Here is a 72,089-nt window from a genome sequence, read left to right on the forward strand (position 1 = left end):
GAGTCTCATTGAGAACAGAACACATGCGGTCTGAGCTGCCAGCTATCTGTAAAACTGTAACAGATCAGTGAGAGAAAACAGGGGCTCAACATAAAGGGATGGAAACAATTGCAAATAAGGAGTAGCTACTTATTTACTCATGAAGTTCAAACAACGATGAAACTCGAAGATACGTTTACATTATAGTCACGATTATCTCACACATTTCAAACAGAAAAACAGAAATGATGTCTATGATTTTCTCAGCTGCAGATTCGGAACCATAAACAGACGGCATTTTACTTTTGCAGTTTGTTTGGTAATTCAGAGATGCTAAAAAATGAGGAAAATCCAGGACGGTTAAAATTCAATTGATCACTTGACCTGTAAAAGAGGGATAAGAGAATGAAGCAGAGATTTCGTGGTCTGGGACATTTATCTCAGAGTTTATTTCATCTACGAAACTTTTAGAGATTAGTTCAACAGCTTCAGTCAACTTGAAGTGTGAGTGGATTGAATCTTCTCACCTTCACCAGAGTGACGGCAGCACTGTAGAAAATACTCAGGAAGAACAGGATGATGAATGTGGAAGCGGTTGACCAGATGTTGCCGCTCTCTTCCTCATTGTCTTCAATCCAGATGTGGTCTGATGAATCTACGGAGATGTAGGTGAGGAAATGTATTTATATTGTTTATTTATCCAGGATATAAGATGGTTATTTTGCATTCACAGTTCTCGTCCCTAAGCCATTATTTTATTTTCTAATTTAATTTTCAATGTGTATTTATTGCTAATTTAATCACGTTCAGCAATCTATCTCTGTTACTAACTCCACAGCAGTGCTTCCTTTATGATCCTCGTCCAAACAGGGTTGGAAAATATTCCATTTTCTTTCTTCAGTGTCAGGCACTATTTTATTTTGGATCAATTTCGTTCTATCATTAGGGACTTTATGGTTAGATATCGAGAGAGGTTTATTGATTGATATGAATTATTTCGAAGATGGGTTCAGGTAGTTACATATTTGGAGATTGTTGATGGTGCTGGGTAAGAGATTGGATGTGAGTTCCAATCTTGTTTGTTTACTTCTGCTGAAAGTGGTTGGGAAATCATTAATTTATCTCAGTTTCTAAGTGAGAATATTACTTCATTGTGATTTCAGGTCCAACATGTATGAAGGAAAGTGATGGAGACGGTGTCTGTTCAAATAATCCATTTGAATTCTGCTTTCGTCGAGAGGCTGGCATTTTTGTTTCTGCACTTTAGTGTTTGTGTATATGTGTATGAGTATTTTTTGCGTTGCAATACTCTGTGTTTGTGTCTCCGTGTGCGTGAATGTATATTAAAGTGTGACTTTATTTGTTTGTTTGCGTACCCGAGCATGAGTGTGTTAATGTTCTTGTTTATATGTAGATGGCTCTGTGTATGTGTCCATGTATGTTAATTTGTGTTAATGTACCAATGTGCATTGATGTTTGTATTCAAGTGCCCGCCTGTATGTGCGTGTAGTGTGTGTTGTGTCTATCTGTCCATGTGCCTGTATGAGCGTGTTAATATTTGTTTATATGTGTGTTTGTGTCCCCATCTGTTTGTGAATCTGTGTTTCTGTGTTGATAGATATGTTTATCTTTCCCTGTAAGTCAATGTGTATTCACGTGTCGTTGTTTTTAAGGGTCTGTTAATGTGCTAGTTTATGTCTTCTGGTCCCCCAAATGTGTGATAATGTGTGTTTTTATGTCTTGATGTCTACATTTATGTATTAATGCGTGTATTAATGTGTGATTATGTGTACACGTGTGTTAATGTATGTGTTTATGTACGTGTTTGTATATCCGTGTGTGTGTGTCAGTTTCGTATTGTTGGCGTTCATTTGTGTGAGAGTGAATGTGTTATTGCGTCCATTTATCTATGTGTTTGTGAGTACGGTAGAGTCTGTTTATGTGCGAGTACGTGCATCCATGTGTGCATATCAATGTGTGTCCTAGTGTGTGCTTTTATGGCTATGTATCTCTGTACGTGAGACTGTGCGAAGATAAGTGCTTATGTTTATGTTTGTACGTGTGACTGGAAGCCGTTAAATCAGAATTTGGGTCTGTTCGCGTGTGTAAGTGTATATGTGTGTGTTTGTGTCCGTGTGCCTGTGCTTTTTTGTTAATTTTTCAAAGTTCCACAGTGAACCAATAACCGGGTGTGGCCTTCACGGGTTATATTGCAGAGAATATTCTTCACCGTCTGTGTATAAATGTGTTCTGTGCGAGATGCAATATCACATCAGCTGAATGCATGAAGCAATACAACTGATGGGCCACAGAAACGTCAGAAACACAAGCGTAAAAAAACAGGAGGATTTTATCCCCAGTTAGATTTGGACTATTAACAGGGAAACGTTTAAAGATATTATGTTGCATGCATAGACATTTTGCAATATTATCCCCATGTGGAAAGCTTAAAATCTTCGCAGAGTGAGCTAGAAGCCGATTTTGAACTGATGGCAACTGAGTCCATCCAATAGAGAGCACTTGCCTTCCCATCTCTCTGCAGGGGGAGTGGGATTATAGTGGGTTAACAAGTGCCCTTCCTCCTTTCTCTGTTGTAGAAATTGGGGAGAGGGGCTACTGTCAGTCCATAATTGCCGTTGCCCTCTTTCTATTGAACACGTGGAGTTACAGTGGATTAACAGCTGCCCTTTTCCTGTTTCTGTTTATGAAGTGGAGGTACGGTGGGTTAATAAATTATCATTTGCCCTCGTTCTAATGGAGGACATGTGGTACACTTCGTATTTTTGTGTGGCCCTCACTTCAGTTCCCATGTGTGTAATGCTGCAACTTAAAACTGGCCCAATTCTGAAGGGATGGACAACACGAGAAGCAGGCACAGTGAGATCTAAATATGCTGAGCCTGTTTGCTAGAAAAGGCAAAGATAATATTTTCCCCCAACGGGAGAAAGGTTGCTGAAGTTACTCTATGGAATCCGATAATAAATCAGCTTTCCTCTGTCTCTAACCTCTAGTGTTTCTGAGCTGGAAGCACTGGTTCTTCAAGACTTGAAAATATCCTGCTTTAGATGAATAGATCTACGCTTAGAAAATCTGGGAAGCAAAATTAATTGAGCGGTTGTGTATTTAAATCGTGATTGGAGGAAACGGTCTTTATTTTTTTATTTAAGAATTGAAATGCAATCGAGAGATTCTCATTGACATGAATTGACAGTGTCCAACAGAGCAAGGGAAATGTTCATAAAACTCGGTTTACCACTGGATTTATTAACTGTTCTGTTGATGATCTTCAAGGGGATCGCTTCATGTCCCACCACACAGGAGTAAGAAGCGCCGCTGGCCCACTCCTCCGCTGCAATGGATAACAGGCTGTAGATGAAGTAGGAGCTATTGTCGTTCTCCGCCATCACCTCGGTGTTCTTGTAGTTTCCGGGATTCACCGACTTGTCATTGACGGTCCACTTGATGAAGATCTCCCGGGGGGAGAAACCTCTCACTAAGCAGGTGAGGGAGAGGAACTTCTGAACGGAGACGTCTTCTGCCGGGGACAGAAGGACAGACACGGATGGTTCCCGCAGATTTTTAACTGCAGAAAAATTATAATAAATGTCAATAAACTGGAGAATTCCAGAACCAATGAAACCGATGGTTAGATATGAGAGTAGTGGGCTTTGCGCTGAATTTTAATGGTTTTCCTTTTCCCCTCTGGGTTCAGCCCTGTTTTCCAGCCTGGAGCAGAGGCGGATGCAATCCTCCTCGCTGAGAACTTAAAGGATTAGACGGCAAAATTACATCGAATTTACAGCACAGAAACAGGCCATTCCCCCCAACTAGCCTGTGCTGGTGTTTATGCTGCCGCCGAACCTCTTCCCACCTTATTTCATCTCTTTCGATTACTTTCTCCATCATCTACTTATTGGGCTTCCACTTAAAAGCATCATCTATGATTTCAGAGAGTTTTGTTAATGAATTACAAGTAAATTCTCAGAATAATCCGTCAGACCACTTGATAGGAAGATTTGTCCCTTTCACAAACACCGGAAGTAGCACAACCTCTCACTTGTAGCTTCAATCTCACCGCTCACCTTCTTCCTTGTGGATGGAATCTCTGAGAGGAGTCGGCAGATCCTGATGGCTCACCACACTGTAGAACTCAACCCCACTCAGCCAGGATTGTGTCGAGATGTTTACAGTGCTGATCACACTGTCGGGATCCTCTCCGGGTTGGATGGCAACTTCTGATTTCAAAGGCTTCTTTTCTTGTGTCCAGGCCACGTTGACTCCATAAGGAGCATTAGACACGACGCAGGTTAAGGTCACCGTCGTCTCCAGTAAGACCTGTTCTATTGATGGTGGCAGTAGTTTAATTACTGGGTCACTGCAAGGGGAACGATCTGTGAAACAGAAATTAAAGTCAACCAAAGCTTCATCTTCAGAATTAGGACAGCAGTATTCACCCTTCCCTTTCTTCAGGAAAGTTTTAAAAAAATTTGTTTCAACAACAACGTTCATTGGAAGGGCAACGATTTGTAAAAGCTTCTGGGAGATCTAGGTTCATTCCCGCCGGATCGAATCTCCGCTGAATATAATGGCTCTGTCACCCAAGGGCATAAGCTAGACATGTAATATATTCAGGCTGAAAACGAGTGTGAAATAAATTCCCGAATTTTAGGCCCAACAGGAAACAAAGTTAATTTCTGGTGTCTTGTCACGATATTTGGGGAGTTGAAAATGTACCGGAACCAGTCAGAGGAGGGGTGAAGTGTCGGGGAAAATGCAGTTGCAAGGGGCCTTTTCTGGTGGAGAATAATTTGCAATAATGGTATAAGCTGGTTTGCTAATATCTGTCATGAGTGAGAACTCCTCGGATGTCAGTCTGGAGTCAGAAGGCGATCTGACCAGAGGGAAGTAATAGAAACATAGGAAAAAGAGTAGGTCATTCAGCCCCTCGAGCCTGTTCCGCTATTCAACCAGACGATAGCTGAACTGTACCTTAATGCCGTCTACCCATATGTAACCCTTAATACCCTTGCCTAACTTAAATCTATCAATCGCAACATTGAAAGTTTCAATTGATGCCAAGCCTCAACAGCGAGTTGGGGGAGAGAATTCCAGATGTTTACTACCCACTGTGTGAAGAGCTCCTTCCTGATATCATCCCTAAATGAACCTGATCCAATATGAAGGCTGTGCCCCTTGTTCTGGAGCCCACGCTAGAGGAAATATTTAGTTCCATCGACTCCATCAATTCCAGTAAATATCTTAAACAGCTCAACTAGATTCCCCTGTAATTTGCTGTACTCAAAGGGATGCTAGTTTGGTCTGTAAAACCTGTCCTCTTCATTTAACCCGTTCAGCCCCCGATCATTCAAATGAATTTGTTGTTGCGCCAGTTCCAGAACCAATATATTCTTCCTGAGCTCCGAAATCCAGACGTGAACACAGTTTTCTAAGTAGGGTAGATGCTGTTTCCACTTGATCCAGAGGCTGTGACGAGGAAATGCTTCCAGACACCTATTTCCGCTCCGAATATGATCAGCCAACTCAGGATAAACCTGATATCAAGGCCACCTCACTCACTATGTGACATCAAAGCTAAGGGAAATCTTCTTTGGTGACGTGATGACATGTTGAACAGTGAGCAATCCTAATTCGAAACTCACAATGGAATGAAGCAAAAAACCAACATGATGTTAAATTAGAAATTATTCTGTGCTTTATGCAAGTTCCAGTAAATTCCTGTCTTTGATTAACATCGGAGCGCAGACTGATCTGCAGCTTCCTCAGTTTGCGTTTCTTACCCTGAGATCCGGTGATGTTTCGGCTTTGGGTGACCCCTTGATGGGAGACCTGGCAGTTATAGACTGTGTTGGTGAACCATTCCTCAGTGGGGACTGTCAGCCGGCTGGTCGCTGAGTAGGTACCGTTCACTTCACAGGCGGGAGAGGTGACGAAGCCCGAATCCATGGGTTGTCCATCCTTCAACCAACTCACGGTTATTGACTCTGGATGGAAATCGATGATTGAACACACGACAGTTGCAAATCTGCTGCTTGTGATTTCTTCACTGGAACTCTGGGTGAGGATAACAGTTGGATGGACGATGTCACTTCTACCATCTTGAAGAAACACATGTTAGACATTTATTGCAGAAGAAATTAATAAGAAATGCAAACTGTTCTAATATCTTTATGGGTTCTTTGCTGTCAAGCTGACACTAACTGGAGTTTCCAAGGATCAAAACTTTGCACAGTGCTCGAAATCTGGTATAGCCAAGGCTCTACAGAAGATAATTATCTCTTCTGTTTTTCACAGTTTCCAAAACACTAACCTGGAATTTCTTTGATCCAGAGCGACTCTCCGCGTCGAACCTCGCAGTAGATTTTGCTGCTTCCCACCTCTGACTCGGTGATGGTTAACAGGCTGCTCAGGGTGTAGGTTCCCTTCTTGTTCAGCACTGACGGGTAAGTCTTCACTCCAGTGGTGATCGGCTCTTTATCTTTCTTCCAGGAAACGCTGGTGATTTCGGGGATGTAGTCCATCGCCAAACAGCCATAGGTCACGGAGCCACCGGTGTTGGGTTGTTCACAGGAGGAGATCAGGGCATAGAGGGTGGGGGGAGACGGTGTCTCTGGAAAAGAGCAGCAGATTGAGCAAGTTAGACTCTGTGATTCGTGCTTATTAAGTAATCAAACAAGGCGAAATTTGACTCCAGCTGGAAACTGATTCCAAATTTTCTCCGATTGAAACCTTCATCCGCATCTGAGCTTCAGTTCCATCATGTGGTGATCATCAGCTGTCGGTCACCTGGTCAGGAACACATCTCTCTTTATCTCTATCACATGACAAAAATAAGAACCTGTTGAAGTCATCTCAATAAATTACCTTTCACTGGATTGAAACAGAAGAGCAGAGAAGTTTCCCCGCTATTTCGACCAACATTTATTTCTTAACCAACAGCACTTTGGAAAAAAGTTATCTTGCCATTTAACTCAATGCCGTTTTTGGAAATTTGTTTTGTTCAAATTGTCTGCTGGGTTGCCCACAGCCGCCTGCAACAAAATAGGAACTACTCTTCAAAAGTGCCATCGTAATATGTGCTTATAAAATTCGTGAAAAACTCGAAACTTGACTACCAGGCAAAGTAATTCCATTATTTTCCCATCAAAATCTATAGTGGCGTTTGAGCTTCTTTGGGCTGTGAGACCGGATGTAAATGCTTTCGTGTAACTCCAGTATTGTACAACAGAAATGTTCGCAGTCTGAAAGGGACATTCTGTCCATCAGGCTGCTTTATCCCGAACAAATGCTAGAATATTATACCGTGGACATCCTTTAGCTCTTGAGCCACTGTTAAGGAACACTTTCCTCATTCCAACTATGTTCACATTAGATTCTTCCACATTATATCCACTGAGCACCTCTCTGTATCCTCCTTCTATCAGCTCTTAACATCTGCACGAAATCAGGCCATTCCATGATAGTAACATTCATCCATCTTTCGCTTTTAAGACGCTGCCCTAAAAGCTCTCTCGTTGACCAAGCTTTTGCTGAACAGAACTAGTATCGCCTTATATGACTCGTTGTCAGATTTTCGTTTTATTACGCACCTGTGAATCGTCTTGGGGCGTATTACTACGCTGAAATGCATACCGTTGTTGTGTTCCTGGGATACACCTGTTTAAATTCCAATCGGCTTAGTTTTCCTCACGCTACAACTCCGACTGCTAGATCTGGTAGTTACAATACATATAAACCAAGTCCTAACGTGTTCATAAAGGATGACCCAGAATTATAAAATACTACAAAATAATAGCAGAGAAGGATTCCTCCCCACTGTGGTTGACAGGGCCCTCGACCGTGTCTGATCTATTTCTCGCACTTCGGCTCTCATCCCCTTCCCCTCCTTCCTACAACTGTGACAGGGTTCCCCTTGTCCTCATTTTCCACCGTACCGGTCTCCATATGCAAAGGATCATCCTCTGCCATTTCTGCCACACTCTAGCGTGATGCCACCACAAAACACATCTTCCCTTCCCCTCCACTGTCAGCATTCCAAAGGTATTGTTCCCCCGCGACACCCTGGTCCACTCCTCCATCAGTCCCTTTCCCATGGTACCTTCTCATGAAATCGCAGGAGTTGTAATACCTGCCATTTTACCTCCTCCCTCCTCTCCATCCAAGGCCCAAAGAGTCCTTCCAGGTAAAGCAGCGATTTACTTGTACTTCTTTCAATTTACTATGCAGTACTCGCTGCTCACAAGGCGATCTCCTCTACATTGGGGAAACCAAACGCAGGTTGGGTGACCACTTTTCAGAACATTTCCATTCAGTCCTCAAGCATTATCCTGAGCTTCCGGTTGCTTGTCATTTTAATTCTCTACCTTGTTCCCATGCCCATAGTTCCGTCGTCTGCCTGTTGCAGTTAACATCAGTGCAAGCTCGAGCAACAGCACCTCATCTTTCGATTAGGCATTCTACGTCCTTCTGGACTCAATATTGAGTTCAATAATTTCAGGCCATAAGCCCCATTATTTTTGATTATTTGTTATTTTTTATGTTATTTATTTCGTTTTAATTTTATTTTGTATACAAATATATTCTTTTTAAAATATTTATTTATTTGTAATCATGTGCTAGTCTCTAACTTATTTTTCATGTTTTTGCCTTTGTATAGATCTGTTCATTAATCTGACATTAGCACCCTTTCTGAACTCATGCTTTACTTTCCGCTACAACTATTTAGCACTCCATTTGCATTCCGGTTCCTTGACACCTGCCATTTAATCCCTCCCCCCTCCATCCTGTCACAGTCCTTCCTTCTCGTCCCTCACCACCGCCTACCCCTTTCGCTTGCTCAAAAACTGTTACATTTCTATTTTTTCCAGTTCTGTTGAAAGGTCGCAGACCTGAAACGTTAACTCTGTTTCTCTCTGCGCAGATGTTGCCAGACCTACTGTGTATTTCCGGCACTTCCGGTTCTCATTTCAGAGTTCCAGCATCCGCAGTATTTTGCTCTTATTCAGGAGGACATAGACAGACAGGTGAATTGTATGTAACAGATATAATTTAATGCGGATACATGTGAAATGATGCACGTTTGGAGGAATAACATGAAACGTGAATGTACACTAAATGGGAGACTGTGGAAAAGCGGCAATGCCAATGAATTAGCAATCCAGAGGCCCATGCTAATGCCCTTGAGACATGGGTTCAAATCCCACCAAAGCAGCTTGTGGAATTTAAATTCCACTAACTGGTGCAGATCTGGATTTGAAAACTGGTCTCAGTAATGCTGTCATGAAACTTTCATCGATTGTCGGAAAAGCCCAGCTGGTTCACTAATGTCCTTTAGAGAAGGAAATCTGCTGTTCTGACTAGGTCTGGCCTACATTGACTCCAGCTCCACAGTGAAGCCCACATCCCATGAAAGAATAAAACAATACTATTTTGAAGGCTAGTAAGAGAACTCGGGTGCATATTCACATTTTTTGAAGACGGTCTTGTAAACAGGATTGAATACAGAAACAAGGAATTCATGGTAAAGCTTTGTGAATCACTAATTAGGCTGGAACATTTTTGCACAATTCTGGCCACCACACTTTAGGAATGATTGCAAGCTCTTGGGGAGAGTACAGAAGAGGTTTGCCAGGATAAGGTCAAGACTGAGGGAGTTCAGTTATGTGGAGAGATCATACAAGCCGAATTGTTCTCCTTAGTGCAGTGAAAGTTAAGCGGTTACTGAAGAGTTATATTCAAAGTGATGGGAGGTTTTGATAAGGAGAATCTTTTTCCTCTGGCAAGTGGGACGTTAACAAGAGGTTGCAGATTTGAAATAATTGGCAAAATAATTTGGACGATCCAGTGTGGTGCTGAAATAGGTCTCTTTTCAAACAGAGGGTGTTTATCATAGAACCATTGAGTTGGTTACAGCACAAAAAGGAGACCATTCAACCCGTCATGTCCATGCTGGCTCTCTAAAAGAGCGTCTGGAATGCCCAAGGCAACTGGAGATGTCCTGGAAGGCGACTAATCAACATGATTATAAGAAAATGCTGGCTTGTGGAATTATTTTGGAGAGAACTTTCAGAGCCGACACAGGCATAAAGGGCCGAATCACCACATTCTGTGCTATACAATTCTATGATTTACACTATTCAGTAAAATCAGATCTTCCCAATTTAATGGAATGAAAGCCTTAATAATTTTGAACATGTCTTTCAGTTCTATTGTTATTGCTTGTTATAATGAACAAGGAGTTTTAAACAAAAGGATCTGATGAATTTGGCACATATTAGTCAAGAGGATACTGCGACAGACCTGAACCTTATTGTAAATGACACTGCTTGCAGGCTGACGCTATCACTTTAAATAGTCCACAGAAATGTAGTTTAGCGACTTTGTGCTTTTTGTTGTGACCCAGTTTAATAACTGCATCTCACCCGAGTTTATCACTGCCTCTTACCATTTACAAATAATTAAATGACATGATGGTTTTAAGCATCAGGTGATCATGATGGTTATTTGGAGCGGGAGTCTCGACTCTTTTCCATTTAAGTCGTCAAAATAACTTCCAGTCTCCCATAAAATCAGAGCAGACGCTGCTTTCCGGAGCGTTACAGTCACTTCATGAAACTGTTTGTACTGAAAGTGCGTTCAAGATCAGGCCAGTCTCATTCATTGATTATCTGAGACTTAAATGTTTAAAGATACTTAATTCATGAAAAATTGGGCATGAAAGAATGTTGACAGCAATTAATGCACGGCGCTTCTTCTGGATAATGGAAGAATTTAGTATTAAATTCTGGCTCGAGAACTCACAATTTATTAGTTAGATTCAGATGAAAGTTCCTTGAACATTGCGGGGTAAACACTCGCTGGTCAGCTGCCGGACAGTTGAGATATAGAGTAAAGATCACTTTGTACGGCCCTGTCATGCGTTGTAAGGTCTAACATAGCAAGGGTTGGATTCCGAGGAAAGTCACGTCTACAGGGAACTGCCGAACGTTTCAAGTCAGGTGCAGCACTGGTTTGATATAAAAAAAAGCTCCCTCAAGACTGTCCCATTAAATATGTCCAGGGCAGGTTCAACTAAGTTTAATTTCTCCCTCTACACTGTCCCATCGAATAATCATAGAACAGTCGTAGGACAGTTACAGCACGGATGAAAAATAGACTAAAGCTCTCTCTACATTGTCGAATCAAACTCTCCCACGGTAGACACAGTACTGGTTGCAAACTAACCAAAGCTCCCCCTAAGGTCTGTCTGTCATGTTTCGGAACTTTTATTTCTAATTGTCACAAAATGGCTTACGGGTCTCATTTCTCAAGCACCTCGTCAAACGTAAAGCCAAACGTTCACATGTGTCACAGATACAAACGGCTTAAATAGATGTGTCAAATTGCACTCCCTGAAATACAGAAGAATGAACCAGAATATTTACAATCAGTCGGGGGAGGAATCCTGATCCCGACACAGTCAGCAGGTGCACAAAAACACAACAGACCTAAATGGGGGAACAATCGGGCTCTCAGCAGATAGATCTGTTCAATCTGTCAATTTCAATGAAGCTGGTTCATTCTAATTTATCAATTGTCAAATTGCGTCAATTCCATGTCTGTCACTTCTTTGAAATTAAACTGATATTCATTTCAAAAATTCCTTCGACTTCCAACTATTTCTCCCTGTTTGTCTGTATTCTTGAAATCTATAATAATAATAAAATCTGTGTAATATTTAGTTCCCCAGAAAATTAGGACATCAAATATAACAATTCAGGGTAATTTGATGTCGGTAACAGGGACTCAGTGTTACGATGACACGTGATATTTAAAGAATCCGAAGGCAATTACATTAAAAACCGATTACCCACTGGTTTGGTATAATTTCATAGTTAAACATAACGAGTAAAATCATTGAGAAGCTAATTCATTGAAATCTGTGTCGGCACCTTATCGAGCTGAGCACAGCCGAGTAAGAAATGTATTGTTTTCGAAACTCATTCTGTCCAACCTTTGAGATATCGCACGAACTGTAATTTTTGTCAGCACACTACTCAATTTTGGGAGGTCACATGTTTAATGAATTAGCACTGTTATTATATGTTAAGATTCGTGTTAGCTGATTTAACTGTAATATCATAATATGAGTAAATATTTATTCTAGACCTGTTTCTGACCAGCACTTTGTGAAATAATAAATGATTAATATGACATTTAATAATATTAAATAAGACATATGATTGGATGAAAACATTCATAAATCTATATTTTACTTAAATCTAATCATATTTCATTAACTTAAAGTGAAGAACACCTTCTACTGCCCTGCTTTTTATCTACACAATTGTAAAATATGCATGTTTCTGAACACATTGATATATCATAAACTCAGTCTATTCTCAGCGATTATTTCACACGATGGATTTAACAACGGAATATTTTAAATAGTTCCAAATCTGGCCGGGATCACAGCGCGCTAACTGCTGATGGGCTGTAAGTTCGTCTATTTGCCTGCAGAACTCTCGAGTTTATATATTGTCCAAATAGTAATTATATAAAAATATTTAAAAACAAACACCCGGGCAGTTTGCGATCAGTAACAGTGCTGCCGCTATTGAATAACAGAGACACTTTTTATATATTTTACCCCGTCATTCACACAAGCCTTGTAAATTAATTATGAATTATATTATGTTATTTATTGAAGAAGTTCCAAAATAATCATTAAAACTGGACGAGAACATTTCATTCAGATTATCTACCACACTGAAATTTAAAGAGCAAATTAAGTCGGGACTGTGCTGTTAAATTTAATATTTAATAAGAATTAAGCATAACTCTCAGATATAATCTGTCCTTTGTATTAAATCTAACCTGTGCGCAGCACAGCTACGGGAGACAGGATGTTGTCATTGAATTCAAAGCTAACATGAATCTTTTGTAATTAAATGTATCTGCTTGAATTTCAAGGTGTTATTGTCCGTCGCCAGCCTTATGCAGTCTGCAACTTTCTTCAATTCAAATATAAACATGTGAACAATCATTTGACTGCCAGCGACTTCTACCTCTCAGAAAAAACGTTCAAGATTATATGAGTGATAATTATCTCGCTATCCAACAACTATCCAAAGACATTGAATGAAGAACGTGGTTTCGGCTGCACACAAAGAATGTAATAACCAGACATTGACAAACTGCAATTGACAACTCCTATGTAAGATATACGTAAATTCAAACTGTCCTTCTTCTGTTTTAATCAGGGATACAACAATTCATTCAAAACCGATCATCAAATCGAACACAGCGGTAGAATCGATATGTTCTTACTGAAATCATTTCAGGCATAATTAAAAATTGCCTCCAGCCTATAAAAATTCCCGGTCCCATTAATTTTGCGCAGGGCAGAGCAGAATTGTGAAAGGCGATTAATGAATAATGAATTGATATGAATATTAAGGCATATTTTGGTGAATAGCGTGAGATATTGCCGCAATATAATTGCTTGAATTACATTAGCTTTAATCTCTAATCTACAAAATTGGCACTGATGTAGTTTGCAATTGCAGCAACATTTCACGTACTGAATGAGCGTGGTTAACCATGGCTTCATAGTTTAATCTGCAATTATCGCTTAAATAAATAAAACATTATAATCTCTTTTAACTTTTGTTTTACTTTCTGAAACCTGTCAATGTTCTACTGTCTTTCAAATGGTTTTAAACATGATCAGAAACCGGCAGACGCCGCTGTCACCGAGGTTAGACAATGCAGAAACGCCAAATAGTTTCACACATTGCACTTCTTCAAAGTAATCCAGACACACACTCTCCTCAGCAGGTAAACAAGCAATCACATCACTGGGGGGCTGAATCCCGCCTCAGTACGCTTCACAGAGAAGCAGCTCAATTCTACAAACCCTTTCAGCAGAATCAAATGTAAGATTGCAAAAAAAAATCTCAACACAGGATCCACAGAACCCACCTGTTTCTGAAGGAATTAATTGCTATATTTGCCAGATATATAAAATAATGGCAACAGAATTGTTCGTAGAAGAAACATGTTTAATAAATTGATATTGCATATTTTAGTAATACTGGCTGATATTACGAAATTATAATGTGAATTTATATTAAATTAAATCTGAGCGAACCTGTAAATTTGTTATTTTAGTGGTTCTTAATTACATCAAAATCGTGTTATATATGAGCGCATGCGCGCATTAAATTAATATATTACAATTTAATTATCACAAATAAAAATAGATCAAAATACCGTGAGGTTATCTTTGATCGCTGAGGCTTTCTGCCTATAATCTTACTTCAAACATATTTAAACGCTTATTGTTTGTGTTTGATCAGAAAACCTTGAGCAACTAGATGTCACCAAGATTAAAAATTGCAGAAATTTCAAACAGCTTAAAGTACGTTAGGTATTTAAAGTAGCCCAGACACACAGTCCCATCAGCAAATAAACACCACATCAAATCAATCAGGCGCTGAATCCCTCAAATTAAATTCTCTAATCCCGTTGCAGCAAATGAAATGAAACCATTGCAACAAATCTCAATGGGGAATCCAGTGAAACCACATTTCAGTGAAGGAATGTATCATTAACATAAGCAGAAATATAAAATAAAAACACAAATAAACCAGTTGCTGAATGAGTTTATGTTTTTTTACCTGCAGTCACCGTCACCATGGTCCCTTGTCCCCAGAACTCATGATAGTACGAACTATCCATACCCACGAGAATACCACAGTGACACGAACCCGTACAAATACTGCACTCAGTCTCTGTCCAGTACTGTCTCTCAACATTCACTTCAAATAGAAATTCCCTTCTGATCCAGCACAGAATATATCCAAAAGTTTACACCATTCAGTAGGAAGCGAACACAGATCCAAGTAACTCCCTACAAGTAACAGTCACATTGAAACCAACATTTGTTGCAGCGCGGAAGAAGGCCATTCGGCCCATCGTGTCGGCACTGGCTCTCTGAAAGAGCAATTCCCTCAGTCCCAGTCCCTGCCTTAGCCCCATATCCTTGCACATTCTTCCTTTCCATAGAACTATGAATGCTTCAATTGAACCTGCCTCCACTACTTTCTCAGGCAGCGCATTCCAGATCTTAACCACTCGCTGCAATTACTGACACTGTTAACATAAATATCAGCACGGCCAAAATTACTCATCAATACTTCGGTCAGTGTCTTAGATTTGCACCATTGAATTTTCACTGTGTTAGTTTAGTACCAGACGGGAGAAGGTCTGGTTCTGAACACTACTGTTAATATGGTATTTAGCAAGTACTGACCGTCAGGTTATAATAGAATATCTCGAATTCCCCCATGATCTGTTCTTGTGCGGGTCCAGCCCTGGTTTCTCTCGCTGTGGGACTCCAAAACAGTAATAGATGGCGGTGTCTTCTGTCTTCAGGTTCTTCATGTCCAAAGCGAAGGTGTTGTTTGAAGTGTCTTTGGATGCGGTAAATCGATTTTGAATCCCTGGTGCGTAAGCATCTCTGGATGAACTATAGTAATAAACTAACCACTCCAGCCCCTGCCCGGGAACCTGTCGGACCCAATACATATTGAAGCTGCCTAGACTGAACCCGCTGGTTTTACAGGTCAGTTTCAGGGCGCCTCCGGGTCTCCCGGTCTCTGCCTCTGGCTGAGTCAACACGGCATCCGAATGGACACCTGTCAAAAATATCAAAAAACCCGAGGATTAATCCTGGTGAAATGATTCCTGACTCTGTAACATTCCAGAGAGAGAGTCTAACACTGAGACAGTAACAGTGAGAGAATCAGGCAATAAAAACTACTCACGGGATAAGAAAACCAGCAACAGACTGAGAGAAATCGCCGACCTCATCTTTCTGGCAATTCGGGGAAAATGGTTCTGGTAAGAACTCACTGAGCAAACCCACTCCCGGACTATTGTATTGCGGTTCCAGTGACCGGCATTTAAATACCCGGCAGAAGGGGGCGAGGTTACAGGCGCCGCCTATTGATCCCTGATACCGGCGGTTATCGGATCCACGTCCCACCTCCACATCACTAACAGAATGGACTCATCTATTTACACTGGGATATTATTAAATGTGAACTTTTTATCTGTATCCAGGGATAGTTATTTGACAGAATGGTTTCAATGCAATGTGTTACAGAGTACTAAATGGAGATATTGAAATTGAGAATGTGTTCAGCAATAAATAATTACATTGTGGACTGTGAATTAAATCCCTTTATTTCCTCAACTCTTCTCGGAGGATGTGAATATCTAAGATTAAATTATGGTATCAGGGTCTAAAGCGACTGCTAGTATGTGCTCTGTTTCTCTCGCTATCAATACCTTCAATCTGTACCAATAAATTATCCCGGAAAATAAGAATTATCAATTTATGTGACTAAATGCGGGATATTAGGAAAGTGATTGCATTCGCATTGTGAATGGCTGCAATTACACGATTTAGGACCAGAACTGAATATAAGTTCCTCACTAATTACAATTGTGTGTCTGTGTGTGTGTGTGTGTGTCTGTCTGTCTGTCTGTGTGTGTCCATGTCTCGAATTGCTCCTGTCTATGTGACCCGAAGCTACTCCTTTGAAAATTAGCTGTGAAAGTTGTCCGTTTGCCTGATAATTAAGGAGTGAGTTGACGGAGACACATCAAATTCAGATCAGTTTTTGAAAAAGAGAAGCCAGTGAATCAGAACCGACACGGTGATCAACAAACTATCCACTTGCACCCAAATCATTGCAGCTAACTTTAATAGGGACAGACTGTTTAACATACACCAGCAGCAGAAACTCTACTCTTAGCGACAGAGTATGACAAGAATAAACCTTTTATCTGCTGTGGAAACGGATTGCAAACTGATCATTTCTGTACCCATTGGTATCCTGTCGATGAGAGGGCTGGATATGCAATCCAAATAATCATAAATATTTGCACTGTACACAGCTGTTATCAGTAATAAAGGAGTCTTTAGTTTGAATGTGATACACAGCTCTGTGAGAAAATTCAAGGAAATGCAGCGGATTCAAGGCAATTCCACCTATTTATTTATTTACTTTGAAATTCTCAGTATCACAATACGGTGTGCCTGGGGTCATTAAACTCTCTCTCTCTAGAACTTTATGCACTACAAAATAAATTGTCTTAGTTATCTAGAATTACATTTAATTGTCATGTGGGTCAATTTATTATTTTGCGGTCCCATTTTATCATATTATGAGCACTGAATTTACCAAAAATCATTGTCTAGATGTGTTACCTCGTAAAATGCGTCCTTTCTTGTAAGAGCGCTGCTAAATAGGTTAATGTACAAATAGTTAAGTCCCATCTTTGTCCATTCATATTCACGCTAATCTGCCCCCACACATTATTTGGCAGCAACCCAGCCGATTGCCGTTCGGGAGGCTCGAACGCCCAGTGTCATTTACAGGAAGCATGTGGGGGTTCTGTGCAGTAAATCAAAGATCTGTTTCCTCACTACTTACCGCTTGGCTGAAAGCCAACTTCAAACCCTTAACATTGTCAAAGAGGCCTATTCATAAACATATCTACCCAGCAACAATACTGGAGTCAATTTTATTTTTCCGTCTCTCAGGAAATGAAATATATCCAGCGTCCCTGTTAGCGGCAACAGTCCACTCGAGGATCTGACCAGCAAGTCATAATATTGTAATAGATAGATAGACAGATAGATAGATAGATAGATAGATAGATAGATAGATAGATAGATAGATAGATAGATAGATAGATAGATAGATAGATAGATAGATAGATAGATAATCAGACAGAGAGGGCCTCAGAGAGAGTATACATTCTGAAATACATACATCTGCTTCTTTGTGTGGATGGAGGAATGGCTGCAGAGTTGCCAGAATTAATGGATAGTTGGATGTCTGAATGTTTTGTTTAAAGAACCGCAGAATGGATTGATGGATGAATTGATGGACATGGATCGATGGGCCTGAAAGATGCTGTTCTACATTCTCATCACTGTGATTGACTATTCCTAACACGAAGCCGCCCCTTTATTCCATTTGTATCAGCCTGACGCCTTCAGTCCTTCCTGATTTTCCAGTTCATTTAATTCTCGAGGATATCCAGAACAATTTAGCTCCATTCACCAAGAGAAGCCCAGAAATATCCCTGCAGTATTGATGATCCTTTTCTGTTGCTGTTAAATTGTCGTCTCAAAGATATAAAGGGAGAATATGACAGGGTTGAGGAGGGACGATTGTAATATTTCTGAACACGCATTCCTTTCCTGTACATCAAAGCACTCAACATATGCTCACTTAAATTACTTCAGTCACAGTAGAACAGGTTTGTGGGTCCTTAGGTGACTGAATATCCAATTCTGGATCTGCCACAGGTGGGGCAGGTGGTGTTTGGTGAAGCGAGTGAAAGGGATGCTCGAAATTCCTTCCGCTGTTTGCACTTGGGCACTGCCTGGGCATGTCGACGTTGTTAAAATTGTCTGGCAGCTTTGCGGATGCTTCTTCTCTATTTTGGATGGTCTCGGGCAAGAGATTCCCATGCATCAGTGGAGATTTCACCTTTTTTTAGGAGGGTTTAAGAATATCCTTGTAGTGTTTCCTCTGCCCTCCTGGTAGCCTCTTGCCTTAACGGAACTCGGGGTAGAAGGTTTGTTTTGGGAGTCTTGCGTTGGGCATGCTGAGCATGTGGCCCGCCCAACGTAACTGATGTTAGTCTGAGAGAGGACACTGATGTTGAACTGCCTGTCCTGCCACTGAATTTGCAAGATCTTGCTGAGACTCCATTGGTGATATCTCTCCAGGGCTTTGAGATGTCTGCTGTGCAGTGTCCATGTTTCCAATGCATACAGGGGAGCAAGTAAAACGGCGGCTCTGTAGATCATGAGCTTGATGCCACATTTGAGGCCTTTGTCATCAAACACTCTTTTCCACAGATGACCGAAGGCTGCGCGGGCACACTAGAGATGATGCTGAGTTTCATTGTCGATGTCTGCCCTTCCTCACAGGAGGTTCCCAAGGTATAAGAAGTGATCCACATTGTCCAGTGGTTTCCCATGGATCGTGATAGTCAGTGGGCCCTGTTGCACTGTGGGAGCACGTTGGTAGAGGACCTTTGTCTTCCGAATGTTTAGCTTAAAGCCCATTCTTTCATAAGCCCTCGTGAATGCATCAACGAGGGTTTGAAGCTCGGCCTCTGAGTGTGCACATACGTAAGCATCGTCATCTTCCTGAAATTCGATGACAGAGATTAGAATGGCCTTGGTTCTGAACTGGAGGCTACGTAGGTTTGATAGTTTCCCTCTCGTCCTGTAGAGCAGATGTACTCCAGCAAGGAGTTTCAAAGAGATGAAGTGGTGTTTGTCGTCGAGTCATAGAGATACACAGCCCAGAATCAGGCCCTTCGGCCCTTCGTGCCCGTGCTGGCCATCAAGCTTTCTAATCCCATTTTCCAGCACTTGGCCCGTAGCCTTGTATGCTATGACGTTTCAAGTGCTCATCTAAATACTTTTGAAATGTTGTGAGGGTTCCTACCTCTACCACCCCTTCAGGCAATGTGTTCCAGATTCCAGCCACCCTCTGGGTGAAAAAAGTTTTCCTCAAATCTCCTCTAAACCTCCTGCCCCTTATCTTAAATCTATGCCAGCTGGTTATTGACCCCTCCGCTAAGAGGAAAGGTTTCTTCCAATATACCCTATCTGTGCCCCTCATAATTTTGTATGCCTCAGTCAGATCCCCCCTCAGCCTTGTCTGCGCTAAGGAAAACAATCCTAGCCTGTCCAGTCTCTCTTCATAGCTGAAATGCTCCAGCCCAGGCAACATCCTGGTGTATCACCACTGTATCCTCTCCATTGCAATCACATCCTTCCTATAGTATGGCGACCAGAACTGTCCACTGTGGCCTAACTAGCATTTTATACAGCTCCATCATAACCTCCCTACTCTTATATTCTATCTCTCGGTTAATAAAGGCAGGTATCCCATATGCCTTCCGAACCACCTTATCCAGCTGTGCTGCTGCCTTCAGTGATCTATGGGCAAGTACACCAAGGTCCCTCTGACCCTCTGTACTTCCTAGGGTCTCACCACCCATTGTATATTCCCTTGACTTGTTAGTCCTCCCGAAATGCATCACCTCACACTTCTCAGGATTAATTTCCATTTGCCACTGCTCTGCCCATCTTACCAGCCCATCTATATAATCCTGTAATCTAAGGCTTTCCTCCTCACTATTTACGACACCACCAATATTCGTGTCATCTGCGAAACACCTCCTAAATTCACGTCTAAATCATGAATATACACTACAACAGCAAGGGTCCCAGCACAGATCCCTGCCGTACATCACTGGTCACAGGCTTCCAATCGCAAAAACAACCATCGACCATTACCCTCTGCCTCCTGACACTAAGCCAATTTTGGATCCAATTTGCCAAATTGCCCTGGATCCCATGGGCTCTTACCTTCTTAACCAATCTCCCATGTGGGACCGTATCAAAAGCCTTACTGAAGTCCATGTAGATTACATCAACTGCTTTACCGTCATCTACACACCTAGTCACCTCCTCGAAAAATTCAATCGGTTTGTTAGACATGATCTCCGTCTGACAAAGCCATGCTGACTATCCTTGATTAATCCCTGCCTCTCCAAGTGGAGATTATTCCTGTCCCTCAAATTTTTTCCAATAGTTTCCCTACCACTGATGTTAGACTCACTGGCCTGTAATTTCCTGATTTATCCCTGCTACCCTTCTTGAATAATGCTACCACATTCGCTGTCCTCCAGTCCCTTGCCACTTCTCCTGTGGCCAGAGAGGATTTGAAAATTCGTGTCAGAGCCCCTGCTATCTCCTCCCCTGCCTCAGATAACAGCCTGGGATACATCTCAGCTGGGCCTGCGGATGTATCCACTTTTAAGCCCGCTAAAACCGCTAATACTTCCTCCCTTTCAATGCTAATTTGTTCAAGTATATCACAATCCCCCTCTCTGATCTCTACACCTACATCATCCTTCTCCATAGTGCTCACAGATGTAAAGTAATCACTTAAAACCTCACCTACGCCATCCGGCTCCACACCCAGATTATCACTTTGGTCTCTAATGGGCTCTACTCTTTCCCTGGTTATCCTTTTGCCCTTAATATACTTATAAAAACGCCTTGGGATTTTCCTTTATATTGCCCGCCAGTGTTTTTTCATGCCCCCTGTTGGCTCTCCTAATTACTTTTTTTGTACCCCCCCCCCCACCCCCCGCCCCACCCACACACACACAGACACACACACACTTTCTATACTCCTCTGAGACCTCCGCTGTTTTCAGCACATATCTTTGTCTAACATTATTTCTCATTCTGATCCTATTTGATGTTTGCCTTCATCTCATCTGCCTTCCAATTTCGCTTACTACTTTTCTACTTCCTGTTATCAGCTTTGCTTCCCTCCAATTTGAGCCCCCTCTTAGGTTTCCAACCCCTGATAATGTAGTTTAAACCCTCAGAAACAACACTAGCAGATTTCCCTGAGGATATTAGTTCCAGTCCAGCTAAGGTGCAACCTGCCCACCTTGTACAGGTCTCACTGCCTCCAACAGATCCCAATGCTTCAGAAATCTGATGCCCTCTCTCCGACACCAATTCTCCAGCCATGTGTTCAATCGCTTAATCTTCCTATTCCTATGATCACTAGCACGAGGCACTGGAAGTAATCCTGAGATTACTGCTTTTGAGGTCCTGCTTTTTAATTTCTTTCTTAACTCTTTAAACTCTATTTTCAGGACCTCATCCCCTTCTTACCTATGTCGTTGGTACCAACGTGGGCCACGGCCTCTGGCGTTTTACCCTCCGCCAGAAGAATGTCCTGCGGCAGGTCTGTGACATCCTTGACCCTGGCACTAGCGAGGCAACATATCATCCTGGTGTCACGTCTGCGGCCGCAGAAACGCCTGTCTGTTCTTCTAACTAACGAATCGCCTATCACTATTGCCCTTCAGCCTTCCTACCTCACCTTCTGTTGCAGCTGAGCCACCCGTGGTGCCACGGACTTGGTTCTTGCTGCACTCCTCTGAGCAACCATCATGTTCACCCATATACAAAATGGAAAACCGGTTGGCAAGCGAGATTAATTCAGGTGACTCCTGCACTAGCGGCCTGTTTTCGTAGACTATTTGGCGGTCATCCATTCCCTCACTGCCTGCACATTCTTAACGTGCGGTGCGACCACCTCCCTAAATATGCTATCCACGGAGTTTTCCACCTTGCAGATGCACCATAGTAACTCCAGCCGCCGCTCGTGTTCTGAAACACAGAGTTAAGCTACTGCAGTTGATGACTCTTCCTGCAGATGTGTTTGTCATTAATTCCCATTGGATAGCGGGTTTGATCAGAGATACTGACGATCACAACATAAAGTACCGGACTGAGGAGCCAGTCACACAGTGAGTGCAGTCCATGGTGTGAGGAAATTACAGGTTCCGAATAGTTCACTTCACTGAGTGTTTATTTATTTTATGCTGCTGTGTGTCGAATCACCAAGAGCATTAACACCTGGCAAGCGTTTACATTGACGTTTGCATACTGTGCGGTAATAATGCACACATTCTAAAAGAATGAGTTTGCAATTACTCTAAAATAACTTTCAGTGGCGATTTCCACACATGAACCAAATGAAATCTTCACCTTGTGTTCATCAAACCGGAACCACCGTCAACCACCTCAGTCTGATTGGTGACAATGAGTGAAATAAACAGAACATCTTCATATACACACCAACCAATGTTTTGTCACTTTGAAATAATATCTTACCGCCCTCACCCGACTGTGTTGGCAATTTCTCGGAGGGGAATATGAGGCCCCTTCCACAAATATCTGCTGAAACCGTTAGAATCGTGTCTGCCTGAACTTTTCTAAGAGATGATGTTGGAACCAGTCAGGAACAGGTCAATCTGTCGATTAAAGGGATAATTTCATTTAAAATTGGTTCTGGCAAAATAAAGCTGTACTTTTATCGTGATCCTGTGGAAGTTTAGTTTCATTCAGTGAGTGATACACACTTCTGGCATATATACTTTCCACATTAGCAAATATTTATTTTTGTGTGAGTTAGGTGGCTCCATTAAAATATTAACTACGACACCAGCACTTGATGGGTTAAAGATGGGCAGAATTTGAGCGGTAGTACTAAATAGTTGGGAACACATTGGTCACCCTGCTTGAATTACATGGAATTTAATACCCGGTGGGGTGTATAACAGGCAACTCATTCGCTATCACTGTGCGCCCATCCCCACTCCACACCCCCAACCCCCAACCCCACCCACGCATTCTGTGCGACCGCTTGTTAGGAATGATCAGTAATGTTGAATTGTAGCATGCAACTGTGATTAATGGGTGAACAAGGTCAAATCCAGAAGCAGATAGAAGAGATAAAGGTCTCAGAGGACTTGCAGGTGGTGGTGTTCCCATGCACCTGCTACCTTTCTCCTTCTCGGTGGTAGATTTTGCGAATTTTGAGGTGCTGTCAAAGATCACTTGTCGATTTTCTGCAGTGCATCTTGGAGAAAGTACACACGGCTGCCACTGTGCGCTGATGGTGGAAAGAGTGAATGTTTAAAGTGGTGCATGGGGTGCCAATCAAGCGGGCTCTTTGTCCTGAATGGTGTCGAGCTTCCTGAGTGTTGTTGGAGCTGCACCCATCCAGGCAAGTGGAGAGTATTCCATCACACTCCTGACTTGTGCCGTATTGGTGATGGATATGCTTTGCAGTACGAGGAAGTCATCACAGAATATCCCAAATACCCAGGCTCTGACCTGCTCTTGGAGCCACAGTATTTTTTTTTATTCTTTCATGGGATGCGGACATCACTGGAAAGGCCGTCATTTGTTGCCCATCCCTAATTGCTCTTAACAACTGAGTGGCTTGCTAGGCCATTTCAGAAGGCAGTTAAGAGTCAACCACATTGCTGTGAGTCTGGAATCACATGTAGGCCAGACCAGGTAAGGACGGCAGATTTCCTTCCCTGAAGGACATTCGTGAACCAGGACGGTTTTTACGATAATCGATGATAATTTTCAGGCACCATTACTGAGGCTAGCTTTCAATTCCAGGTTTTTATAAATTAAATCATTTTATTAATTAATTAAATTTGAATTCCACGGGCTGCAGTGTCGGTTTTGAACCCGTATCCTCAGAGCCTGGACCTCGAGATTATTAATTCAGCAATATGGTCAATGGTCAACGGTGAGCCCCAGGATACTGATGGTGAGTGATATGTCGACAATAATGCTTTGAATGTCAGAGGGAAATAGTGGAATTTTTATCTTGGAATTGGTCATTGCCTGGCACTTCTGTGAAGTGAATGTCACTTGCCACTTGTCAGTCCAAGCTTGAATGTTGTTCAGGTCTTGCTGCATGCGGGCCCGGAATTCTTTATTATCTGAGGCAAAATACTATGGATGCTGGAAATGTGGAAATCGTTAACATGAGTTCCTAAATGTTTCTCTCTCCATAGATGCTGCCTGACCTGGCCAGCATTTTAATATTCTGTTTTTATGTTATTTTCTGAGGAGTTGGAAATGGAACAGAACGCTAAGCGACATGCCCACTTCTGACCTTATGGAGCAGTGATGAAGCAGTTGAATGGTCATTAATGAAGCAGTTGAAGATTGTTGGGACACTAGGACACTATCCTGAGGAACTCCTGCCGCAATGTCCTGCAGCTGAGATGATTGGTCTCCAACAACCAAAACCATCAGCCTTTGTGCGAGGTGTGACTCCAACCAGTAGAGAGTTTTTCCCCTGATTCCCAATGGCTCCAGTTTTGCGAGGGCTCCTTCATGCCATACTCATTCAAATGCCGCCTTGGTTATAACGTCAGTCACTCTCACCTCACCGTCTCCACACCACTATCGCTCCACCATGGAATCATTCCGGATTATAACTGAATCGGCTTTGATGGAAATGTTTTTCTTTTAATGATAAAATGCACTCTCTCCACGATATTAAATATATGTGGTTTAAAAATACATCTAGAATATGAAGAAATAAAAGTCGCAGGTAGAATATGGCAACTGGATCCTGTTCTGTTATTAAAGCAAGAAATTCCTGGCGGTGTCAGCAAACGCTTGCACAGAGCAGAACGAAATATCGATTCACAACTTTAAGGGGAAAGCAGCTGATTGAGAAGCGGAAAGGACAGTTTAACCGGTAGATTGATTCTGTGATGGATCTGTCTGTCCGATTGGATTCTGCAGTTTGTTTTCTCGGCCGCTCCTGGAAACAGTTGGGTGACAGTTTGATCCAAGGTTAATTTGGTTTCCTCCAGGTGTGTATTTGAGCGCCTGACAGCGCGCTGCACATTGTGGCTGCATCTGCCCGCGATTCTACACAAACACAACAGACAGGAGCTCCCACCCACAGTCCAAAAGCAGTTTTTGTACAGGGGTGAGACTGCTTTCCATCACTGTGAGGCTGAGAGAGCGCAGTAATACACGGCAGCGTCAGTCAGCTGCAGACCCGAGATGGTTAAACTGGTGAATTTTATCGAGGTCTGGAGCTTTACAGAGAAACGGGTTTTGGCAAAATCTGCTTTATATTCATAATCATCATAATCCTTCCTAAGTATAAACTCGGGCTGTGTATCTGGGTGTTGCCGGTACCAGTATAAATAATAGCTGCTCCTTGTAGTATCATAGGTACAGCTTAAAGTCACCGCTTCTCCTTCTGTCTTAACATCTGAGGGCAGGAGCTGAGTGACAGAATCTCCATGACTCCGATCTGAAAAACATGTTTAAACAGGAAAAGAACAGACTGACGACTGTTTAAAATTCAGATTTAAAACATGTTTATGAAATGTGAGAAAAGATGAAATATGTTTCGTCCACAATTACCTGTCAGAAATGCTCCCCACACAACCCAGATGCTGAGTAGCCGCATTGTCGCTGTCGCTCTGTAAAAGGGGGGTTGGATATTTGAAGACTCCCGTTCTAATCCCCACCCTCAATAATCTGCTGTCCTGCTCAGGATTCTCTCATCTCACTTCCTTGTGTCCCCAGTGGTGCTGTGAGAGCGGTAGGTGGTGAGCTGGCTGTCAGTGAATGGAAACACCCCGAGCTGGGCTACAGTCACTGTGCTTATATGGGGAATGGTTCCGCTGTTAGAGACGTGGGGCGGGGACTGAAACCATTGTCTGGTTATTGTAACCGGAAACATGGGATTGTTAATGGATTTGGTTCATTCTGCCGTCAACTCTTCCTCTCAAATTCCAGTAACTTCACCATCAGCACACTGGTAACCGTGACTCCAGTGAGATTTCCTTCACCGATCAGTTAACTAGTGAACGAACAATGATTCTGTACTTTGCCGGAGTGATTTATAGATCATTCCTTTTCGAACCTTTGTTACTGAACAAACAACCGAACAAAATAAACCTTTAACATCGATCCCCACTAACGGAACAGCGAGTGGCTTCAGAAATGAAATCTCAGAGTGTGTTTGTCATTCACATTTTAATATTCTATCACCATCTTCCACAACTAAGTGTGAAAATAGATAAGTCCCCTGGGCCAGATGGGATTTATCCTAGGATTCTCTGGGAAGCTAGGGAGGAGATTGCAGAGCCTTTGTCCTTGATCTTTATGTCGTCATTGTCGACAGGTATAGTGCCGGAAGACTGGAGGATAGCAAATGTTGTCCCCTTGTTCAAGAAGGGGAGTAGAGACAGCCCTGGTAATTATAGACCTGTGAGCCTTACTTCGGTTGTGGGTAAAATGTTGGAAAAGGTTATAAGAGACAGGATTTATAATCATCTTGAAAAGAATAAGTTCATTAGAGATAGTCAGCACGGTTTTGTGACGGGTAGGTCGTGCCTCACAAACCTGATTGAGTTTTTCGAGAAGGTGACCAAACAGGTGGATGAGGGTAAAGCAGTGGATGTGGTGTATATGGATTTCAGTAAGGCGTTTGATAAGGTTCCCCACGGTAGGCTATTGCAGAAAATACGGAAGTATGGGGTTGAAGGTGATTTAGAGCTTTGGATCAGAAATTGGCTAGCTGAAAGAAGCCAGAGGGTGGTGGTTGATGGCAAATGTTCATCCTGGAGTTTAGTTACTAGTGGTGTACCGCAAGGATCTGTTTTGGGGCCACTGCTGTTTGTCTTTTTTATAAATGACCTGGAAGAGGGTGTAGGAGGGTGGGTTAGTAAATTTGCAGATGACACTAAGGTCGGTGGAGTTGTGGATAGTGCCGAAGGATGTTGTAGGGTACAGAGGGACATAGATAGGCTGCAGAGCTGGGTTGAGAGATGGCAAATGGAGTTTAATGCGGAAAAGTGTGAGGTGATTCACTTTGGAAGGAGTAACAGGAATGCAGAGTACTGGGCTAATGGGAAGATTCTTGGTAGTGTAGATGAACAGAGAGATCTTGGTGTCCAGGTGCATAAATCCCTGAAGGTTGCTAACCAGGTTAATAGGGCTGTTAAGAAGGCATATGGTGTGTTAGCTTTTATTAGTAGGGGGATCGAGTTTCGGAGCCACGAGGTCATGCTGCAGCTATACAAAACTCTGGTGAGACCGCACCTGGAGTATTGCGTGCAGTTCTGGTCACCGCATTATAGGAAGGATGTGGAAGCTATGGAAAGGGTGCAGAGGAGATTTACTAGGATGTTGCCTGGTATGGAGGGAAGGTCTTACGAGGAAAGGCTGAGGGACTTGAGGTTGTTTTCGTTGGAGAGAAGGAGGAGGAGAGGTGACTTAATAGAGACATATAAGATAATCAGAGGGTTAGATAGGGTGGATAGTGAGACTCTTTTTCCTCGGATGGTGATGGCAAACATGAGGGGACATAGCTTCAAGTTGAGGGGTGATAGATATAGGACAGATGTGAGAGGTAGTTTCTTTACTCAGAGAGTAGTAAGGGCGTGGAACGCCCTGCCTGCAGCAGTAGTAGATTCGCCAACTTTAAGGGCATTTAAGTGGTCATTGGATAGATATATGGATGAAAATGGAATAGTGTAGGTCAGATGGTTTCACAGGTCGGCGCAACATCGAGGGCCGAAGGGCCTGTACTGCGCTGTAATGTTCCAATTCTAATTCTAATCCTGAAAAAACTTCCACTCACTTGTCCTGCTCACTGGTTAGTATCAGAAGCCAATCGTTCGATATGTAGATGCTTCGTTGTGAGGATTATTGTTCAATGTACCTTCCCAATCCATTGAAGTAAATTGATTTCAACTATTAAACTTCTTTCTATTCCATGTTTTACTCAGCTTTTGGTGAAACAGAAATCACCTCACTGTCCGGCGTTTGATCCATGAAAGGAAAAGTGCTGTCTGACGCCCTCTGGTGGCTATGCTGAGAAGTGGGCAGACGGCAATGAACAGGGTGTGAGAAATTCTGTGTTGAGACAGTGGCCAGATATGACAGCTCCTGTTTATAGAAACTCGATCGGAACGGTTATGAATTTATATGCCGAGCAGAAAGAAAGGTTTTAAACGTTTAAACGAAAGACTGGAAAAAGGAAATGTATTCAATTATAGCTAAACAGTGGAGACACACGATAACGAGGAACAAGTGGGCAGGGGGAGGGCACAGAGAAACAAAAAGGGAGTCAAGGCATCATAGATTGAATATAAGATGCATTTTTCTTATAAATACGCGTTGTAATCACAATCTAATATAACTGCACAAGTGGACATCAGCTGTTGCTATTGATTGCTGTGCTTCATTGCAATTTTGAGAAGGTTCCTGCGAATCTCAGAGTGGAGGCTGAATGAAAGCTTCTGCTTATCGATGTGAGGGCGCCCTCTGGTGAGCTCTAACTGCAACTCTCAGTGAGTCCGGTATCAGCTATCTCTCTGCAGCAGGGCGGGGCTCATGGCACAGAAATACGCGGCGCTGCCGGAGATCTGGGTGTTGTGGATCGTTAGCTGGGTAATCGTGGCAGTTTTGCTAAACATAGAAGAGAATCTGTCAGCGAATTCAGGCTTCCGGATGAAACACGTACTGAAGAGGCTGCCCGGGGTGCTAACTACGCCAGAATATAGAAGGGTTAGTTAGAAGTGCTTGTTTGCAAGGTACAGGTTAATGTGATATTACTTACCTCTTCAACCATCATTTCAGGAACCGGCTGTTACATTATGTCTCGGTGACTCCATTCTAAAATACTAAAAATAGTAACAGTCACAATGAGCATCGACATCGTATGGATCAATATAACCGTCAATACCACCATCACGATCATTTCACATTGTCCGCTACAGCGGACAGGGTGTAGAATGGATTTTTACTGGGAAGGAAATTCTTACTGAGAAGCGGTGAGAGACTGTTCCCCATGATACTTCCTGAATCTGCAACTCTGCAGTGCAGGAAATTCTCTGTCGGAGCAGGAAGACAGATCCTCGCCACCCTGCACTGCCGATCTAATACCAAACAAGGAACAGCGGCAGCAATCTCCAAAACGGGGCAGGCAAGGCAGGTCAGAGAGAAAGAGAGAGAGAGAGCGAGCAGCAAACTAAAGCTGTGGGCGGAGCTGCCGCCAACTCCAGTTTGAGTTAACTCAAGATTCTGTGTAACCGCAGAGATTGCGCAGTGAGGGTGTTGATGGAGTGGAAAGGGAGATAGTTGGATGGCAGAATTCTGTTGGCAGGCTGCTCCTGATCACTGTTTACGTGACTGGGAACAAATAACTTGCGAAAGAAATTAAGGAACTAGAAACATCGGATCATAAAGCACCGAATGATACCATTTGGCCCATCATACCTGCGCCGGCTCTTTGAAAGAACTATCACCTTAGTCTCCACTCCACGCTCTTTCCACACAGTCCTGCATTTTTCCCGTTCAAATACACATACTGTTCTCCTTTCAAAATTACAATTGAATTTGCTTCCTCCGCCCTTTCAGGCTGTGCATTCCAAATCATGAAAATCGCACTTTAAAAATAAATCTCCTCTCCCATGTCTTTTTTGTCAATTCCATGAAATCCGGGTTCTTGGGATATTAAATTTCCTGCCATTGGAAATATTATATTATAGCGATCTATTATAGCAAAACCCAATATAATTCTAACTTCACAATGAAATCTCCCTTAATCTTCGATATAAAGAGAATAACTGCAGCTTCTCTAGCCTCTCCACAAGTCCCTTATCCCTGATCAAAACCGATTAGATCGCCTCTGCACCCTCTCCAAGGCCATGAAAACATTCATGAAGTGGGGATTGAAATAATTTCATTCATTCATTAATTCCTCTTCAGATTATTTCCAAGGATTTATGAACTCTTTCAATTAGACTGTGCAGTAATGTGAGTATTATGAATATTCATAAAAATAACAGTCCTTGCTCTAATCGTGCAGGCGGTGCCTGATGAGCTCAGAAACATTGGCCTCTGCAGGAATCATATTTCAATAGCATCTCTGTCCCTCCCTGCAGATAGGATGCTTCGTTACGTTAAAGCCGCTCTATAAATACAATTTTTTGTTCATGTAGATATAAGGAAAAACAATGTTATGCAAAGAGTTGTTCTGCTTGACCGAGAAGTGAAAGCAGTAGCATTCAAAAGTAAAAGACAAATGGAAAAATACTTGATGCGCAAACATTATGTGTCAAGCAGACTGTTTGTGTTCCCATCAAGCAGATGGGAGTTTAGTGCCTGGGTGGACTTTAGGTCTCTGCGACAGCTCATTCGGCGGTGTTGTGAGATCCATTAAACCATTGGCCATGTTTCTTTGCCGGGTTGTGCTCCTGAAGTTCCCTTTTTCCCCTGAGCAGCCCTTTCACTGTCTCCCTGTCAGTTTCCCGGAGCCTTTCACCGCGGCCTGTTCACCGGGTTTATTTGATCAGAGTGTGTTGTCGGGTCAAATACAGCTTATACAAAATGAACAGATTTCACAAAGTAGTGACTGCGATCTTTAAAATAAATCCCAAGCACAGAGTTCCCCCAATGTCCATTGTCCTTCTGAGTGTCTCCTCATTCTCTATCACTGCAACTGGAAACTCTGAATATTACAGGCTGGAAACCAATGATGACTGAATTGAAACATTTTGAACACAAACCACAGAAGGGGCGGGTGCAGAATGCATATGTTAAAATGATAGGGGGAGTTTACCCTTGTGTATATCTGCCTGGATATTGACAATGTCACTGGACTGTCTCATATTGTAACCTGACCCTCAGTTGCTGGACTGAGGGAAGCTGCCGGGTCTGAGGCTCCGTCCTTCAGATCAGGTGTTTAACCGAGGCCCCAACAGCCCGTTCAGGGAGATGTTAAAGAATCCCCGGCACTATTGGAATAAGAGAGGGGAGGGGGGATTCTCCCGGTGTCCTGGGCCCACATTCCACCCACTGCAAACACCACCCAATAAAAACACATGGAGCGACCTCCCAGCTCATTACTGTGGGGGAAAGGAGGGCGGCAGCTTCTACTGACAGAACAACTCCCCCAGCCCCACCCCCTGTACATCAGATTAATGTGGGAGGGGATTTCACATCGGGCTCACAGACCCAATGAAGCGACAGGAAACTGCAGGTTCCCTCTTTAAACCTGCCGCTTATTCACACAACACACAGCCAGAGACCCGGGAACCGTGCAGCCCTTCAATCATCTCCGGGACACTGCCCTCTGCAACTCGATCCCGCTGAAATACTTCAGTCCAGCTCTGAGGTCCAGTCTCCCAGAGCAGTCCAGGGCTGCAGTCTCCAGCTCCCCGTCATATAAACCATCAGCTCCAGGCAGCAGAACGATGGGAATCCTCCTTGTTTTCACCCTGTGTGTCTGTTTACCCCGTGAGTACCGATCAAACAAACCGATATTGTGTGGATTTAATATAAAACTGCCCGAGTCCATCCGAATTATAGACACTGTCTCGGGTTTTCGCTCGTTGTGTGGTTCAGCTCTGATGGCTCATTAAACTCTTTCTGTTTAATTTCCAGGCTCTTTCAGTCAGTCAGTGACACAGACCCCGGCAACGGTGAGCAAGAAGGAATGTCAGTCTCTCACCATCACCTGTGTTTACAATGGTGGTTTTTGGGCTCGTCCTTTAAACAGGGGAGATTTTTTCAGACAAACTCAGCCAGGGACAAAGCGGGAGCGGATCTCCAGCGGAGGCCGATTTGTTGTATCGATGAATAAGGCAGAAAAGACATTTTCTCTGGAAATTGAGGATGTGAGAGTTAAAGACACCGCCACCTATTACTGTAAAGCTGAGTACAGGTACAAGAACACACAGTGATAGGCCTCGGCTTCCCGCGTTACAAAAACTCACTGCAGATTATCACAGAAACAAATGAAAAAACGGAGTTCATCTGCCCTTCAACCCTGCAGTTCCGCCTCGCACCATCTCCCCCCACAGTCTAGTTTATAATGAGATTGGATTATTTCCGTTAACATCGTGAGTTTTATAAATGCCGGGTGTGTGCGGATGGTGATGTGATTCCCGGGATTGGTGCCAGTGAATGGCGATTGGAAATGACTGACACGAGTTCCAAATTCTTAACACCAGAAGGGATCCTGATCCAACAGCGAGAACCAGGAACCACAGTCCCTGCCGTTTAACTAATATCCCCACATGTCACCAAGTACCGAAGGTATTGACGCCGACTTGAAGCACAGTGTTGACAGGGCTGGCCACGATGGCAGAGACTTGACCAAATATCTCTGTACAATTAAAATCGAAACTCCTCGGGACAGGATCCTGAATTGTAGATTTGATATTATTATCGCTGTAATCTCGTTTAATGTCATTGTAATTTCCACCTTTCTGTTATTTTTCTTTGACATTTTTTCCGTTTATATGAAGATATCATCTCCGGCCCGTGTTCCTGGGCGATTTTACTAAGAGCTCGGAGTCTCACCAAGAACAGTTTGAATCGACGGAGAATGTAAAACATGGAATATCATTTATTGAAATAAAACTCCTGGAATAATTGGACAGCGTCGACTGTCTGTTGAAGTGTGGCCGGCAGATTGAGGTGTCGGTCGTTCTTGCACTGAGCTGACTGAGAGCGGTGTCACTGTGGTGTATTATGATTCTGTGGATGGATCCGGGACGGTGGTGACTGTGACAGCCGGTAAGTGACTCCAATCCCATTCAGGCAGTCCCTGTCAATGCTTACCGTCACTTTATTATTGTGATCAGTACTGCTTCAATCCCCTTCGAACTAAAACAGAACGGTTTCCGATGAAACCTATCCATTGCAGTTTTCGATTGGGGAACAGAATATGAACAGGGAGTCGGTTCCAGTACTGAGTCCGGGGTGAGTAGATGTGAAACCCCCACAGAGCAGACAGTCTGGCCCGAGTAGGTGTGACCCCATCTGGATCAGCATTGGTTTCAGGGGCATGTCGGGGCATTCCACCATCATTCCGGACTCTCTCCCGCACTGCTAATTGGTTTAAATGAACTCAGATTGTCCACACTGCGACCCCGCTCTCGCGGTTACAGGCGACTGTCTCTGCAACACAGGAGCGGGGTCACAGAGCTCTCTCCTGGGCAGACGATTGCAGTCGCAGCCAGGCAATGCCAACACTACACTACAGAGGCCGGTCTGATAGCTGCAGCAGCAGGAAAACGGCAGCATGACAAAGCAGGTTTCAAGTACAAGAGAATAAAAGCAAAATGCTGTAGATGCTGAAAATCTGAAATAAATCAAGAAATGCTGGAAATACTCAGCAGGCCTGGCAGCATATGTGGAGAGAGAAGCAGAGTTAACGTTTCAGGTCAGTGACTCTTCATCAGAACTGGCAAATGTTAGAAATTTTATAGGTTTTAAGCAAATAAAGTGCGGTGGGGGTGCAAGAGGTAACAAAGGCAAGGTGCTGAAAGACAAAGCGTTGGTGCAGAGAGGGTGTTAATTGACAGAAAAATGAACACCTGTGACCCAAAGTACAAACATAAAAAAGTGGCTAGGTACATAGTAAAAAAAAAGAATGATGAAACAAACTAAAATAAAGTAAACAAATAAAAAAAATTTAAAAACTAAAAATAAAGGGGGGGCCGTCATGCTCTGAAATTATTGAACTCAATGTTCAGTCCGGCAGGCTGTAGTGTGCCTAATCAGTAAATGGGATGCTGTTCCTCGAGCTTGCATTGATGTTCCCTGGAACACTGCAGCAATCCCAGGACAGAGATGTGAGCATGAGAGTAGGGAGGTGTGTTGAAATGGCAAGCAACCAGAAGCTCGGACTGATGCTTGCGGACTGAGTGGAGGTGTTCCACAAAGTGGTCACCCAATCTGCGTTTGGTCTCCCCAATGCAAAGGAGGCAATATTGTGAGCAGCGAATACAGTATACTACATTGTAAGAAGTATAAGTAAATCGCTGCTTCACCTGAAATGAGTGTTTGGGGCCTTGAATAGTGAGGCGTGAGAAGGTAAAAGGGCAGGTGTTTTATCTCCTGCGATTGCCTGGGAAGGCGCCATGAGAAGGGGGTGAGATATTGAAGGTAAAGGAGGAGTGGACTAGAGTGTCGCGGAGGGAACGTTCCCTTCCAAATGCTGACAGGGGAGGGGAAGCTGTGTCTGGTAGTGGCATAACGATGGACGTGGCAAAAATGGCGGAGAATGATCTTTTGGTTGTGGAGACTGTTGGGGTGGAAAGTGAGGACAAGGGAAACCCTGTCGTGGTTCTGGGATGGAGGGGAAGGGTGAGAGTAGAGGTGCGGGAAACGGGCCAGACACGGTCGAGGGCCCTGTCAGCCACCATGGGAAGGGGGGCGGTGGAATCTTCGGTTAAGGAAAATGGAAGACATATCAGAAACACTGCCATGGAAGGTTGCATCATTAGAGCAGATGTGCCGGAGACAGAGAAACTGGGAGGATGGAATGGAGCCCTTACAGGAGGCAGAGTGTGAAGAAGTGCAGTCGAGGTAGCTGTGGGAGTCAGTGGGCTTATAATGAATATTAGTGGACAGCCTATCCCCAGAGATGGAGACAGAGAAGTCGAGGAAGGGAAGGGAAGTGTCAGAGATGGACCATGTAAAGGTGAGAGAAGGGTGGAAATTGGAAGCAAAGTTTATGAAGTTTTCCAGTTCAGGGCGGGAGCAGGAAACGGCACCGATACAGTCATCAATGTACCGGAAAAAGAGTTGAGGGAGGGGGCCTGAGTAGGACTGGAACAAGGAATGTTCGACATATCCCACAAAAAGACAGGCAAGACTCGGACCCATGTGGATACCCATAGCAACACCTTTTACCTGAAGGAAGTGAGTGGGGTTGAAGGAGAAGTTGTTCAATGTGAGAACAAGTTCAGTTAGGCGGAGGAGGGTGGTGGTGAATGGGGATTGGTTGGGCCTCTGTTCAAGGAAGAAGCAGAGAATCCTCAAGCCATCTTGGTGGGGGATGGAGGTGCTGAGAGATGGACGTCCATAGTGAAGAGGAGGCGGTTAGGTCCAGGAAACTGGGAATTGTCGAAATGACATACAAGAGATCCTGTTGTAGGTACTGTTGATATTTTTATTGTCATTCAGCGACTGAAATTAGTTATATTGTAGATGAACTTTATTTCAATTGCCTTCATCCAATCCTTTCCTTCCTTTTCCATCCTCAGAAGGAAATGCGAATGTTTGCAGTTGCAGATACTTCTATATATTCAATACTAATGTTTGAGAGATTGGATTGGAGTAATTTATCAGTATCCTTGCTAACTGTTAATTGAAACAATACTGGACACCGATGGAGTGAGGATGAGCTGCTAATGTTCTTATAAAGGAGAACAGGAACATTCGAAGGAAAAAATACAGGCTGGGGGGAAATCCATTTAGAACCAGCAAAAAATAATTCACCATAATGGATAGAAATATTTAACGAACTCTGGGCCGTTCCAAGTACAATCTGACACCAAGGTGATGGGTGAGGTTTATCGGGGGGAGGGCAATGATGAACTCTGGTGTTCTCCAGGGCTGCAGTGTACAGTTTTGATCACCTTACTTAAGGAATGATCTATTTGCTTTGGAGGGAGTGAAACAATGGTTCACTAGACTGATGCCTGAGATAAAGCGATAGTCCATGAGGAAAGTTTGATGAGACTATACATATATCCCAAAGAGTTTAGAAGAATAAGAGGTAACCTCATTAAAACATGCAATTTTCCTAAGGGCCTTGGCAGGGTAGATGCTGGGGCGGTGATTCCACAGGCTGGGAAGTCCACAGTTTGAGGTTGCAGTCTCAGAAAATGGGGTCGTCCATTTAGAACTGAGATGAGGAGAGCTTTCTTCAGTCAAACCGTTGTTGTGAATCTGTGGAATTCTATACTTTGGAGAACTGCGGATGCTCAGTGGTCGAGTTATATTCCAGGCAGTGTTCGATAGATTTGTGGATACTAATGGAATCCAAGACGAATGGGATAATGCGGGAAGCTGGATTAGACTATCAGTCTTGATCTTACTGAATGGCGGAGCAGAATTAAAAGGTGGAATGATCTGCTCCTGCTCCTATTACCGATGTTTTTTTTATCAGCTTTGATATCTTACGCTCATAGGAAATAGGAACATAGGAATATCGGAATGTAGGAACAGGAGTAGGCTAATCTGCTGATCATCTACCTCGACACAATTTTCCCCGCATGATCCCTGTATCCCTTGATGTCATTTTTATCCAGATATCTATCGATTTCTATCTTGAACATGCTCAATGATTGAGCTTCCACAGCCCTCTGAGGTAGAGAATTCCGAAGGTTCACCACCCTCAGAGTGAAGAAATTCCTCCTCATCTCAGTCTTAAATTACCTACCTCTTATTCGGAGACTATGTCCCCTGGTTCTAGACTCACCAGCCAGGGGAAACATCCCATATACATCCACCCTCTCACACCCAGTAAGAATTTTATAAGTTTCAGTGAGAGCACCTCTCATTCTTCGAAACTTGAGAGAAAATAGGCCCCGTTTGCTCAATCTCTCCTCATAAGACAATCCCACCATCCCAGGAATTAGTCTGGTGAACCTCCGTTGCACTCCCTCTACGGCATGTATATCCTTCCTTAGATGAGGAGACCAAACTGTACAGAATACCCCATGTGTGGTCTCACAAAGGTTCCATATAATTGCAGCGAGACATCTTTATTCCTGTACTCACAACCCATTTCCATCAAGTTCAACATACGATTTGCCTTCATGATTGCCTGCTGCACCTGCATGTTAGCTTTTAGTGACTCATGAACCAGGACACCCAGGTCCCTTTGGACAACAAACTTCCCAACCTGTCTTTCTGTTTTTTCTACCAAAGTGGATCACGTCACACTTACTCGCATTATATTCCGTCTGCCATGTTCTTGCCCATTCACGTAGCCTAACTTCCCTTGAAGCCTTCTTGCATCTTCCTCACAACTTACATTCCCACCTAGTTTTGTGTCATCAGCAAATGTGGAAATATTATATTTGGTCTCCACATCCAGATAATGTATATAAGATTGTAAACAGCTGTGGCTCCAGCACTGATTCTTGTGGTACCCCACTAGGAACAGCCTGCAATCCTGAGAATGAGCCGTTTATTCCTACATTCTGTTTTCTGTCTGTTAACCAATGTCCAACCCATACCAGTATATGACCCCCAAACCCGTGTGCTGTAATTTTTCTTCCTAATCTCCTCTGTGGGACCTTATCAAAAGCCTTCTAAAACTTCTAATACACCACATCCACTGGGTCTCTATCTATGCTCAAGTAACATTCTCCAAAAAAAAACTCCAACAGGTTTGTCAAGCATGATTTCCCTTTTTTGAATCCATGTTGACTCTGCCAAATAATATCATTATTTTCTAAATGTCAAGTTATCACATCCTTTTGTCATGGTCCTGTAGTATTTTTTTGGAATGTGCAGTTTGCCTTTAAGGCTTGCAATAGATCAGTATTGCTTTAAGAGCCGACAAGCCTTAGGAGTTTTAGAAATGTGCATTTTCGGTTGCCGTTAGAAACAGCCATTTGGAGACTGAGATTCAAAGGGTGCATTTTCGTTACCATAGATATAGCCACTGGGAGTGAGTCGGATGGAATACATTTGTCACAATTGAGTTTTGAACACACGGCCAGAAGGATCAGACAGCTGTGATCTTCAGACACCTGAAAAAGAGCTCTCTACCATTTAAACTGAAGGAATAGGATTTTAGTGTGTTTATTATTATCTCAAAATTCTAAGAAAAATTCTAGCCAAAACAGATATCTCTGGTAATTTAAATTGAAGAAAGGGAAGTTAGACTGTGACAGACATAGACAGTCTTAGACTGTCATATCCCTCAAAATCTCTGAAGTCAGATTGATTCTGTTGTAAGTGTTTGCAAGTCCTTAATTGTTGAAATTCGCTGGAGAAGGAAAGCAACCTCCTGTGAGGATTTCGAGCAACATTGGCCTGTAAATTTGCAAGGACTCTAATTTTTAAATTTTAATTGTTGTTTATATCTTCGTAGTGTTTAAGAATTTAGTTCTTCTAATTAAAGGGCTAATTTATGAAGTAATTTGTGAAGTAAAAACATCGGTATCGACCAGTTATCCGAATGGCCTATTCCTGTTCTGTAAATTCTCGATAATATAAAACTCAGAGAAAACTCCTCCCGGAGAACACGGGAGTGAATTACCCAATGAGCTGAAGGAATTGAAATTGTCAGTGAGCCGGAAGAGCCGGTTCCTCGTGAGTAACAGTTAAACCACTGCGGAAACTGCACAGACTGAACCCAACTGACAACTGAGAGACTTCGGGACAAGGTCCCATGATGGCAAAAACCGCAAACAGCACAAAGTAAATGTAGAAATAAAATTAAACTTTTTTTTTCAAATTAAAGAGCAAGAGAGAAAAATGGGCCCTATTGATGGAAGAAAGTAGACAAATAGAGTGAAAGGCAAACAGGAGCTCTCGTGAAGTGTTGAACTGTTGTAAATGACTAATCTTTGACGACCTGTCACTGTCAGTTTCTGTTGGATCTTGCTGTGCGTAGTGATAGCGGCATAGTGGTTAGCACCGCAGCCTCACAGCTCCAGGGGCCCGGGTTCGATTCCGGGTACTGCCTGTGTGGAGTTTGCAAGTTCTCCCTGTGTCTGCGTGGGTTTTCTCCGGGTGCTCCGGTTTCCTCCCACAAGCCAAAAGACTTGCAGGTTGATAGGTAAATTGGCCATTATAAATTGTCACTCGTGTAGGTAGGTGGTAGGGAAATATTGGGGCAGGTGGGGATGTTTGGTAGGAGTATGGGATTAGTGTAGGATTGGTATAGATGGGTGGTTGATGTTCGGCACAGACTCGGTGGGCCGAAGGGCCTGTTTCAGTGCTGTATCTCTAATCAAAACACAACTGGGGTGCTTTCGGGGAATATGTTTTTGGAAGGGGATGCTCTCGCTGATATTAAAACGTTTCCAGTTTGTCTTCCCACTCCCCCTTGCTTTTCCTGCATGACCCGTGCATTTTTTTTCCTGGTCCAACATTTATCCAATTCCTGTTTGAAAGTTAATATCAATCTGTTCCGACCCCCCATTCTGACAGTGCATTCCAGATCATAACAACTCGCTGTGTAAAATAAAATACACATCATCTCTGCACTGGTTCATATCTCAGTAACAGTCAATAAATTTTGAACAGGCTTCAAATGAAGCAAATTACCGCGAAAACAATAACTACTCCTGCGATTGACAAGTTTCTCCGCGGAAACACCGGCTAAACAATTAATAATATTCATTTTCATACTGCAGATTCCACTTCTCTGGTGTCCCAGAGTCCGCCTCTACAAACCTCTGCTGCTGGTGACACCGTTACTTTAAGGTACGAATATTCAGGGTTCTGTCAGTACACAGTACTCTGGTACCGTCAGTCCCCAGGGCAGGCTCCGAAATACCTGCTTCAGATACACACTTCAGGAGAGGAAAATAAAGAAAACGCAGCCGAGGGACGAATTTCTGCATCAATCGATCCTACCAAGAAAATCAGCCGATTAAAAATCTCCAAACTGCAACTGAGTGATTCTGCTGTGTATTACTGTGAGCTGAGTCGGCGCACAGCACAGTGATACAGAGCACGGAGAGAGCTGTACAAAAACCTGAACATGGTGGGGATTACAGACACACAGTGATACAGAGCACAGAGCCAAATGACTTGTGACAATGAGGAACTTAAAAAAATTAGTATGAATAAGGAGGTAGTACCCAAAAATATTAACTGGATTGAAGGTTGATAAATCCCCTGGACCAGATGAGCTACATCCCAGAGTGTTGAAGGAGGTGGATGTGGAGATAGTGGATGCATTGGTGATTATCTTTCAAAATTCTATAGATTCTGCAAAGGTTCCCGCAGACTGGAATGTTGCAAATGTAACCCCAGTATTTACGAAAGGAAGGATCGAGAAAACTGGGAACTACAGACCTGTTAGTTTGATGTCAGTAGTAGGGAAAATGCTACAATCTATTATAAAGGATATGATAACTAGACACTTAGAAAATAATGATATAATTGGGCAGAATCAACATGGATTTATGAAATGGAAATCATATTTGACAAACCTGTTGGAGTTTTTTGAGGATGTTAGTTGTGTAGCATAGCTAAAGGATACTCAGTGGATGTGGTGTATTTCGATTTTCAGAAGGCTTATGAGAAGGTCCCACACTGGAGGTTTGTAAGCAAAATTAGAGCGCATGGGGTTGGGATAATAGGTCGGTATTGATTGAAAATTGGTTAACAGACAGAAAACAGAGAGTAGGAATAAACGGGTCATTCTCAGAATGGCAGACTGTTACTAGTGTGGTACTGTGAGGATCAATGCTGGGGTCAGAGTTGTTCACAGTCTAGATAAATGATTTGGACATGGAGATCAAATATCATATTTCCAAATTTCCCACAATGACACAAAACTAGGTGGGGATGTAAATTCTGAGGAAGATGCAAAGAGGCTTCAAGGGGACTTAGACAGGCTACGTGAATGAGCAAGAACATGTCAGATGGAATAGAATGTGAATAAGTGTGAAGTTATCCATTTTGGTAGAAAAAACCGAAATGAAGAGTATTTCTTAAATGGTGCTAAATTGGGAAGTGTTGCTGTCCGGAAGGACCTGGGTGCTTTGGTTCATGAGTCACCAAAAGCTAGCATACAGGTACAGCAAGCAATTAAAAAGGCAATTGGCATGTTGACCTTCATCGCAAGGGGTTTTGAATACAGGAGTAAAGACGATTTGCTGCAATTGCACAGAGCCTTGGTGAGACCACAACTGGAGTACTGTGTACAGTTTTGATCTCTTTATCTAAAGAAGGATATACTTGCCATAGAGGGAGTGCAACGGAGGTTTATCAGACGGATGGCGTAATTGTCCTATGAGGAGAGACTGAGGAATCGGTGCCTGTTTTCTCTAGAGTTTCGAAGAATGGCAGTTGTTCTCATTGAAACTTACAAAATTCTTACAGGCCCTGACAGGGTGGATGGAGATAGGATGTTTCCCCTTGATGGTGAGTCTAGAACCAGGGCTCAGAATAAGGGGAATGCCATTTAAGTCTGAGATGAGGAGAACAGTCTTCACTCAGAGGGTGGTGAATCTTTGGAATTCTCTTCCCAGACGGCTGTGGAAGCTCAATCATTGAGCATGTTCAAGATAGAAATCGATAGATATTTGGATACTAATGTCATCAAGGGACATAGGGATGGTGCTGGAAAGTGGCGTTGAGGTCGATGATCAGTCATGACCTAGTTGAATGGCTCATCAGAAGAAGTTCTGATGAAAGGTCACTGACCTGAAACGTTAACTCGGTTTCTGTCTCCACAGATGCTGCCTGGCCTGCTGAGTATTTCCAGCATTTCTTGTTTTTATTTCAGATTTCCAGCATCTGCAGTATTTTGATTTTATTTTAGTGTTTAATTCACTGCCACTTCTCTTCCAGGAATGCCTACCTTGAAGAAGTTCCGCTCTTCTCTCCGGCCTCTGTACTGTAGTGTTCACTCTCACACTATTCACATTGCCCGGCACAGACTGCAATCTTCTGCCCAGGAGAGAGCTCTGTGATGCTGCTCATGTGCTCACAAGGACAGTCACATGTAACAGCGGGAGCGGGAGCGGGGTCGGGGTGTCGACAAACTGAGCTCATTTCAACCAATTAGGAGTGAGGGAGAGAAAGTCCGGGATGTTAATAGGATGCACGACATGCCCGTTAAAGCAATGTTGATCCAGATGGGGTCAAACCTACCCTGGCCAGACTGCCTTCTTTGTGGATGTCTCACGTCTTCTCACTCCGGACTCACTCCCTGACCCGACTCCCGGTTCATATTCTGCTCCCCAATCTAAAACTGCAATAGAAATGCTCCAATGGAAACCGCTGTGTTTCAGTTTGAAGGGGATTGAAGTGATATTGATCACAATGATAAAGTGACGATAGATATTATCCGGGTCTGTCTGCAACACGTCGGGGTTTGGAGTCACTTAGCGGATGAGACAATCACCACTGTATCGGATCCATCCACAGCACCAGATCGACGCACAGTGTCACCGCTCCCAGTCAGGCCGGTACAAGAACTACCGACACCTCAATCTGCCGGCCACACATCACCAGACGCTGCCCAGTTCTTCCAGGGGGTTTCCATCAATAAACAATATTTCATATTTCACAGTACCTGTCGGTTCAAACTGTTCTTTATAAGACTCTGAGTTTCTTAGTGAAATGGCCCAGGACCACAGGCCGGAGATGGGTGCCTCATATAAACAGGGAAACATGTCAGAAGAAGGAGATTACAATTAAATTAAACCAAGTACAGAGATAATAACATCAACCCTGCAATTCAGCACCGAGACCGGGAACTTATATTTAACTTGTACAGTGGTATTTGTTCAGGTCTCTTCCACTGTGACCTCCCCAAAAACACAGTATTTCAAATCAACAGAAAATCCACCGGTACTTGGTGAGATGTGGGGTTATCAGTCAAACTGCGGGTCTGTGGTTCCCGATTCCTACTGATAGATCAGGATCCTGTCCGGTGTTAGGGATTTGTAACTGGGATCAGTCATTCCCAATCGCCATTCACTGACACCAATCCCGGGAAAGACATCACCATCTGCACACACTCGGCATTTATAAAACTCAAGATCTGAAGGGCAATAATCCAATCTCATTATAAACTATGATGCTACCTTCCACGACAGAGCTTCTGATATGTCTTCCTTTCTCCTCAACTGAGAATTCACCACACTGTGGTTGACAGGGTCCTCAACCGTGTCCGGCCTATTTCCCGCACCTCTACCCTCACCCCCTTCCCCTCCCTCCCAGAACAGGGTTCCCCTTATCCTCACCTTCCACCCCACCAGCCTCCACAGCCAAAGGATCATCCTCCACCACTTCCGCCACCTCTAGCGTGATGCCACTACAAAACGCATCTTCCGCTCCCTTCCCCTGTCAGCATTACGTAGGAATCGTTCCCTCCGTGACAACCTCGTCCACTCCTCCATTACGCCCACCACCTCGTCCCCTTCTCATGGCACATTGCCCTGCAATCGCAGGAGGTATAACACCTGCCCATTTACCTCCTCTCTCCTCACTATCCAAGGCCTCAAACACTCCTTTCAGGTGAAGCAGCGATTTACTTGTACTTTCAATTTAGTGTACTGTATTCACTGCTCACAATGTAGTCTCTACATTTGGGAGAGCAAACGCAGACTGGGTGACCATTTTGCGGAACACCTCCGCTCAGTCCGTAAGCATGACCCCGAGCTTCCGGTTGCTTGGCATTTCAACACCCCCCGCTTTTTAATTTTTGTCTGTGATGATCTGCAGAGAGTTTATGTACCACGGGAGGCCGAGACCCATCACTGTGTGTTTCTGTAGTACTCAGCTTTACAGTCATAGGTGGCGGTGTCTTCAACTCTCACATCCCGAATTTCCAGCGAAAATGTCTTTTTTGCCTGATTCGTCCTCATAATAAATCGTCCTCCGCTGGAGATCTGCTCCCGCTCTCTCCCGATCTGGGTTTGTCTGAAGAAATGGCCACTCTTTAAATAATAAGCATAACCATATAAAACACAGGTGATGGTGAGAGACTGACACTCCTTCCTGGTCACCGCTGCCGGGGTCTGTGTCACTGACTGAAAGAGACTGGACATTAAACAGAGAGAGTTTAATGGGCCATCAGAGCCGAACCATACAACGAGGTTAAAACCCGAGACAGTGACTGTAATTCGGATGGACTCGGGCAGCTTTATATTAAATCCACACAATGTCGGTTTGTTTGATCGGTACTCACGGGGTAAATAGACACACAGGGTGAAAACAAGGAGGATTCCCATTGTTCTGCTGCCTGGAGCTGATGGTTTATATGACGGGGAGCTGCAGCCCTGGACTGCTCTGGGAGACTGGACCTCAGAGCTGGACTGAAATACTTCAGGGGGTCGAGTTGATTTGCAAAGGGCAGTGTCCCGGAGATGATTGATGGGCCGCACGGTTCCCGGGTCTCTGACTGTGTTGTTTGAATAAGCGACAGGTTTAAAGAGGGAACCTGCAGTTTCCTGTCGCTTCATTGGGTCTGTGAGCCCGATGTGAAATCCCCTCCCACATTAGTCTGATGTACAGGGGGTGGGGGTGGGGTAGTTGTTCTGTCAGTAGAGGTTGCCGCCCTCCTTTCCCCCACAGTAATGAGCTGGGAGGTCTCTCCATGTGTTTTTATTGGGTGGTGTTTGTTGAGGGTGGAATGTGGGCCCAGCACACCGGGAGAATCCCCCCTCCCCGCTCTTATTCCAATAGTGCTGGGGATTCTCCAGTAAAGTGACTGTGAAAATCCCAATACACTTTTCGAGCTTCCAGTCTTGCTTCTGAACGGGCTGGCGGGGCCTCGGTTAAACGTCTGATATGAAGGACGGCACCTCCGACCCGGCAGCTTCCCTCAGTCCGGCAACTGAGTGTCAGGTTACAATATGAGACAGTCCGGTGATATTGTCAACATCTAGGCAGATATACACAATATACACAATATATATCTCACTTTCCGCATCTCTCTTTTTAACTCTGCCTCACCCTGTCTGTTTAATTCGCTGCCTTCCTCAATCCCTCCCTCTCTCATTCACTCTTTATATCCCCTCTCCTCTCCCTCAGTAACATGCAAAGCGTAAAATAATAGAAATCAGTCTCAATCCTTTAACATTACTGCCAAAACCATTACTAGTCACAGTTTAAAGACCATGAGGGACATTATTTAGTGGACATCACTCTGTCCTGAGATTTTTTTTTAATGTGACCTGACCGATCTACACCATAACCAGGACATGTACCTGTAGAAATTGATTATTTTAATCGTTCCAAAAATGTGAAGGTCTGTGCTAACACTCGGGGTAAAAATGTCTGAATTTGATCCTAACTTAAAATGATTGAGGAATTTCACTGATCCCTGTACCGACAGCACTGACTGTAGAAACCCGATTGGTCAGGTTGTAATTTCTCTTTCATTTTCTGTACAATCTCTGTGGAACCAAAGCCTGGTATTTTCCTGAGGTGCAACAAACCCGCCACCCACACAGATACCGAGACTTGACCTGTTTTTGTATTCGGCCCGAGGGACCCTCATTCACTTTGGATCTCAAAACACAGTAATACAGGGCGCTGTCTGTGATCTTCTAGTTTTTCATGGACGAATGAAAAGTGCCTTGTGTTCGACTGATTTTCCCGCTGAATTGCTCAAAGCCGGAATCCGTATCGTTTTACCAATAAATATCGGCTCTGAGCGCATAGCGAGGGGCTTGCTGTCGATAGCAGAACAAGTAATAGCTTGTAGCTGAATCTGATACAGAGTAACTGCAAGTTATTGCTAAATATGCACTCCTTTCTGAACCGGCTCTTTGTTCTGACTGACCTACTCATCTCTGGAAATAAACAGCGGACACACAGCGGGTTGGACGGTGTAACAGAAAGAGAAAGTGATGGAGATGGGAAATTATATAAAAATCACGAAATATTGTAGGAAGGCCCCAATATCACTGACTTGTGATCAGGACAGTAACCAGAACCAACCTCCATGGTTCCAGTCTGAACTCCTGAAACAGACTGTGATCATTATCTTTATGGAACCTGGAGTGGGGCAATGCCAAACAGCGCCAGATCTCATCTGCTCGGCAGGGATTTCTTCTCCCCGCCCATTGTATCTCTCTGTGCAGCCACTTCCTGCAGCAGGGGACCATGATCGTTATCAAGTGATCAGAGAGCACCCTGCCGTGGAGAGTACAAGGCTCACACCGAGCATTGGAAATCCGCACGGACAGGCACTGATAAACACGCAGGCACATACACAGATATACAGAGAGATAAACACAGTCGATAAACACACAAGATGCTGTTGAATTCTTTTAGCTAAACTGCAGAAACTCTGAGAACGCAATTTACCTCACATTGCCACTAGAGGGAGCGCACTCATTGTGTTTGTGTTTTCACTTCAGTAGATCAATCTCAAGGTCACAAGGTACTGGCAGATGAGGAAGGCCGTTCGTCCCATCTTATTTGGTCCTTCCAGCAAACCACACGCCCCTACAATTTCCGTTAGTTACAAAGGTAATTTCATGGTTTTGGACTCTGTCTCTTCGCGTGGAGGCCATTCCCATCTGTCCATCACTCTCTGACCAACAATCAGTTGATATCAATCCTAAAAGACTGTTTTAGTTTTTTCCTATCAACTCAGACCATTCAAGCTGAAGAGTCAGCCTCCTGGATTAGCTGTGCAGTGCCCCCATGCTTGAATGTCTCCATTGTTCCTTTGCGGCCAGAACTAAATACAGCGCCCATGGTTCGGACAGGACTCCCTTTCACTTGTGTCTTTGTTGGTTCGATGTTAAGCATCTGATTGGTGTTGTCGATTTCTCTCCTGAAATCCCTGCCCGTGTGGAATGTGATTTCAATGTCTTTATCGTAACTCTCTCTGTCTCGAAGATCTCTCTCTCTCTCTCGCTCTCGCTTTCTCTGTTTCTGTCTATCTCTGCCGTGTTCCACGAATGTGCAGAGTGTAGAAAATTCAATTTCTCCCAGACTCTCGGTTCAATGAGTTTTTCGCATGAAGTACTCCATAAATAGTATCAGTTATAATGGATAAAAGATAATAACCACAGCTCAGAGGCTAGTTTAATGTAGCAGCATTGCTACTAAAGTCCCACAGTATATCGAATAGGCATAAATCATGAGACATGTTTACATCCATTTTATATGATCCGGTGATTAATGTTGTCTGTGATTTCATCTTTAAAACGACCAATATTACACCGTTATGGCATTTTAATAAGAATAACATGGATAACGTGACATAATCATGCAACAACATCCTTCAGTGGTTTGAGAATTCGTCCATTTCCCAGGCAGAGGGTCATTTACCTCACATCGCCACCAGAGGAAGCTCCCTCATCGTGTTTGCAGGTTCACTGCGACAGATCAATTACTAGAATCATAGAAGGTTTAAGGCACAGAAAGAGACCACTTGGCCCATCCTGTCTGTGCCGGCTGAAAAACAATCCGCCTATTCTAATCGCACTTTCCAGCATTTGGTCCGTAGCCCTGCAGATTACGGCACTTGAGGTACCTATCCAGACTCATACCAGATCACAAGGCACTGGGCAGGCCGTTCTTCCCGGCTGTTCTTTCCATCTTTTAGTGTCGTTGGTAATACCAGCATTTATTACCCATCCATTTTGCCCTTGAGCAGTTGGTGGTGAACCGCCTTCTTGAACCGCTGCAGTCCATGTTGTGTACGTACACCCACCGTGCTGTTAGGGAGGGAGTTTCTACATCAGTTCTCAGACAGTTGTACTGTTTCGATTCAAAAAATGAGAAGTAGGGCCACCAGAGGGCGCAGAACTAAGACAAACACGTCAGCATCGGATTGTTCCCTAACCCTGAGTGAAAATATGAGGTAGTTACGTTCATACCTAGCAGAAAATAATACCATCAATTGCACATCGGAATCATCCCAAATTAAATCGATTTTCCAGTAATATTGCTGATCGGCCGAGCACAGAAACCAGGAAAACGCAATGAATGAAATAGCAATTGTCACTTTTTTGATTTTATCTGAGTGTTTTGTGCAGAAAAGAGTTCGCCGTTAGAGCATGTTTGCCCGTTTCTCACTATATGTCTGTTATGTATCGACAGTTATCGGCGGAGAAGCTGAGATCCAGCAACCACAGCAGATGTTTGCACAAGAGACAATCGATTGAAATCCAGCGGCACGGACAGTATCCACTGGTACAGAGAACCGTGGCCCCAAATTCATTCTGTCCACCATCAGTGGCAACACCATTGACTGGTGGTTCAGATTCTTTACCGGTCCAAAAAGAAGTTACAACATTCTCGGTATTGGCAGCACCGCGGTATCAGACGTTGGAGTGTATTACTGGGCAGTGAGGCACTGTGAGACAAAGACTGAGCGCTCCAATACAATATCGACTGCAGGTTCCTATCAGACAATCTCTACACATCTATTTTTCTCTCCTGAATGTGTTGACTCCTATATTGGGTAGAGTTCCACGGGCTCCATTCATCCTATAAGCAAAGTCCTCCTTACATACATCTGGGGGCTTGTGCCAATATTGCGAGAGATGTCCCACAGACCACTCAAGCAACAGCCTGGCGTAGTCATACTCACGGAATCATACCTTACAGACAATGCCCCAGACACTGCCATCACCATCCCTGGGTATGTCCTGTCCCACCGGCAGGACAGACCCAGCAGAGCTGGCAGCACAGTGGTATACAGGAGGGAGGGAGTTGCCCTGGGAGTCCTCAACATCGACTCTGGACACATGAAGTCTCACAGCATCAGGTCAAACATGGGCAAGGAAACCTCCTGCTGATTACCACCTACCGCCCTCTCTCAGCTGATGAGTCAGTACTCCTCCATGTTGAACACCACTTGGAGGAAACACTGAGGGTGGCAAGGGCACAGAATGTACTCTGGGTGGGGGACTTCAATGTCCATCACCAAGAGTGGCTCGGTAGCACCACTACTGACAGAGCTGGCCGAGTCCTAAAGGACATAGTTGCTAGACGGGGTATGCAGCAAGTGGTGAGGGAACCAACAAGAGGGAAAAACATACTTGACCTCGTCCTCACCAATCTGCCTGCTGCAGAAGCATCTCTCCATGATACTATCGGTAGGAGTGACCACCGCACAGTCCTTGTGGAGACGAAATCCCGCCTTCACATTGAGGCTACCCTCCATCGTGTTGTTTGGTACTACCACCATGCTAAATGGAATAGATTTCGAACAGATCTGGCAATGCAAAACCGGGCATCCATGAGGCGCTGTGGGTCATCAGCAGCAAAATTATACCCATCCACAATCTGTAACCTCATGGCCCGGCATATCCCCCACTCTACCATTACCATCAAGCCAGGAGACCAACCCTGGTTCAATGAAGAGTGCAGGAGGGCATACCAGGAGCAGCACCAGGCATACCTCAAAATGAGGTGTCAACCTGGTGAAGTTACAACACAGGACTATCTGCGTGCCAAACTGCATAAGCAGCATGTGATAGACAGAACTAAGCGATCCCATAACCAACGGATCAGATCTAAGCTCTGCAATCCTGCCACATCCAGCCGGGAATGGTGGTGGACAATTAAACAACTAACTGGAGGAGGTGGCTCCATAAATATCTCCATCCTCAATGATGGGGGAGCCCAGCACATCAGTGCAAAAGATAAGGCTGAAGCATTTGCAACAATCTTCAGCCAGAAGTGCCGAGTTGATGATCCACCTCGGCCTCCTCCTGAAACCCCTAGCATCACAGATGCCAGACTTCAGCCAATCCGATTCACTCCGCGTGATATCAAGAAACGACTGAAAGCAGTGGACACTGCAAAACCTATGGGCCCTGACAATATTCCGGCCAAAGCACTGAAGACCTTTGCTCCAGAACTTGCCGTGCCCCTAGCCAAGCTGTTCCAGTACAGCTACAACATTGGCATCTACCCGGCAATGTGGAAAATTGCCCAGGGATGTCCTGTACACAAAAAGCAGGACAAATCCAACCCGGCCAACTACCGCCCCATTAGTCTACTCTCAATCATCAGTAAAGTGATGGAAGGTGTTATCAACAGTGCCATCAAGCGGCACTTGCTTAGCAATAACCTGTTCAGTGACGCTCAGTTTGGGTTCCGCCAGGGCCACTCAGCTCCTGACCTCATTACAGCCTTGGTTCAAATATGGACAAAAGGGCTGAACTCAAGAGGTGAGGTGAGAGTGACTGCCCTTGACATCAAGGCAGCATTTGACCGAGTATGGCATCAAGGAGCCCGAGCAAAACTGAGGTCAATGGGATTCAGGGGGAAAACCCTCCGCTGGCTGGAGTCATACCTCGTGCAAATGAAGATGGTTGTGGTTGTTGGAGGTCAACCATCAGAGCTCCAGGACATCACTGCAGGAGTTCCTCAGAGTAATATCCTAGGCCCAACCATCTTCAGCTGCTTCATCAATGGCCTTCCTTCAATCATAAGGTCAGAAGTGGGGATGTTGTGATTGCACAATGCTCACCATTCACAACTCCTCAGATACTGAAGCAGTCCGTATAGAAATGCAGCAAGACCTGGACAACATCCAGGCTTGGGATGATAAGTGGCAAGTAACATTCGTACCACACAAGTGCCAGGCAATGACCATCTCCAAGAAGAAAGAATCGAACCATCTCCCTTTGGTGTTCGCTGAATCCTATATCGCCTATCAACATCCCAGGGGTTACCATTGACTAGAAACTGAACTGGAGTAGTCATGTAAATACCGTGGCTGCAAGAACAGGTCAGAGGCTAGTAATCCTGCAGCGTGTAACTCACCTCCTGATTCTACAAATCCTGTCTACCATCTACAAGGTACAAGTCAGGAGTGTGATGGAATACTCTACACTTGTCTGGATGGGTGCAGCTCCAACAACACTCAAGAAGCTCGATACCATCCAGGACAAAGCAGCCCGCTTGATTGGCACCCCATCTACAAACATTCAGTCCCTCCACCACCGATGCACAGAGTGATGTAACGATGGGGAACTGCATGATACGGTTCCGCATGATGTTCCCAGGATCTGTTACTCTGCAGTCGAGGAAAACGCCTATCGGAGCAGAAATACAGATGTCCGTCCCAGTGCACTGCTGGTCCAACCAATGGCCAAACAAGGAACAAAGCACAGGGGTAGAAATCTCTTCAATACCACGGCGGAAGCAAAGCGGGTCAGAGCGAGAGCAGTAAATGATAACTGTGGGCGGGGTTGCTGGAAATGCCAAATTGAGGGAATTCAGGACTTGGTTAAATCGCAGAAGGTGCATGGTCTCGCTCGGCTGGACTCGGAGTTGATGGAGTGCCATGGAGATGGTGGGCCTTCGAGAATTCTGTGGCCAGAATGTTTCTTCTCACTGTTCAATTGACTGGGAACAATTAGTGTGGGAGGGTGAAATAAAAACAAGAAATGCTGAAAACGCTCAGCAGGTCTGGCAGTATCTGTGGAGAGAGAAGCAGAGTTAACGTTTCAGTTCTATGACCTTTCATCAGTTCTGATGAAACAGCCCGAAACCCCCTCGACGTCGTCACTCTAAATCGGATCAAATAGACTCCACCGGAAGAGGGCGCCAAGTTCGACAATGGTAATTAGGAGATCACGGGATGCCAAAGCCACAGCCAATACCGATCATAGCCGGAGTGAGGTCACAATGGGACCGCCTCCTACTGTGATCATTTCCACAAGCACTTCACAACATAACTGAGCCGGAAATGTTGGCTCGACATTAAACAGCCCGCTTGAGATGAGGTTACCCGGACTACCTTCAACCGGTCACTGTTTGCAACTATTTTCCAATATCATAAGCTTACCACTTTACAGCCTCCATCTATCTGTCAATTATTCATTTTAACATAACTATATCTCGTATAAATGCATAAATATCCACCGCAAAGAGGGGCGCACACACATTCAGAACACCGAGCAATTCCAGAGGACTAAACTGCTGCATTAACTCTCTCTATTATCACAATTCCTGCCTAAATAGGCATTTATAGAAGGGAATAAGATATATATCTGAAAGAGACAAATTTACAGGTCTATGGGGGATGAGCAGTGCAGTGACACTAGTCAAATGCCTTCACAGACACGATGGACCGAATGGCCTCATCCATTGCAGTAGGATTCTATGAAATGAGCTCAGAAGGAAATTAAAGTGCGACTGGGGCGAGGGGGGGCGGGGAGGCGGTGGGGGTGACATTGACACAGGAAAACTGGCATCATTCAGTCTCTGGCCAACTGTGGCTCTGGGGCGATTTGTCATAGACTTTCAGTCGTTATTTGTGATTAAAAATCATTTACTGTCCCCGGGTAACGCCAAGGGTAGCTCAGTACTGTCTCTGTAAAATACCATTCCTACATGCAATGAACTGAATAACTGAGTGAGAGGGATTCTTTCCCTTTTCACTGAATACAATGAATCGCAAATCTTTCCACGATGGTTTCCGCTGACCCCTCTCTAAACTAACCTTAAATAAGTTCTTTGCGATTAAATTGTTGGAAAAAGAAATAGAGTTTACAAATTGGCTCGAAATACTGTCCAGTGGATTCTTCACTGAAACATTTCTCATGTTGCCTCACACACAGCGACCACATCAATTCTTCCTGTTCCCTGATGATGTAACATTGTCAATAACGGATATGACATGGCGGCAGAGTCAGTTCCCTTTCTATCACGGTCACAGGGTTAAATAGTTCAGCCTACTGCGGTGCTGGTGGCTGTTTTTGCCACTGTAGAGAAAGTGTCGATGCTCACATTGTGACTCGTGGACAGTGATGTGTTTCTCTATTTATTTCAGTGTGGTTTTAGCCCTCTCTGTGTTGTGTAAGTACATGTGGAATCTGTGTACAAATAAACACTAACAGGTCTGGCTATTGAGGCGGCTATTTATAAATGTTCAATTTCTCTTCCAGCCGGCAGTGCTGGCGGCGATTCTGTGCATCAAGACTATTTGACCAGGACAGTGCGGGAAGGGGAAGCGGTGACGCTGAATTGTAGTTTTACAACAGATACAGACCCTTACCTTTCCTGGTACCGGCAGCTTCCCGACCGGACTCTGGTAAATGTGTTGTTTATCACCCAATACGGCACCTTCCCAGCCGACTTCTCCAAGGACAGTTTCACAGCAGAGCTGAGCACAGAGGAGAGCACGGTTCAGCTGAGAGTTTCTGCGGCGGAGCTGTCAGACAGCGCCGTGTATTACTGTGCTCTGAGAGCCACAGCTACACAGCTACACAGCTCCGTGTCCGCCCTGTACAAAAACCTCAGCACACTGTGTGTAACTAGAACTGTGTGTGACTGCACCACCCGCTCTGTGATGGTCTGAATTGGACAGTTATTCTCCGGATAGAATGTTCCCGCAGTGCAGCTCCCATTATCTCCGAATAGAGGAGTCAGATTTCAGATTTCATTCACTCTATAATGAGGAATCGACAGGCGAAAGCCTGCCAAAGTTTAGTAGGCCAACTTACCGGGTAATGTGTGTTAAATTGCAAGTCTCCCCTATTCACTGCCCATGTACTTTCCCGTTCTGTTTGTCATGTCGCTTTCACAAAGACACCAGAGGAAATCTTCCCCTTGTGTATCTTCAGCTGAAGATTAATCAACCCGATCCCCATCAACTAGCTCAGTCTGATTAGTAACAGCGAGTGAAATAAGCTGAACACCTACATTCAATGCCTTTGTTTCTTTGGGAGAACTTCCCTCAGATCAGGCAAAGATAAAACTTTCTCTCAGATCAATTGGAGATCAATCTGTCTCTCTGCTCAATTAGAGATCCATCTGCCCACGTTTGTTACTCTTTCGCTCTGATGAGCAGAATGTGACTTTAATGCCTCAATTCTCTGAAATAAACACGAGCTTGTGGTTAAGGAAGTGACATCAGACCACTCAGAGCCACAATCCTCTCAGTTTTCTCTAATTGGTGCGCTGCAGGAAGTGACGTCCGACCAGCCTCAGCTCTTTCTGTTTGATGTCCCGCAGGTTTCTGAGACGCAGAAAGTCCCTCGGATTCCGGAGCAGCAGCAATGCGGCTCCCTGTTCTCGCCGTGCTCTTGGTAACATTTATAATCGGTAAGAGGTTTAAAACTTTAAAAAGGGATTAATTTCTAGAGAAATAAATTTGAAAAACAAGAGTTCATGGTAAACTTCTGTCGAACTTGGTTAGACCAGAATTGGGGCATTGTGAGCAGCTCTGGTCGCTGTATGACAACAAGGATGTAAGGGCAAAGGAGAAAATGGAAAAAAGATGATGCCGGAATTGAGAAATAATAGCTATCAGAAAACATTGTACAGGCTGGGGCTCTTTTCTCTCGTAAAGGGAAGACTGAAAGGTGATAGAAGCCTTTAAAATTATGAAGGTGCTCGATAGGCAGAACTGGAGAAGCTTTTGCCACTTGCGGTGCAAACAAAACAATGGGTCATAAATGTAAGAGTCACCAAAATATCCACCAGGGAATTCAGGAAAAAATCCTTACCCAGAGAGTCGTGAAAATGTGGAACTCGCTACCACAAGGAGTTGTTGAGGTGGACAGTATAGATGCATTTAAGGGGAAGCTGGATAAAGAGATGAGGAAGAAAGGGATGGAAGGATATGCCGACAGAGTGAGATGAAGAGGGGTGGGGAGTGTGAAACCTGGCATGGACCAGTTGGGCCGAATGACTTTTCCTGTGCTGTAAATTCTATTCAATCTTATGAAACACTGACTGTTAATTTTCACCATCAGTTGGGTTCAGTCGAAGTTTTAATCGATGATTTCTGCTTTCTTTAACCGTGTGTTCCAGATCTGAGCGATGGAGATTCTATTACTCAGCGGGAATCCTCGCTCACACTGACAGAGGGAGAAGATGTCACTTTAACCTGCACCTATACTGGAGATGTGTATTACTTATTCTGGTATCGCCAATACCCAGGCAGGCAGCCCGAGTTTGCAGTCCGGAGGTACACGAGCGGCGGTGATGAATTGAAGGCGGATTTCGCTCAGGACCGGTTTTCTGATACAGTCCAGCAGTCAGACAAGTTGTACTGATTGACCATCACGGAACTGCGGCTGTCTGACACAGCGGTCTATTACTGCGCTCTGAGTCTCACAGTGATGGGAACGAGTTACAGCCTCGTACAATAACTGCCGCAGGTTTCTGGGTCACAGCTGCTGTTTCTAACAGCGGATCACACACTGACACGTGAATACATTCCTGTGCGGGCAGAACCCGAGCACAATCCACATAAACACCATCTAAAATCATTCACATCGAACACTGATTCAGTCTGATTATCACATTAACTGTGTGAGGGCAGAATTGGCTGCTGTTTATTTGTGTATCTCTGGGAACTCGCCATTCACATTGAGAATACAAACTCCAGCAGGTGACCTGAAACTAGTTATATCCGTGTACCGCTACTTCCGATTTAACACACTGCAAATGAACAAATAATGTTTGGTTTAAAATATCAGTCTGCAGTGTAAACAGAGGTAAGCCAGGTGGGAAAGATCCTGATAATTCTAACTTGATTAAATATTTCCTCGTGCTAAAAATGCTTACACATATTAAAACTAAGAATCCACAATAGAAACAGGTTCCAAGACGTCGTTTTCAGGATCAGATTGGAAGTTGCCTGATAATGATTAATGGACTAATCATCTGTAAGGACAGGAGTGGTGTGTTCTCGGCACCAGAAGACCGACTGAATCCAAAAAGGCCATTAAAAGGTATCAGAAAGTTTGTGATGGTGAGATACAAACCATGAACAGGACATTGTGCAAAGACTGGAAAACAACGCGGCACTCACTAAAGCGGGTGATATATTTTACAAGAAGATTTAATGGTTTAACATGCTCATTATTAACTAACAAATAACCTGAAGACATTGGAATGCTATCTAGTTAGCAAAATGTAACTAAAATATAAAATATACAACACAAAAAATCTCAAAAATGTGAACGATGCAAGTTTGAGTCAGTGCAGAGCAAAAGATCAACACTACCAAAGGAAACGGATAATATCAGTTCTGTTGTGTCTATTGTCTTACCTGGTAACATGCTTAGCAATCTGACTTGTTAACTGTGAACAAAGAACAAAGTACAGTACAGGACAGGAACAGGCCATTCGGCCCTCCAAGCCTGCGCTGATCTTGATGCCTGACTAAACTAAAACCTTCTGCACTTCCTGGGACCGTATCCCTCTATTCCCAACCTATTCATGTATTTGTCAAGATGTCTCTTAAACGTCGCTATCGTATCTGCTTCCACCACCTCCCCGGCAGCAAGTTCCAGGCACTCACCACCCTCTGTGTAAAGAACTTGCCTCGCACATCCTCTCTAAACTTTGCCCCTCTCACCTTAAACCTATGTCCCCTAGTAACTGACTCTTGCACCTTGGGAAAAAGCTTCTGACTATCCACTCTGTCCATGCCACTCATAACTTTGTAAACCTCTATCATGTCGCCCCTCCACCTCCGTCGTTCCAGTGAAAACAATCCGAGTTTATCCAACCTCTCCTCATAGCTAATGCCCCCCAGACCAGGCAACATCCTGGTAAACCTCCTCTGTACCCTCTCCAAAGCCTCCACGTCCTTCTGGTAGTGTGGCGACCAGAATTGCACGCAATATTCTAAGTGTGGCCCAACTAAGGTTCTGTACAGCTGCAGCATGACTTGCCAATTTTTATACTCTATGCCCCGACCGATGAAGGCAATCATGCCGGATGCCTTCTTGACTACCTTATCCACCTGCGTTGCCACTTTCAGTGACCTGTGGACCTGTACGCCCAGATCTCTCTTCCTGTCAATACTCGTGAGGGTTCTGCCATTTACTGTATACTTCCCACCTGCATTAGACCTTCCAAAATGCATTACCTCACATTTGTCCGGATTAAACTCCATCTGCCATTTCTCCGCCCAAGTCTCCAGCCTATCTATATCCGGCTGTATCCTCCGACAATCCTCATCACTATCCGCAACTCCACCAACCTTTGTGTCATCCGCAAACTTACTAATCAGACCAGCTACATTTTCCTCCAAATCATTTATATACACTACAAACAGCAAAGGTCCCAGCACTGATCCCTGCGGAACCCCACTAGTCACATCCCTCCATTCAGAAAAGCACCATCCCACTGCTACCCTCTGTCTTCTATGACCGAGGCAGTTCTGTATCCATCTTGCCAGCTCCCCTCTGATCCCGTGTGACTTCACCTTTTGTACCAGTCTGCCATGAGGGACCTTGTCAAAGGCTTTACTGAAGTCCATATAGATAACATCCACTGCCCTTCCTTCATCAATCATCTTTGTCACTTCCTCAAAAAACTCAATCAAATTAGTGAGACACGACCTCCCCTTCACAAAACCATGTTGTCTCTCGCTAATAAGTGCGTTTGTTTCCAAATGGGAGTAAATCCTGTCCCGAATAATCCTTTGTAATAATTTCCCTACCACTGACGTAAGGCTCAATGGCCTATAATTTCCTGGATTATCCTTGCTACCCTTCTTAAACAAAGGAACAACATTGGCTATTCTCCAGTCCTCTGGGACCTCACCTGTAGCCAATGAGGATGCAAAGATTTCTGTCAAGGCCCCAACAATTTCTTCCCTTGCCTCCCTCAGTATTCTGGGGTAGATCACATCAGGCCCTGGGGACTTATCTACCTTAATGCTTTGCAAGACACCCAACACCTCCTCCTTTTTGATAATGAGATGACTGAGACTATCTGCACTCCCTTCCCTAGGCTCATCATCCACCAAGTCCTTCTCCTTGGTGAATACTGATGCAAAGTACTCATTTAGCACCTTGCTCATTTCCTCTGGCTCCACACGTAGATTCCTGTCCTTGAGTGGGCCAACCCTTTCCCTGGTTATCCTCTTGCTCTTTATATACGTATAAAAAGCCTTGGGATTTTCCTTAATCCTGTTTGCCAATGACTTTTCACGACCCCTTTTAGCCCTCCTGACTCCTTGCTTAAGTTCCTTCCTACTGTCTTTATATTCCTCAGGGGATTCGTCTGTTCCTAGCCTTCCAGCCCTTATGAATGCTTCCTTTTTCTTTTTGACTATGCTCACAATATCCCGCGTTATCCAAGCTTCCTAAAACTTGCCAAACTTATCCTTCTTCCTCACAGGAACATGCTGGTCCTGGATTCTAATCAACTGACGTTTGAAAGACTCCCACATGTCAGATGTTTATTTACCCTCAAACAGCCGCCCCCAATCTAAATTCTTCAGTTCCTGTCTAATATTGTTATAATTTGCCTTCCCCCAATTTAGCACCTTCACCCGAGGACTGCTCTTATCCTTATCCACAAGTACCTTAAAACTTATGGAATTATGGTCACTGTTCCCGAAATGCTCCCCTACTGAAAGTTCGACCACCTGGCCGGGCTCATTCCCCAATACCAGGTCCAGTACGGCCCCATCACTAGTTGGACTATCTACATATTGTTTCAAGAAGCCCTCCTGGATGCTCCTTACAAATTCTGCCCCATCCAAGCCCCTAGCACTAAGTGATTCCCAATCAATATAGGGGAAGTTAAAATCACCCACCACTACAACCCTGTTACCTTTACATCTTTCCAAATTCTGTCTACATATCTGCTCCTCTACCTCCCGCTGGCTGTTGGGAGGCCTGTAGAAAACCCCCAACACCGTGACTGCACCCTTCCTATTCCTGAGCTCCACCCATATTGCCTCGCTGCATGACCCCTCCGCGGTGTCTTCCCGCAGTACAGCTGTGATATTCTCCTTAACAAGTAATGCAACTCCCCCACCCCTTTTACATCCCCCTCTATCCCGCCTGAAGCTTCTAAATCCTGGAACGTTTAGCTGCCAATCCTGTCCTTCCCTCAACCAAGTCTCTGTCATAGCAACAATATCATAGTTCCAAGTACTAATCCAAGCTCTAAGTTCATCTGCCTTGTCTTTGCTTTGTCTTGTACTAACTGCAACTATTTCATTATCACAACCGTTTTGGTGTCGTGCTCTTCAGAATGTCTTTTGAAAGAAACTGGTAAACAATAGCTCTTTGGATTGAAGGAAACTGCTGGGAGAAATTCTGATGTATTCCACCAGATGGCAGCAAACACCGAGTAATCATCCCGCAGCAACTGTCTACAATTGCTGATCTCTGCCAATATTCTGCAGGTGACACTCAGAATCGCCCATTTACTGCTCCGCTGAGGCTCCTGGGGGTAACTGCGCCTTCTGGCAGGTCTGGGACTTGTCTATCAGAAACTCAGTGGTTTAAAATCTTCTTGTGCTCCTAGATCCGACTCGATTAAATTGGGGAGTTCACTTGTCTTCAGGGAAGTGGATTCTCCAGCCTGTCTCTGTCAATCTCGATGGTCCGTAGGTAAATAATAGACTCCGGTCACTTCTACAAATTCTAATACCCATTCTGTCAATATTCGCACAATCTGGTTTAAGATGATCCAGTGAGAAGTGTGAAATCCATTCGCACCACGAAACATAACCTTTGCCGAGTTTTCGCTCGCCTTTGGGGCTGTCTCAATTATTAAATGCACTCGACACGATCTCTGTTTATATTATACTAGTCCCTATCTCTGTTTATATTACTCTAGTCCCTGTCCCTTTTTATATTAAACTAGACCCAGTCTCAGTTATAAGCACCCGACCATTTCCTGTTCCGATTACACTTGGCCCAATCTCACTCATTGCTGCACGAGGCCATGTCTCTGTTCATAATACAGTAGACACTGTCGCTCTTTATGTTCAAATAGACCCTGTTTCAGTTATTACTGCACTAGACCATGTCGCTGCTAATTTTACATGAGTCCCTGGTATACCATACTAGGCCCTATCTCAATAATTTCTGCATTAGACTTGCCTCTGTTTATACTACATTAAGGATTATGTTTGTTGTGATTAGACCAGGTCATACCTCTGTTTATATTACATTATACCTTTTCTCTTTTACATTATATTAGGCCCTATCTCAGTTATTGCTTCACTAGACCATGCCTCTGTTTATATTCTGCAGTACATTATCAGTACCGGTGCAGTGAGATGGAGAGTTTAAAGATACAGAGACAGATACCAACCTGACTGCAAGTCAGTGACTCTGAATTGCCCTCATATAGCAGAGGCCTGTCACTCAAATCCCGCTCTGCTCAGCCCAGAGCCCCTCACCTTCCAAGTAACAGCTTTCTGTATGTCAGACTACGTCCCCCAGGTGTGATAGAGTCCACGGGGCGTTGTCAGTATCCAGAATGGTTGTGGTGGGGGCCGTGGGGTGTGAGGAGTGGCTTCTGTCATGTGCCTGTGGCCTGAATGTTTCCTTCCTGGGCCAGTCTGAGGCCTCTGCTACTGGTGTCCAAGTCTCAGGGCTGCTGCCTGGGGATCATCTTTTAACCATTGAGTTCAGAGAGTCTCTGAGCTGATCCACTGAGAGAATCCGCACTCACCTGCACAGGAACATTGATCAGATCTCCTTTTCATTATGTATAATAGTTTTATTTTAACCTGTTGTTTGTTTTTCTCTGTTACCTGTCTGTTTTTCTTTTCAATCTCGCATTTTTAATGATTCCCCGCGACTGTTCATGACAATGAGGGAGCCTGGGGGTGTGAAGGGAATGGGGGAGATGGGGAGAAAGCAGCAAAAGGAAAAGCCGAATAGCTGGGGATAAATTGGGCTAAAAGAAAATCCGGTCAAAGCACAAAAAAAGAGACCGCTGGTTAAAATTGTGCAAGAGTGCAATGAAAGAAAAATCTGAGCAATTCACCAGTGGAAGTGAGTGAGGCCCCCCAGGGTTGATCAGTCCTACCCCTGCATGTGCTCAATGTTTAGAAACTGAGCAATGTACCTGTGCAGCTGAGTGAAGCTCCCCAAGGCGGATCAGCTCAGTGCCTCTCTATACTCAATCATTAAAGATCTGAGCAATGTATCTTTGCAGGTTATTGATGTCCCTCACAATGGATCATCTGACTCAGATCTCAATGGTTTGAGATGAGATTTTTGCCTGTGCAGGTGAGTGCGGCCACCCACGGCGCATCTGCTGTGTACCTGTCTGCGTTCAATGGTTGAAGATTTGATCAATGTAGCTGTGCAGGTGAGTCAACCTCCCTCCACCCCCAATAGTTTGGCCCCGTGCCTGTCTGTACACTCCACCAAGAGAGAATCGAACCACCTTGCCTTGGCATTCAACAGCAATACCATCGCTGAATCTCCCATTCTAGATTCATATTAGAACGATGATATGTGCTGTTACTGAACAAACAACAAAACAGACATAAATAATAAACTCTCGCTGTAATTTAAACAGCGTTTCCCTGGTTTGCATTTATACGGCGATTTAAATCCTTTCTGGTAAATTCTGACATCTTTGTGTCCGTCATGATGAAGTTAAATATCCATAATCTAGAGATTCTGGATTTGAAATGAAAGAAAATTGAGAGAGCGGTGCATCGGTTTATTTTTTAACATGGGCTGAAAGTGGCGGGAGCAGAGCGCGGGGAACGAGTTCAAAGCCTCCAGGGTGAGGTGTAGGGCGGATTCTCATTAACAAGAACCCAACACCAGCAGGACAGGAAAAACTGTCCTTTATAACTTTCACTCAGATTAGCAAAAGGAGGGAATCTGAAAAAGAAACTAAATAGAGGCAGGGTTCGGTTAGTCTTTCTCTCCTGTAACATCGATCTCCACTAACGGTACAGTGAATGGATTCAGCAATCAGATCTCAGGGTGCGTGTTTCATTCACATTTTAATATTCTTTCCCCATCTTCTACACCTTCCATTCACAGGTCAGAGAGACAGCAGCAAAGGACGGTGCTAATGGGGGTAATATCCATTTGTAAGGAATGGAATTGAATCATAATGTATCCATTTTAAATTATATAACTCGGCCTCTCTATAAGAGCTGCGGTACTGTCACATTCATTACATATTGGGGGAAAGCAGGCTTTGGCAGGAGTTGTGAGCATTATTATATTAAGCAATAAGCAAAATCTTCCTCGCTGAAGTTGTTTTTGAAGCAGAGCTGAATCTATGGGCAGTCGGGTTGAAGTGATTCTGAATGAAGGCACAGAGAAGTTGTTTATAACTGTAAACTAAAGAAGGAAATGTACACAATTGTGGGTAATGAATGGAGACAGGGCGCACAAAGTAACACGTAGACAGGGAAAGGGCATCAAAAGACAAAAGGTGTACAAAGGCATCAGAAATCGAATTGTAAAACTCATTTTTCTGATAAATGCATGTTGCAGTCATGAATTAAAATAACTGCGCAAGTGGGCCTCGCCTGTTGTTGCTGAGGTTTGTGATTTGTTACAGTTTTAAGAAGGTGCTTGTGACTCTCAATGTAGAAGCTGCATTATTGCTTCTGCTCAGAAAGGATGGATAGAAAATTGGTTGGCAGACAGGAAACAAAGAGTAGGGATAGGTCTTTTTCTGAATGGTAGGCAATGATGAGTGGGGTTCCGCAGGGAACGGTGCTAGGACCCCAGCTATTCACAATATATACCAACGATTTAGATGAGGGAACTAAATGTAATATCAATATTACACACTGCACCCCACAGAGACATTACAAACTGCCCCCTCCCGGAGACAGCTCAGTATCAGACACTGAACACACAGCACCCCACAGAGACATCACAAACTGCCCCCTCCCGGGGACAGCTCAGTATCAGACACTGAACACACTGCACCCCACAGAGACATCACAAACTGCCCCCTCCCGGGGACAGCTCAGGATCAGACACTGAACACACTGCACCCCACAGGGACATCACAAACTGCCCCCTCCCGGGGACAGCTCAGGATCAGACACTGAACACACTGCACCCCACAGAGACATCACAAACTGCCCCCTCCCGGGGACAGCTCAGGATCAGACACTGAACACACTGCACCCCACAGAGACATCACAAACTGCCCCCTCCCGGAGACAGCTCAGGATTAGACACTGAACACACTGCACCCCACAGAGACATCACAAACTGCCCCCTCCCGGGGACAGCTCAGGATCAGACACTGAACACACTGCACCCCACAGGGACATCACAAACTGCCCCCTCCCGGGGACAGCTCAGTATCAGACACTGAACACACTGCACCCCACAGAGACATCACAAACTGCCCCCTCCCGGGGACAGCTCAGGATTAGACACTGAACACACTGCACCCCACAGGGACATCACAAACTGCCCCCTCCCGGGGACAGCTCAGTATCAGACACTGAACACACTGCACCCCACAGAGACATCACAAACTGCCCCCTCCCAGGGACAGCTCAGGATTAGACACTGAACACACTGCACCCCACAGAGACATCACAAACTGCCCCCTCCCAGGGACAGCTCAGGATTAGACACTGAACACACTGCACCCCACAGGGACATCACAAACTGCCCCCTCCCGGAGACAGCTCAGTATCAGACACTGAACACACTGCACCCCACAGGGACATCACAAACTGCCCCCTCCCGGGGACAGCTCAGGATCAGACACTGAACACACTGCACCCCACAGAGACATCACAAACTGCCCCCTCCCGGAGACAGCTCAGGATTAGACACTGAACACACTGCACCCCACAGAGACATCACAAACTGCCCCCTCCCGGGGACAGCTCAGGAACAGTCACTGATCACACAGCACCCCACAGAGACATCACAAACTGCCCCCTCCCGGGGACAGCTCAGGATTAGACACTGAACACACTGCACCCCACAGAGACATCACAAACTGCCCCCTCCCTGGGACAGCTCAGGATCAGACACTGAACACACTGCACCCCACAGAGACATCACAAACTGCCCCCTCCCGGGGACAGCTCAGGAACAGTCACTGATCACACAGCACCCCACAGAGACATCACAAACTGCCCCCTCCCGGGGACAGCTCAGGATCAGACACTGATCACACAGCACCCCACAGAGACATCACAAACTGCCCCCTCCCGGGGACAGCTCAGGATCAGACACTGATCACACTGCACCCCACAGGGACATCACAAACTGCCCCCACCCGGGGACATCTCAGGAACAGTCACTGATCACACTGCACCCCACAGGGACATCACAAACTGCCCCCTCCCAGGGACAGCTCAGGAACAGTCACTGATCACACAGCACCCCACAGAGACATCACAAACTGCCCCCTCCCGGGGACAGCTCAGGATTAGACACTGAACACACTGCACCCCACAGAGACATCACAAACTGCCCCCTCCCGGGGACAGCTCAGGATCAGACACTGATCACACTGCACCCCACAGGGACATCACAAACTGCCCCCACCCGGGGACATCTCAGGGTCAGTGTTACAACCAGGTGAGGAAGAGGACTCAGTCTCCCCATTCGCCCCTTCTATGGTTTGACCACAACAGGGTTTTCCGTTTCAACATGGTGATTTAGCTTACCAAATCAGTGAACACTTGCTCCTGTTACTCTAATATAACAGTGAATGTAAACAGACAGGTTTTCTTGCATTTCAATAAGAAAGATGTAAGTTTATTAACCTTATCACTCGAAACGGAATAAAGTTACTAAAGTGCGTGATGCATCCATACTCACATTCATACGAGAGGCACACCTACACAAATAGACACAGAAGGGGGAAAAGAGTTGGGAGATTAAAGTAAAGTCCATAACAAATGGAATTCAAATAGTGAGTTTCAATGTCCTTTGATGAAGTTAAAGTCTTGAAGTCCTGGTTGGGTCACGCACAATTCGGGTTTGTTATTTCTAGTTCTGGAAGGCATGTCATGTCTCTTTGTTTGAAAGCAGAAGTTTCTGGAAGGATTTTTGAAATTCAAAGTTCTTCAGAGAAACTTGGTGGGGTTTGGGTGGCTCTTGCAAAGTCAATGGGTGTCGATGGCTTTTGATGGACAACATTGATAAAAACCATAAATAAAAGCAAAATACTGCGGATGCTAAAAACCATTGTAGGTCATTGAATCAGGGCACGCCCCTATTGTTCTGGTAACCACTTCTGTCTCCCAACCAGACTTTGGCTTCCCATGTGCAAATTTTGTGTGGCCACCTTTAGCTGTTCTGTTCTTTTTAAAAGTTGTTTGTAATAATGTCAAGTAAAACGTTCCAGGCAGCGTTTCATGTGACCGAAAGTCATATTTTCCATTTGGCGTGTGGGCTTTGCCGTCACATCAGACATTGAACACACTGCAACCCACAGGGACATCACAAACTGTCCCCTCCCAGCAAGGCGGGGAAGAATCTGCCGCATGCGCAGTGCCACTTTGATCAGAGATGTGCGAGTCCTGGAGCCGCTTTTGCAGCGGGTGAGAGTCGGTCGGGCGCAGGGGAGGAATGGAGCCGGCGGGTGGGCGGGGAGTCTTCAGAAACACCTGGTGTAGGCCGCAAGCCCCGAATAAGAACCACCAGGTCCCGCGTTGCAGCACCGGGGCTTTTTCCCGGGAACAGGTCCAGGAAAACGGCCGCCATTCTGGTTGAGCGGGGAGAAGAGCGCATGCGCTGCCATCTTGGTGACGCCACAAAGAGTGGGCGGGGCCTCAGGGTCCCTGCGACCCGGAGAGAAAATCATTGACTGATTTGATTCTCACTCTGCAACACAGGGGCTGGAGAACTGAACCCAGTCAGAGTAGAGGGAGGGAGAAAACTGGCAGTGGAGGAAAGAAATGGTGCAGATGCTGCGATGGGTTTGGATTTCAGCACAGGGAGGAGGGAGAGTGTGTGGGGGAACAAGGGGGGAAAAAATGTTCTATAGAAACTAGAATTGTCTGTTCAGAATTTCTATCCTGTACTGACAGTGATGACTTTTGTAAACTCCTTATTTACAGGATATTAGAAGGGGAGTATTTGCAGACTGAAAACTCAAACCAAAGATCACATCAAGATCTGGCAGAGTCACTCGAATCATCAGGACCTGAATATCAGCAGTCTTTGAATGTGGAAGGCGAAATGTTTGTCTGTTCTGATTGTGGGAAAAGATTTCAGACATCAGTGTGACTGGAAAAGCACCGAGACACACACACACCCGAGTGAGAGTGTTCACTGCACTGACTGCGGAAAGATCCTTCACTCGTTACACAGACTAAATAAACATCGCAGCATTGACACTGGGAAGAAACAGTGCATGTGTTCTGTGTGGACTAGGCTTTAACTGATTGTCCTTGTGTCTCTCCAGGTTGGACACTCACCCCATGGAGAAGCAGTGGAAATGTGGGGACTGTGGGAAGGGATTCAGTTACCCGTCACTTCTGGAAATTCATAGGCGCAGTCACACTGGGGAGAGACCATTCACCTGCTCTGTGTGTGGGAAGGGATTCACTCAGTCATCCCACCTCAAAACACACCAGCAAGTTCACACTGGAGAGAGGCCATTCACCTGCCTTGAATGTGGGAAGAAATTTAATGCTTTATCAAACCTCCTGTCACACCAGCGGGTTCACTCTGATAAGAGACCGTTTAAATGTTCTGACTGTGAGAAGAGATTTAAAAGCAAAAACCAGCTTCTGCAACACCAACGTACTCACACTGGGGAGAGGCCGTTCACCTGTGCTGTGTGTGGGAAGGAATTCACTCAATTATGCCACCTTCTGAGACACCAACAGCTTCACACTGGGGAGAGACCGTTCACCTGCTCTGAGTGTGGGAAAGGATTCATTCAGTCATCCCACCTCACTGAACACCAACTTGTTCACACTGATCAGAGGTTTTTTAAATGTTCTGACTGTGACAAGAGATTTAAAAGTAAAAACAATCTGCTGAGACACCAGCGAGTTCATACTGGGGAGAGGCCATTCACCTGCTCTGTGTGTGGGAAGGGATTTGCTAATTCAAACAATCTGCTGAGACACCAGCGAATTCACAAGTGACTGCAGGGATTGGATTCTGCTGTTATTGCTGTTGTTAATCACATCCAGAAGTGAATCCTGACTGGAAGGCTGTTTCCAGTTGGATTTCCACAGGGCTCATCACTCGGCCACCTGCTTTTTGTGGTATATATCAATGATTTAGACTTAAATGTAGGGGCCATGGTTAAAATGTTTGCAGATGATGCAAAAATTAGTTGTGTGGTTGACAATGAAGAAGAAAGCAGTAGACTGCAGGAAGATGTCAAAGGACTGGTCAAGTGGGCAGAAAAGAAGCAAATAGAATTCAACTCAGAGATATGTGAAGTAATGCATTTGGGGAGGGAAAAGAAGGCAAGAGAATACACAATAAATGGTAGGATCCTGGAAAGTGCAGAGGAACAGAGGGACTTGGGGTGCAAGTCCATAGATGCCTGAAGGTATCAGGACAGGTAGATAAGGTGGTCAAGAAGGCATGTGGGGTACTTTCCTTTATTAGCCAAGGCCTAGAATATAAGAGCAGGGAGATCATGCTAGAACCTTATAAAACACTAGTTCACCTCCCCTCCCACCGCACCCCCCTTCCCCCCACCCCTTCTCCACAGCGAAAGAATCTGATAACTACATTTAATCAACTGTAAAGTAAGACTAGATCAATTAATTACCACAAAACTGATGCCAATTTAATAGTTTATCATATAATTACTGGCAGCATTAAATTAATCAATCAGATCTAAGGGATAAAGTTAAATAACAAGGGATACTGACAATAAAGGGTTCTGAATTTTTAAGTAAATTAAAATCTGAGATATATCCATAATATGTCAACTCCTTGCAAAATAAAGTGGCATCAGCACAAAGGAAGCAGCTGACCGGTGAGCAGCTGATGAGTCTTTATTTATTTCAATCTTAAGTTTATTCCAGTTAAGTCAGTTAATAGTCGAATTCCAAGTGGGAACTCAAGGACACGTCTCATGTCCTGGACAATCACATGTGCAGGAAGTGATGTCAGCAGCAGGAAGCTAAGGGTAATAGTCAAAAGGTGTTTTTATGACTGGAAGGCTGTTTCCCATGGGGTTTCGCATGGTTCAGTACTATCGCAATATCAGTGTCAGGAGATATCGATGATTGAAAGTAGGGGGCATGATTAAGATGTTTGCAATCTTGTGGTTGAAAAGAAGAAAGCTGTAGACTGTAGGAAGATATCAATGGACTGGTCATGTGAGCAGAAAAGAGGCAAATGGAGTTCAATTATGGCAGTATGATATCATAGCTGTAACAGAAACATGGATTAAGGAGGGACAAGAGTGGCAGCTCAACGTTCCTCATTACAGGGTTTTCAGATGCGATAGGGAGGGGGATAAGAAAGGAGGGGAAGTGGCAATTTTGGTCAAGGAAACTATTACAGCTGTGAGGAGGGATGATATGTTGGAAGGCTCATCAAATGAGGCCATATGGATTGAGCTAAGGAACAAAAAAGGGGCAATCACACTGCTGCAAGTGTACTATAGACCCCAAACAGTCAGAGGGAGATAGAGGAGCAGATATGTAGGCAAATCTCTGAGAAGTGCAAGAAGAATAGGGCAGTAATAGTAGGGGATTTACATTACCCCAATATTAACTGGGATAGTTTTAGTGTGGAAGGAATTGAGGGAGCAGAGTTCTTGAGGTGCATTCAGAAGAACTATTTTGCCCAGTATGTAGCAAGTCCAACAAGAGAGGGCGCAGTTTTAGACTTATTTTAGGAAGGAGTGGTAGTGATCATAATTCAGTCAGTTTTAACATAATTATGGAAATGGACAAAGATAGAACAGGAGTTAGAGTTCTCAACTGGGGCAAGGCCAATTTTAGTAAACTGAGGAGTGATTTAGCAAAAGTGGACTGGAACAGCTACTTGAAAGTAAATCAATGTCAGAGCAGTGGGAGGCATTCAAAGGGGAGATTCAAGGGGTTCAGGGTAAACATGTTCCCACAAAGAAAAAGGGTGAGGAGGCCAAATCTGTAGCCCCATGGATATCAAGGAGCCTACATGGTAAGATAAGGCAGAAAAGGAAAGCTTATGAGCAACACCAAGAACTCAATGCTACAGAAAGCAGAGAGGTGTATAGAAAGTGGAGGGGTGAAATCAAAAAGGAAATTAGGAAAGCAAAGAGAAGACATGAAAGAATATTGGCAAGCAAAATCAAGGTGAACCCATAGATGTTTTATCAATACATTAAGAGTAAGAGGAAAACTAAGGAGAGAGTAGGGCCCATAAAAGACCAAAAAGGTAACTTATGTGTAGGAGCAGATGATATTGGGATGGTTCTTAATGAATACTTTGCGTCTGTCTTCCAAAGAGGGGGGCGATGTAGATATTGTAGTTAAGGAGGAAGAGTGTGACGTATTGGATGTGATAAACATAGGGAGAGAGGAAGTATTAATGGGATTAGTATCCTTGAAAGTTGACAAATCACCAGGGCCAGATGAAATGTATCCTAAGCTGTTAAAAGAAGCAAGAGGGGAAATAGCAGAGGCTCTGACCATCATTTTCCAGTCCTCACTGGATACAGGTGTGGTGCTGGAGGATTGGAGAACTGCTAACGTTGTACCTCTATTTAAAAAGGGATCGAAGGATAGACTGAATAATTACAGGCCAGTCAGTCTAACCTCAGTAGTGGACAAATTATTGGAATCTATTCTGAGATACAGGATAAACTGTCACTTAGAAAGGCACAGGTAAATCAAGGATAGTCAGCATGGATTTGTTAAGGGAAGCTCTTGTTTGACCAACTTGATCGAATGTTTTGAAGAAGTAACAAGGAAGATAGATGAGGGTAGTGCAGTTGATGTGGTCTACACGGATTTTAGCAAGGCTTTTGACAAGGTCCCAACCTGTAGACTGGTTAAAAAAAACCATGGGATCCAGAGAAATGCAGCAAAGTGGATACAAAATTGGCTCAGTGGCAGGAATAATAAAAGGATAATTGTTGACGGCTATTTTAGTGACTGGATGACTGTTTCCAGTGGCGTTCCGCAGTGCTCAGCACTTGGTCCCCTGTTTTTTGTGGTGTTTAATGATTTGGATGTAAATGTAGGGGGCATGATCGAAGCACTTGTGGATGACACAAAGATTGGCCCTGTGGTAGATAGAGAGGCGGATAGCTGTAGGCTGCAGGAAGATATTGATGGTCTGGTCAGATGGGCAGAAAAGTGACCAATGGAATTCAACTTGGGGAAGTGTGAGGTGATGCATTTGGGGAGAGCAAACAAGGCAAAGGAATACACGATTAATGGGAAAATACCGAGAAGTGTAGAGGAAGTAAGGGACCTTGGAGTGAATGTCCACAGATCCCTGAAGATAGCAGGATAGGTCGATAAGGTGGTTAAGAAGGCATATGGAATCCTTTCCTTTATTAACCAAGGTACAGAATATAAGAGCAGGGAGATTATGCTGGAACTGTATAACTCATTGGTTAGGCCACAACTTGAGTACTGTGTGCAGTTCTGGTAATCTCATTACAGAATGGATGTAATTGGACTAGAGAGGCACAGTGGCACAGCAGTTAGCACCGCAGCCTCACAGCTCCAGTAACCCTGGTTCAATTCTGGGTACTGCCTGTGTGGAGTTTGCAAGTCCTCCCTGTGTCTGCGTGGGTTTCCTCCCACATGCCAAAGACTTGCAGGTTGATAGGTTAATTGGCCATTATAAATTGCCCCTAGTATAGGTAGGTGGTAGGGAAATATAGGGACAGGTGGGGATGTGGTAGGAATATGGGATTAGTGTAGAGTTAGTATAAATGGGTGGTTGATGGTCGGCACAGACTCGGTGGGCCGAAGGGCCTGTTTCAGTGCTGTATCTCTAAAACTAAGAGGGTACAGAGGAGATTTACGAGGATGTTGCCAGGACTGGAAAAGTGCAGCTATGAGGAAAGATTGGATAGGCTGGGGTTGTTCTCCTTGGACAGAGAAGGCTGAGGGGAAATCTGATTGAAATGTACAAAGTTTTGAGGGGCCTGGATAGAGTGGAGGTGAAGGGTCTATTCACCTTAGCAGAGAGATCAGTGACGAGGGGGCATAGAGTTTTAGGCAGAAAAATTAGAGGGGAAATGAGGATAAACTTTTTCACCCAGAGAGTGGTGATGGTCTGGAGCTCACTGCCTGAAAAGATGGTTGAGGCAGAGACTCTCAACTCATTCAAAAGGAGTCTGGATATGCACCTCAAGTGCCGTAAACTGCAGGGCTACGGACCAAATGCTGGAAGGTGGGATTAGAATAGATGGATCATTTTTCGGCTGACACATACACGATGGGCCAAGTGGCCTCTTTCTGTTCCTTAAACTTTCTATGATTCTAAGTGTGAGGTAATGCATTTGGGGAAGGCTAACAAGGCAAGGGAATGCAATATTACTGGTAGAATACTGAGAAGTGTAGAGGAACAGAGAGACCTTGTAGTGCATTTGTACAGATCCCTGAAGGTAGCAGGACATGTAGATAAGGTGGTTAAGAACGCATATGGGATTCTTTCCTTTATTAGCTGAAGCATAGAATATAAGAGCAGGGAGTATTTTCAGCATTTTATGTTAATGACGGGTCACAGATCTGAAATGTTGACTGTTTCTGCCTCCACAGATGCTGCCAGACCTGCCAAGTATTCCCAGCATTTCCTGTTTTTATTACAAGAGCAGGGAGGCTATGCTTGATTTGCAACAAAGAAAAACACTAGTTAGGCCACAGCTAGAGTACTGCGTACAGTTCTGGTCACCGCATTACTGGGTAGGTTTTTTTTTATTCCTTCGGGGATGTGGGCATCGCTGGCAAGGCCAGCACTTATTGCCCATCCTAATTTCACTTGAGAAGGTGGTGGTGAACTCCTTTCTTGAATCGCTGCTGTCCATGTGGGGTAGGTATACCCACAGTGCTGTTAGGAAGGGAGTTCCAGGATTTTGACCCAGACACAGTGAAGGAACGACAATATATTTCCAAGTCAGGATTGTGTGTGACCTGAAGGGGAACTTGCAGGTGGTGGTTTTCCCATGCATCTGCTACCCTTCTGCTTCTAGGTAGTAGAGGTCATGGATTTGGAAGGTGCTGTCGAAGGAGCCTTGGTGCATTGCTGCAATGCATGTTGTTGATGGTGTGCACTGTGTGTCCAGTGGTGGAGGGAGTGAATGGCACCCCATGTACAACCAATCAAGTGGGCTTGCTTTGTCCTGGATGGTGGCGAGCTTCCTGAGTGTTGCTGGAGCTCCAGGCAAGTGGAGAGTATTCCATCACACTCCTGACTTGTGCCTTGTAGGTGGTGGACAGGCTTTGGGGAGTCAGGATGTGAGTTAACCGCCACAGAATTCCCAGCCTCTGACCTGCTCTTGTAGCCACGGTATTTATATGGATACTCCAGTT

General features: G+C 44.4%; 1 protein-coding gene and 3 gene segments (V, D, J or C); 2 read left to right on the forward strand and 2 right to left on the reverse strand.

Moving 5' to 3' along the window:
• Positions 1-3,138: 3,138 nt before the first annotated feature.
• Positions 3,139-15,905, reverse strand: LOC137348995 (Ig heavy chain C region-like). The segment is given in 7 exon segments: positions 3,139-3,562; positions 4,062-4,370; positions 5,778-6,095; positions 6,308-6,607; positions 14,658-14,711; positions 15,372-15,677; positions 15,807-15,905. Coding segments are annotated over 7 exon segments (1,725 nt in total).
• Positions 15,906-25,443: 9,538 nt separating this feature from the next.
• On the reverse strand, positions 25,444-26,076 carry LOC137348564 (T cell receptor alpha variable 38-1-like). The segment is given in 2 exon segments: positions 25,444-25,760; positions 25,874-26,076. Coding segments are annotated over 2 exon segments (363 nt in total).
• Positions 26,077-31,497: 5,421 nt separating this feature from the next.
• On the forward strand, positions 31,498-41,931 carry LOC137348565 (uncharacterized). The gene is made up of 6 exons (XM_068013861.1): positions 31,498-31,762; positions 31,910-32,189; positions 32,982-33,046; positions 39,640-39,949; positions 40,923-41,098; positions 41,810-41,931. The coding sequence occupies exons 1-6, from the start codon at positions 31,720-31,722 to the stop codon at positions 41,929-41,931; spliced, it is 996 nt and encodes a 331-aa protein (XP_067869962.1). The 5' UTR covers positions 31,498-31,719.
• An 11,973-nt stretch (positions 41,932-53,904) lies between these two features.
• On the forward strand, positions 53,905-55,784 carry LOC137349000 (T cell receptor alpha variable 20-like). The segment is given in 2 exon segments: positions 53,905-53,998; positions 54,710-55,784. Coding segments are annotated over 2 exon segments (291 nt in total).
• Positions 55,785-72,089: the final 16,305 nt, after the last annotated feature.

The sequence above is a fragment of the Heterodontus francisci genome, chromosome 34, assembly GCF_036365525.1.
Source record: "Heterodontus francisci isolate sHetFra1 chromosome 34, sHetFra1.hap1, whole genome shotgun sequence".
Classification (NCBI taxonomy): Eukaryota; Metazoa; Chordata; class Chondrichthyes; order Heterodontiformes; family Heterodontidae; genus Heterodontus; species Heterodontus francisci.

Excerpts from the sequence above, each read along its gene's own strand:
- LOC137348565 (XM_068013861.1), top strand. The coding sequence starts at position 31,720 with ATGGGAATCCTCCTTGTTTTCACCCTGTGTGTCTGTTTACCCC. Across the intron at positions 32,190-32,981 it reads TACTGTAAAGCTGAGTACAG|CGGTGTCACTGTGGTGTATT; the intron begins GTACAAGAACAC and ends GCTGACTGAGAG. Across the intron at positions 41,099-41,809 it reads AAGGGGTTTTGAATACAGGA|GAATGCCTACCTTGAAGAAG; the intron begins GTAAAGACGATT and ends CTTCTCTTCCAG.